Source organism: Primulina huaijiensis, chromosome 16 (assembly GCF_012295235.1).
Source record: "Primulina huaijiensis isolate GDHJ02 chromosome 16, ASM1229523v2, whole genome shotgun sequence".
NCBI lineage: Eukaryota > Viridiplantae > Streptophyta > Magnoliopsida > Lamiales > Gesneriaceae > Primulina > Primulina huaijiensis.
In genome coordinates, this window is record NC_133321.1 from 12,030,332 (window position 1) to 12,102,420 (window position 72,089).

General features: G+C 37.3%; 4 protein-coding genes across 10 annotated transcripts; 1 reads left to right on the forward strand and 3 right to left on the reverse strand.

Annotated features, from left to right (window-relative positions):
• Positions 1 to 29,731: 29,731 nt before the first annotated feature.
• LOC140961012 (uncharacterized) lies at positions 29,732 to 30,790 on the reverse strand. The gene has a single exon (XM_073419339.1). It carries the CDS (start codon positions 30,788 to 30,790, stop codon positions 29,732 to 29,734), a length of 1,059 nt encoding a protein of 352 aa, XP_073275440.1.
• A 3,237-nt stretch (positions 30,791 to 34,027) lies between these two features.
• On the reverse strand, positions 34,028 to 35,541 carry LOC140962062 (non-specific lipid transfer protein GPI-anchored 5-like). Its single transcript, XM_073420909.1, has 3 exons — positions 35,086 to 35,541; positions 34,852 to 34,914; positions 34,028 to 34,370 (listed from the first exon to the last, which is right to left on the reverse strand). The coding sequence occupies exons 1-3, from the start codon at positions 35,408 to 35,410 to the stop codon at positions 34,240 to 34,242; spliced, it is 519 nt and encodes a 172-aa protein (XP_073277010.1). The 5' UTR covers positions 35,411 to 35,541; the 3' UTR covers positions 34,028 to 34,239.
• An 865-nt stretch (positions 35,542 to 36,406) lies between these two features.
• Positions 36,407 to 38,204, forward strand: LOC140962175 (non-specific lipid transfer protein GPI-anchored 25). 2 transcript variants are annotated; one of them, XM_073421061.1, is made up of 4 exons: positions 36,407 to 36,792; positions 37,097 to 37,132; positions 37,209 to 37,238; positions 37,913 to 38,204. In XM_073421061.1, the coding sequence occupies exons 1-4, from the start codon at positions 36,441 to 36,443 to the stop codon at positions 38,137 to 38,139; spliced, it is 645 nt and encodes a 214-aa protein (XP_073277162.1). In that variant the 5' UTR covers positions 36,407 to 36,440; the 3' UTR covers positions 38,140 to 38,204. The 2 variants fall into 2 exon arrangements, with proteins under 2 accessions (XP_073277162.1, XP_073277163.1); XM_073421062.1 differs by lacking the exon at positions 37,209 to 37,238.
• A 15,548-nt stretch (positions 38,205 to 53,752) lies between these two features.
• LOC140961481 (type IV inositol polyphosphate 5-phosphatase 7-like) lies at positions 53,753 to 58,831 on the reverse strand. Of its 6 annotated transcripts, none has more exons than XM_073420036.1 (14): positions 58,341 to 58,831; positions 58,162 to 58,246; positions 57,965 to 58,052; positions 57,340 to 57,408; positions 57,029 to 57,134; positions 56,837 to 56,941; positions 55,995 to 56,739; positions 55,722 to 55,915; positions 55,474 to 55,582; positions 55,237 to 55,385; positions 54,878 to 55,126; positions 54,628 to 54,720; positions 54,297 to 54,478; positions 53,754 to 54,155 (listed from the first exon to the last, which is right to left on the reverse strand). In XM_073420036.1, the coding sequence occupies exons 2-11, from the start codon at positions 58,189 to 58,191 to the stop codon at positions 54,907 to 54,909; spliced, it is 1,815 nt and encodes a 604-aa protein (XP_073276137.1). In that variant the 5' UTR covers positions 58,192 to 58,246; positions 58,341 to 58,831; the 3' UTR covers positions 53,754 to 54,155; positions 54,297 to 54,478; positions 54,628 to 54,720; positions 54,878 to 54,906. The 6 variants fall into 6 exon arrangements, with proteins under 6 accessions (XP_073276135.1, XP_073276132.1, XP_073276133.1 ...); XM_073420035.1 differs by having other exon boundaries at positions 58,162 to 58,251; XM_073420034.1 differs by having other exon boundaries at positions 53,753 to 54,155; positions 54,628 to 54,698; positions 58,162 to 58,831.
• Positions 58,832 to 72,089: the final 13,258 nt, after the last annotated feature.

The following is a 72,089-nucleotide window of genomic DNA, read 5'->3' on the forward strand; positions in this document are numbered from 1 at the left end:
ACGACACGGAGGAGACGGAGTTCCTTTTCTTTTCTACTTTTCTCTCTTCCTTTCTTGCTAGCCTCTCACGATTTTTTTCTCTAAATTTCCCTCTGAATTTTCGAAAATGAGGAGAGGGAAATGGCTAGGAGGTGAATGAGGAAGTCTACTAATTGAATGAGAATTGATTGGAAACTTTAAAATCTTTCTATCCTAGTTGCTTGTGAGATATGGAATGATGTGTGATATTATTTGATTGAGGGAGATTTTAGGGGGATATTTGAGGGTGAGTGGCCGATTCTTGCTTATCAAGAATAAGGGAGAAAATTGCTTAATGGTTAATTATTGATGATTTAAAATGGAGGGATTAACCATGCAATGAAAGGATTAAGGAAAGATATCAATAGAGAATTACTAAAATTTATCAAATCCTCCAAGTGTGGTGGCCGATTTTATCTTTCAAAATAGGATAGGAAATTGCTTAATTATTTAATTATTGAAGAATTAGATTGAAGGGATTAATCATATCAAGAGAGGATTAAGGAATGATATCAATGAAAATGAGTTGTCAAAATTTTAAATCATTTGAAGTGGGGTGGCCGAAATCTATGATTAAAATGAGGTAAAATATTGCTTAAATCTTGTATTTTAAATATTTAAATTTTTATCTACTCATTAGGTATTTTAGTGAATTAAATAAATTAGTTTAGGATGGTAATTATCTTGCATGCATGGCTAATTCTTTTAAATTAAATTACTAACATGTTAAGTTATAATTTATTAAATAAAATAAGCCTAGGTTAACTTATCTCAATTGGTCACATATTTTATTTTAGGCTTTTAATTAAATTATTGGACATAAAAGAATTTATTTACTACTTATCTCTAATTAATTAATTAAATTCATAAACTTTCTTTTAAATTAAAATAAATTATTCCTTGGCTTAAATTAAATTTAGGAATATTTTCTTATCATTAAATTTTATCTTAAAACTCCAATTCCAGTCCGGCCTCACTTATTTAACTGAAAAGATAAAACTAAACTTATGCGATTTAAAATAAATAATCATGACTATCAAATTTAAAAATGCTTTAAATAATAAAGAAATCATTTTTAATTTAAAATACTAGAAATTATGCATGGCTTATACGTAGTCTGATTTAACGGGTTCTACACCAACATTCCCCCTTAATAAATGCATATAAATATTAAGCGAACTTAAGCAATATTAATTAAATAAAATCTTATGCTTGGAAGGTTAATCGTCTGCTGCAGTGACTGAGCCCTTTCTTCTTCCTTGACCCTGCGCTATAAATAGAAGTGGCTCAGTTAGTATCAAACATATCAGTTACGAATATTCAGCAGATAAGATGGCAGGTGCAAGTAGCTCAAGAACTCTAGATATCGCTGAAGAGTTTATGAACACTGATCTGGAGAAACGTAAAGTTGATATGGAAGATGAGGTCTTTCTTAAAATTCTTTGCTATTAGGAGGAGCTGCAGGGGCTCCAGTTCCTCTATGAATGTGGAGAAGTGAACACTCCTAGAGTGTTGGCAAAGCTGGAAAAGTATAGAAAGCGTTTGCATGTCGTCGAGATGGTGAACCTCTTTGAAGATGGTTATGTCTACCAGCTGATGCTCCACAAGGAGAGGACTATACTGGAGAGAATAGCTATTTCCGATAGCTTTCTTAAGACTGCAACTGGCGAAATATCTGGTTGGATGAAAAAATGTAGGTCTTATGTTGAAGAAGAGTATTTTGGTGTAATCCGCAATAATTTCTTTAAATAAAGACTCATTTTTTTTTTAGTTTTGTCTTTTATTTTTCTGCAATAGTTAATCTCATCAGCTGAAAAATAAGTGACTAACTGAATCATAATAGCAAACTTACAAGCTAATATCTAATTAAGATAAATCTATTAAACCAAGTATGTTGCGAAAGTGAGAAAACTTAGTCTCGGATAATGGTTTGGTGAAGATATCAGCTGCCTGTTGCTCAGTTGAGACGTATTCCAATCTGATGTCCTTCTTCAAGGCATGATCTCTGATGAAGTGATGCCTGACATCGATGCGCTTGGTCCTTGAGTGAAGAACTGGGTTATACGTGATAGCAATCGTGCTTGTATTATCACAAAATATGGGCGATTCCTTGGCGATAACTCCATAGTCTTTCAGTTGTTGCTGAATCCAGAGCAGTTGAGCGCAGCAACTTCCAGCAGCAAGATATTCTGCTTCAATCGTGGAAGTAGCTATGGATGTTTTCTTCTTGTTGAACCAAGAAATCAGTCTGTCTCCTAGAAACTGACATGATCCACTTGTATTTTTTCGATCAAGCTTACATCTTGCATACTCTGCATCTGAATATCCAACTAAATTGAAAGATGAGTCTTTAGAATACCACAGTCCAAAATTTTTTGTGCCCTTAAGGTATTTTAAAATCTTTTTGGCGGCTGAGAAATGTGATTGCTTAGGATTTGCTTGAAATCGAGCACACATGCATACAGAAAATACAATATCAGGACGACTAGAAGTTAGGTACAATAATGAACCTATTGAACCTCTGTATAATGTCGCCTCAACTGATATTCCCCCTTGATCATTGCCTAGTTTGACTGATGAACTCATGGGAGTGCTTGCTGCTGAGCATGATTCCATGCCAAATTTCTTGAGCAGTTCCTTCGTATATTTGGTCTGACTGATAAAGATACCAGTTTCCAGTTGCTTCACTTGTAGTCCAAGGAAGAATGTCAGTTCACTCATCATACTCATTTCGAATTTGTCCTGCATCAACTTAGCAAACTTCTCGCATAATTTTGGGTTAGTTGACCCAAATATAATATCATCAACGTAAATTTGAACAAGTAGAATATGATCATTCTTAGAGAATTTGAACAAGGTCTTATCAACTGATCCAACTGAAAAATCATGATCAGTTAGGAATTTTGAAAGCGTTTCATACCAAGCTATTGGAGCTTGTTTCAAACCATATAAGGCTTTGTTCAAATGGTATACATGATCAGGAAAAGAATGATTGATGAAACCTGGATGTTGCTTCACATAGACTTCTTCTTGCAGCTGACCGTTTAAAAATGCGCTCTTCACATCCATCTGGTAGACTTTGAAGTTCTTGAATGATGCATAGGCAAGGAATATTCGGATGGCTTCCAGTCTTGCAACTGGGGCATATGTTTCATCATAGTCAATTCCTTCTTCCTGCCTATATCCTTGTGCTACCAGTGTCGCCTTGTTGCGCACATATAAATTAAGCATCTGATTTCTTGTTCTTACCAGATCAGATGGATTACCTATCACCAATTCCGGAGGATGTGATTTCTTCCATCTGAGTTCAGTGTTTGTTTTATACAAGTTGGTAACTGCTTCTATATCAGTTGGAGCTTCATCAGTTGGCAGTTGAATATTCTCAATAGGCTCCTCCAACTGAACATCAGGAATAGCTTCCTGTTCAACTGGTTGTTCTAGTACTTCTGGTTCCGGTGTTTGGAGGTTGTTGTGATTGATATGATTATCTTCTTCATCTCCATCCTCCAAACTGATCTCTGTAAATCTATCAATTAGCTCAACTGGATCAGTTGGCTTATCAGTTAGAGTATTTTCTTCAAAAACAACATGGATAGATTCTTCAACATTCAAAGAATTTTTATTAAAAACTCTATATGTTTTTCTAACTGAAGAATATCCAAGAAATATTCCCTCTGCAGATTTTGCATCAAAGGTTTTTAAATGATTTTTATCATTATCGAGAATAAAACATCTGCAGCCGAATATTTTAAAGTATGAGACCACATTTTTACTTCCATGCCAGATCTCATATGGTGTTTTCATATGATTCTTATTAATCATTGATCTATTCTGAGTATAACACGCAGTGTTTACTGCCTCTGCCCAAAACCTTTGAGAAATGCCCGAATCAGCAAGCATTGTTCTAGCAGCTTCTTTAAGGGTCCGGTTTTTCTTTTCAGCTACACCATTTTGCTGAGGAGTTCTAGCTGCTAAGAGCTCATGCTTAATTCCAGCATTTTCTAAAAAATTTTAAAGAGTTTTATTGATAAATTCAGTTCCTCGATCAGATCTGATTCTATCAATTCCAACTGATTTTTCATTTAATAATCTTTTGAAGAGCTTGATCAGTTGTGCAGCAGTTTGGTCTTTGGATTTGAGAAAAATAACCCAAGTAAATATTGAAAAATCATCCACAATCACCAAATTGTATTTCATTCCCCCTAAGCTCATGATTGGTATTGGACCAAAGATATCCATATGGAATAGTTCTAAGCATCGGGAAGAAGATTTACGGCCCTTGTTTTTAAAAGAAGATTTTACTTGTTTACCAAACTGACATGCTGAACAAATTTTATCTTTGACAAAATCCATTTCGGGCAAACCAATTACAAGATTGTGGTTACTCAGATATGCAATGGATTTAAAGTTTAGGTTGTTCAATCTCTTATGCCACAACCAGTTTTTAGAAATTTTTGAAGTAATGAAACATACTGGTGCATAAGGTTGATCATTCCAACTGACTTTGTAAGTGTTTCCACACCGTTTGCCAGTTAGAATAACCTCATCAGTTGAGTCTTTGACTGAACAAGAGTGTTTGTCAAAATGAACTGAGAATCCGTTATCGCACAACTGACTGATGCTAATCAGATTATACTTGAGATTCTCAACTAATAAAACATCACTAATCGTAAAGTTACCATGGATAAGCTTACCCTTACCCACAGTTTTACCTTTGGAATTATCTCCAAAACTGATGTTTGGTCCAGTGTACTTGATCAGTTGAGATAACAGATCTGCATTTCCTGTCATGTGTCGTGAGCATCCACTATCCAAGTACCAGATTGATTCCTTAATTGTACATCTTACCTGCAATCACACACAAGATATAATTTTTGGTACATTTTTCTATTTGGGTCCTAAACTGATTAGTTCTTTAGGAACCCAAACTTGGATTAGTCTGACTGACTGTCCAGTTGCTGTATTCCAGATGTTCTTTATCGATTTGTGTGTGTTTGGTGTGTAGTATGCAGATGATACAACATGTGATTTAGCTTTGTTCGACTGATTGTTCAACCGATATCTTTTCTGAACCGGCTTGTCGTTATAGTAATTGGAGTAGCCATTGGAATTTTTCCTGCTGAATCTTTTTGATGACTGATTACGTGAGTCAGTTGAAAATTTTGGGCTATAACCAATACCATATCTTTTAGCCTTGTTCGTACTTTCAGTAGGCTGTTCAACCAGTTTACTTGGCTCAGCTTGTTCTTGTACCATTACTGATTTGACAAAGTGAATGTATTTCTCTTTATCCATATTCAGTTTTGGTCGAGTATCATTGGGAATCATGTCATCTTGGGTGCTGAACCATAAACCAGTTTTATCAGTTACTGATTTCTTTGAGTTCTGCATTTCAGTTAATGCAACAGATGATTTGTTCCAAGCCTGAATGAGCTCAGTTTGCTTTGTATTGTCAAGCGTCAACTTTTGAATCATTGATTGATTCCTGCTCTTTTCAGCATTGAGCTCAGCAATCTTCCTTTTCAGACTCAACACATCAACTGATTCATCAGTTTTATTTTTATTGTCTATGGGATCAGTTTGCTTTGCTCTGGCCTTTTCAAACGATAAGGCAAGCTTATGATACTCATTAACCATGTCATGAAAAGTTGAAATAAGTTATTCTCTAGTGAAATCAGTTGAGCTGAAGTCAAATACCTGTTGACTGCTTGACTCCTCTTCACCAGCCATTAGACACTTCACTTCCTCTTCACCATCACTGGAACTGCATGAGGTTTCTAGTTCTGACTCATCGCTGTCAGTTTCTGCCCATTTAGATTTACTTTCTTCAGCTAAGAGTACCTCATGCTTCTTCCTGGAAAACTTCTTACCGTCCTTGGATCTCTTTCTATGCTCATATGACTTCTTTCTTCTTTCAGTCGAGCCCTGACTATCCTTCTTGGGTTTGGGACAGTCAGCAATGAAGTGACCGGGTTTGCCACAGTTGTAGCAGCCATTTGATTCCTCTTTAGAATTATTTCTCTGATAATTCTTCTAGAAGTTCCCTTGATTTCTTCTCATAAATCTTCCGAATTTTTTAATGAACAATGACATAGCATCATTGCTCAATTGATCAGCAGACTTCTCGACTGAACCAGTTGGTTCTGTTCTGACAGCAGCTAATGCAGTTGTGACTGCTGGAATAGAAGGCTCTCCTTCGCGAGTTTGCAGCTCAAACTCATAGGCTTTCAGATCAGAGAATAGATCATGAAACTCAACTCAGTTTAGATCCTTGGATTCCCTCATTGCCATGGTCTTTACGTCCCACTCCTTGCGAAGACCTCTGATCACTTTTAATGCAACTTCTTTGTTGGTATACACTTTTCCAAGTGCATTGAGTTCATTGATGATGAACTGACTCTCTCATCATACTCATGCATCGATTCTCCAGTTCTCATCTTGATATTGTCAAATTTTTACACAGCAACAGAAAGTTTATTTTCTTTGGTTTGTTCATTTCCTTCACACAGCTGGATCAAATTTTCCCAAATCTCCTTAGCTGTCTTACACATCTTGATCTTGCTAAAGGTTACTTTGTCCAGTGTCTTGTACAGTATATCCTTTGCCACATTATCCAGATTTGCTTTTCTTTTGTCTTCTGTTGTCCATTCATCTCTGGGCTTTTCTATACGGTGAAGTGCCCATTCAGTAATAGCCACTGCTGTATTGAATTTCAAAATCTTCATCGGTCCGTCAGTGATAACGTAAAACATGTTATCATCTTGTGCAGCTAAGTGAGCCTGCATTATTATTTTCCAGTCATCGAAGTCCTCTCTGGAAAACATAGGGATCTTGTTGAAGGAAGACATAATGATCAGTTTGAAAGTGTAGATATTCTGAGACAAAATATAACCGCTCTGATACCACTTGAAAGGATCGGTTAAGAAGTGAAAAATGTGTGGAATGGGGGGTTGAATAAACACTCACAAATTATATTCGTTTTTCGTAAGTTGAGTTCAGTTTAATGACAAACTGATACTCGGTATCTCGTCAGTCGATGACAATCAGTTTAACTGAGAAAACAGTTGCGGAAGTAAACTGAATGAAAGATAAAATAACTAAAGTAAAAGGTAACTGAAATGAAAAGCACGCGATTTGTTTCTGGATGTTCAGAGAATGGAATAACTCCTACGTCACCCCTTCTATCACGAAGATAGGATTTCTACTAAAAGACTTTGATCGAATACAATGTTTGTACTGACCCACTTCAGTTTGGTCTTATCAGTGCCAAAACTGAAACTCTTAGTTACAACAGGCTATTTCAGTTCGTGACTGATCTTAGCACAACTTAACAANTTGCAACTCTTAGTGGAACGCCGCATTTCAGAGTCTACAGTGTACGATTGTCAGGAGAATATCGACGTGGCAATCAACGGATATAAAATTCAAATATTATATCAAGTTACTGTTGAAAGAGAAGCCTATAAATAGGCGAAGAGAGCAGCTGAAGAACCAGGATACAAGAACAACTATTTTAGTCAAGCTGTTACTCTGCTGAAATCAAAAGCTCACTCTTACTAAGTTCTATCTGTAGCATTCAAGGCTACCTTCTTTGAGCTTGTTAGCACACTGTAATCTCTGTTATATTGTTAAGTTGTGCTAAGATCAGTCACGAACTGAAATAGCCTGTTGTAACTAAGAGTTTCAGTTTTGGCACTGATAAGACCNGAAACTATTCTCCATGTTTCAAAATCATGTATTAAGTAATTCTTTATATCTATCCAAACATTGATAAAATGTTTCTCCTAGTTTTTGAGAAAAAGCAGTAATTTGTCTTTTAAAAGAGTTTGTTCCATGGGAAGGAAAATTTTTTTTGAGAAATTGTTGTTGCATTTCTTACCATTATCTTATTGAACTTGATCTCAAATTTTGTTGCCATGTTTTAGCCTTATCTTTTAAAGAAAAAGGGAAAAGTTTTAATCAAACTATATCCATACTACAATTTTGATCATTATAAGTGTTACAAACTTCCTCAAATTCTCTTAGATGTAAATATGGATTTTCAGAATCTAAGCCGTGAAAATTTGGTAAAAGTTGAATAATTTGAGGTTTAAAGTTGAAATTAGATGCATCAGGAGGAAAACTAAACAAGATGGGGCACTAGTTCTAATAGGGTTCATATGTTGCCTAAGTGTTCTTAATTGATCATGTTCTTGATTATTATTATTATTATTATTGTTATTAATATTATCATTATCTTGATTATTTGAATTATCATCTATGTTTAAATTATTTTCTGATACTCGAATAAGTCTATCACTTTTTTTTCGAATACAAATACTCATACAAAAAAAAACACAATACTTATAAATAAAACATAATTAACAAATATAAACTTAATTTATACCTCCCCGGCAACGGCGTCAAAAACTTGCTACTCCTTAAATTATAATTCACCCAAGTGTAGGTTGTCTGCAAGTAATATATTTCGTAATTACGAGATCGATCCACAGAGATGTTATTTTAAGTTTAAATTTATTAATTTATAGATGACCAAATGCAAGAATGAAGATTACAAATTATAAATTATGTCAAGGCTCGAAGATTTATTCTTGGTTTATGTAATATTGTTTAACTAAAAGTAAAACAAAGGAAACCACCATAAATAATGGTTCCAAGAAAATTAAATATTTAAATACACACCTAATATAATATAGTTCTCACTATAGAAAATACCGAATTCACCGATATTTTATATATGGTACTTATGATTATATATATAACTATATAAATATATAATTGCATAAATTAAATGTTAAATTAAATCATTATATTTTATATAGAACAACCGGCAGAGCCACGCTATTGCCTAAATGAAATATATGATTTAATAAGTTAGTTGCGGGAAAGTAAAAGTTAGTTGCGATAAAGTAAATGTTAGATTGTTAGATGTTAGTATTAAATCATAATATTTCATTTAGAAGAACCGGCAGAGCCACGCTATCGTCAAAATGAAATATATGATATANTAAAAAGAAATTAGCAAAATGAAAATAAATAAATAAAGAATATACAAAATATAAATAATCTTACTTCACAAAGAATTCATCCTCTTCACCTTGACATAATAGATTTAGCTTTCCATGAGCTTACTTTTGATCAACACTAAAAACATCACTCATAATTTGGAAAAAGAAAAATATATTGGAACTTAGAACTTTTATACACATTCACAATATATTTTATAATGAGATAGAATGATTCTCAAGCTAGCACAAGGCCTCTATTTATAGGCCAAATGAGAGAAAGTGTCAAAAATTTTATTAATGCCATGTAGTTGTAATAGTAGTCTTTGTCTCCTCCAACTTTAATTTCATGTCATTTCTTTCAATGCTTTGTTCCATGACTTTAATCACCGAATTTGACTCTGCTCAAAACAACAAACATGTGGGGAATTGACTGTCAATGAATTTGGCTACTTTGTTCACCTCATTTGGTTAAACATTGAAATAGTTATGATTTGTTTACTATATGCTGGTCATTGTGAAATTAAATTTGTCCTCCTTTTGATATTTTCATAATTTGATCATCTTAACGAATTTTTTAGACAATCATGTCTTCTGCAAAGTTGTAGATAATTTCTGAAAAATTCCAAACATGTTTGAATGAACTCCATTTGAATTTTCTAGCTTGAGTTATCATTATTTTACCAACACATATAAAACCTGAAAATAAAATATATTTAGTAAGACATTTAAATATAAAAAAAACAATACTAAAATAAGGTAATTTTATAATTTTAATGAAACTTAAATTTTAAAACATAGGTTTTAACATATAATAAATTATTAATTTTAAGTCTCATCAGTGCCTTAGCAGGAAAATAAAATTTTTTCTCCTCCCCACCTCTGCTCCTCTGCTAGGCGATGCCTTAGCAGGAAATTAAATTTTTCTCCTCCCAAACTCTGCTCCTCTGCTAGGCGATGCCTTAGCAGGAAAATAAAATTTTTCTCCTCTCTAACTCTGCTCCTCTGCTAGGCTGTGCCTTAGAAGGAAAATAAAAGTTTTCTCCTCCCCAACTCTGCTCCTCTGCTAGACGATGCCTTAGCAGGAAAATAAAATTTTCTCACTTTCATAATATACCAACATTCAAGAACTGAAAAGAAGAACTTGATTTTATTGAATTTCAACTGATTACATGGGAAAATGCAAAGATGAAATACATCAAGGATAAAATCCAGAATGATACTCCCGAAGGTGGTAAGCATTTCAGGACCTCTTTAAAGCCTTTCCTCGAGCATTCTCCAAGTAATGAGCTCCAGAATTAAATTTCTCCATCACTCTGGAAAGACCCTCCCCACGTTGGGCCAACTTTCTCCTCTGCTCTTCTTGTAGCTTCAACAGGAGCAAGTCACTCACTTCTTCCTTTCCTAATCATGTTAACCTCCACATACGCTCTTTTTCCTTCCTTCCTCACTACCCTTTCATAACACCGACGCGCGACTTTTTGGTCGCCGCAAAAGACTCCAACTCCTTTTCCCACAGGAAACTTAAGCTTCTGATGATAACTGGAAGCTACGGCTCTAAAATCCTTCAGGGCTGGCCGTCCGAGAATTCCATTATACGCTGACGGGGTATCCACCACAGTGAAGGCTATCATTTTTGTTACCCGCCGAGGATTAGTCCCCAAGGATAAGGGAAGAACAATCTGACCTTAAGGTGGGATGGCGTGTCCTGCAAACCCATATAGCGGGGTGGAGACCGGCTCAAACTCAAATCCTTCCACCTTCATTTGATCCAACGTGCTCTTAAACAAGACGTTTACAGAGCGTCCATTATCAATAAATATCCTCGCCACATCATAATTTGTAATAGTGGTCGTCACCATCAAGGCATCGTTATATGGAGTCACAACGTCTCGGAGATCTTCCGGCCCAAAGCTGATGATTGGGTCTTGTGGTAAGTCTGTACCCCTAGATATCTCAAAGTTCTCCAACCTATTCCCATGTGCCTTCCGAGCTCGCCCAGAGTCTCCATCAGTAGCACCCCCGAGTTCATATGAATCATTCCTCTCGTACGGTGGTTGTCCTCATTCATTCCCCTCCTCGGCTCGACGGGTTCCTGTGGGACATCTTGACCTCGACCTTCTCCTCTCTGCTCCCCGACCCTCTCATTTATCCATGGAGGGCCTTGACCACGCGTAGGGGACGGGCGAGACCTCGGTCGACTCCCGGATGCAGATCCTTCTCGTCTGTCCTGCAAAGTCAATCTAGCACTGCTCTCAACCCTTTGCGATTTCTCCCACCTCTCATCGGGCTCCCTCACCTCCATCACCTTGTCACGACTCCTATCCAGAGGAACATGGGACGAGAATTGTCCTTTGCCTCTAGCTTTATCATTCTCCCTCTCGCCCACACCTCTCTTCCTACCTCCTCTTCCCGCTCCCTCAACTCTACTTTCACAGACCGTTTCTCCATCTTCTTATTCCGCTGGGCATCTTCTAGATTTACATATTTTTCCGTCCGAGATAACAGATCATCATAACTTGATGGAGTTTTCTTGATCAACGATTTAAAGAACTCCCCTCCCCTCAGTCCCTGGGTAAAGGCACTTATCATGATGTCAGGGGAAGCATCTGGTATATCCAGCGCTGCATCATTGAAACGTCGGATAAATTCTCGCAGAGTTTCAGTTTCTTGCTGTTTCATCACAAACAGGCTCAAATAATTTCTTTGGTGCCTCTTGCTGCTAGCAAATCTGTGTAAGAAAGCAGCGGAAAAATCCTCGAAAGATCGTAGAGAGTTGGGCTGCAAGGTGTTAAACCATTGCTGGGCTGACCTCACCAATGTGCCCAGAAACACCTTACACTTAACTCCATCTGAATACTGATGCAACAGAGCTGCGTTCTCAAACCTTCCCAAATGTTCTTTTGGGTCAGTACGTCCATCGTATTTTCCTACATTTGATTATCGGAAACTTGGAGGAAGCCCTTCTTCCAAAATTGCAAGTGAAAAAGGACTTCATCTCTTGGGTGTCGGCGCTCTCCTTCCAAACTACTGCCTCAACATCCGCATTTCCTTCCACATCTCTCCCACCTCCATATTCCCCTCGTTTGGGAGAGGCTGTGTCTCTTCAATCCTGCTCTGGTAGCCCTCAGCATTTTCCTCTCGCTCCTGGCGAGTGGCCTGTTCCTCAGCAAACATAGATTCTTGGTTCCTCTTCATGGCCTCGTCCACTGTCTGGGTAATAAATTTGTCCAACTGTTCAAAGGTCAAGTTCCCCACATTCTCACTGGGACGGGGTTGCTCGACTCTTGTCTCGTGATGGGGCTTCTCAGCTCTAGTCTCCTGACGAGGTTGTTCTTGCCTCGTCTCAAGACACGGTTGTTCCTGCCTCGTCTCAACATGCGATTGTTCGGGTCCCATCTGAGGACGCAACGATGCTGAGTTAGCTCTTTTGCTCCCTCTCCTACTGGACATCTCTACGTCTCAGCTCAAATTTCCCACAGACGGCGCCAAGTGATACTCACAGAAAATTTAGGGTCCGATTCCAGCAAGTCTCACTAGTCCAGACGCAGGTTTCGAAATTGTCCTGAGCCTGAAATCACGAATAAGACCGTTAAAAAGGTGCCGGGAGGGTGTCCCGGCGTAGCCCCTCCGACGCTCAAGTCAGAGACTGAGGATATATGGGGGGAGCAGCTAAGGATGCTGCTGAAAAGTAATATAGTGAATGAATTATCATACGCTCAAACCTGGTAATTATAGGAGAATAAATGGGCACTTGATGGGCTTGTCTTCCATTTGGGCTAGAGATGGGCTAAGGGTAGTGGGCCCATCCATGGGGTATCAGCCATAAATGGCATGATTTCGGGAGGTAAGAATGAATTAAGCCACACCTTCCTAAATAAGCGATGACTCTTTTTTTGTATTTAAACTACTCAACTAATGAATAAAAAGCTATATTGAATTCCAAATCATTATTATACAAAAGAGATCGAGGGGTTCTCTCAAGAACGAGCCCCTAAAGATTATTCAACATAAACAAAAAGGGAAGAAAACCCACAAACCTATCTCAGAGCTCAACGATCTACCTATCCATCGTCCAATAAATAGATCATACTCAGTTACTTTCCATATTGTTTATTCTTGAATCTTCCATGGCTGAATAGTTGGTAAATTATGTTCTTGGGCTTTGCGTCTTGATCCGTTTTCATACTGGGTTGGTCTGATGTGTCATAGACTTATTTCTTGATAAAGTATCAAAATACTTTGATATCATCATAACAGTAAGTCTAAAGCAGGTCTTGGATTGTGTCTTAAGTTTATTTTTTTCGGTAAATCAATGCATTTCTTCAAGCTATTGATATTCGGATGTATCTTTTGCAGGTCAAAAAGAAGTTTCAGTCTGCCATAATCATAAGTCGAAGATTTCCAATATGCAAGGTCACACTAAATGGCTGTATAGTGGAGGTTAGTGTACGTTATCAAGTTCATCGAGCTTCTGAATTGTGAACCGTTCAGAGTCTTGTTGTCAATCCAGTCAAGTAAATCCTAATAATGTGAATTCATCAAAAATATTTCTCTATCATTTTCAGGTGTCAAGTTTTGATAATAGGAAGTTAACATTCTAATTGACACTTTGGGAATGCATCCAGAGTACTTACAATGTTAGACGACTACAAATTCAATTAAAGTCAAATATTAATAACCATGTAAAAGTAGTATGCTTTGGCCCTTTGGACATATTTAATTTCTCGACTAGATAGAGAGTGTGTAGTTACACCAAGGCCCTTTGCAGCCCAACAAAAATAATCATGAACACAAGGAAAATAATCGGGTTTGTAAGAGATTCACACATGACAAACACAAGAAGATCGAAACTTAATTTCTTAGGAATTTAGATTGTTATATTCTCAGTTAGTTGCATTTATTTTCAAATAAAAGAAATATTACACGTGATAATTACTAAGAAAGTTATACGGGTAGACTTCCATCAAGATAAAGTGCATTTTAGCTCGATTTTGTTTCAACAACTCTTTATTTTTCTTTCCAAACCATCACTCAGCTCCCCTCAAAACTATGACATCAAGGTCGGCAACCCCCAAGGGTCGGCCCTCAACCGACCCACTTAGTTGGTAAGGGAGAAGACAACTATATAGTTTATAGTCTATCCTAGAAAGCTGAGCTAGAGTAAGAGCATCGTCTAGAACCAGGCGTCCAACTGTGTAGGACTCACCCTAGCCACTATAGCGACCCCACCCCCAACTCTAGATGAGAAGCACCCTCTATTCACTTCCTCTTTTCCGTGTGCCCAAAGGACCGAATTACTCGCATAAAGTTAGAAGCCAACTGATTTAACCACACCAGCTCAAGACCAATTCAGAGCATCAGTTAGAAGCCGACCAGTTCGCAGAACAAGACAATCTTATATAAGTGGAATCCAGCTGTGTGCATTAAGGAAAGCAATTGTCCGATCAAAGGACAATAATGAACGTTGCAGCGGAACTTAAAGTCAACACGTTCCAGAATTGATGTAAGAAAGTACAGACACAAATTTCGAGGAACGAATTCAAACTGCAATGAACATATTTGATGAGTCTTGATGTACGGTTACATTGTCCCTATTTATACAAGATCAAGTCCATCAACAAATATGAGAGAAAAAGAAATGTGTGAAAAATCAAGAGAGGAGAAGAGAAGAGATTATATGAATCCACGTACGTAAGAAAAGCAAACACGATTAAATATGAATCGTGCCCTCAATTCGATAACGAAAAAGGATTGTTTGTTGTCCCGATCTTTTGAATCAAGCATGCGTTTGTGATATTCACCTCTAAGTTATAAAAATTTAGCAACAAATATTCATGATTAAACAATTGAGAAACAGACGAACCTTCAAAGAACTAGTCCTTGACAATCCGTATGAAATCAATCTACAAACGCCACAAGAACGAATCTTTATAAGTTTGATTTTTAATGAACACAAAGCAAAGCCTTGAAAAAGTTTTGAGAGAATACTCAAAAGTTGTATAAAATTGATAATAAAACTGAATAATGATCGCCAAAATTTCGTGCATATATGTTTACAAAATCAAAAGATATCAAATCTAATTGCCCAAAATAATTAAACTCTAAACAAGGAAAAGTCTGCGCCGCGCGCATATGCGCGGAGTCTTCTGTCCAAAAATCTTCACCATCTGTACTTCTCGCGCATATGCGCGCCCCGTCTTGGCGCATGTGCACGAGGCTCGCGCATATGCGTGCCCTGTCTTCGCGCTTGTGCGCGAGGTCTTCTGTACTGTTGCGCGATACCTTGTGTTTTGGTGTCTTCGATGGCCCTTCTCTGTCTCGCCCCGGCTAATCTAATGGATCCCATGCTTCCCTCAGAGCTTGGCCGATCATGATCGCATCAAGAGATGAGAGGAAAAACAAGTGTGTGGAATAAGATAGGGCACGCTGAACTCATATCAATTTACAAGAAGCAATCAACCCAGTTGTGAGGGAACACTTAAAAGTGTTATCAGCTTAGATTAGAAGCATATTCCCTAAGTTTGTGAGAACGCCTTCGTGTTGTATTTATAGATCGGTTCTCACACACGCACACACAATCACTCACATATACAGAGAGTTAACCTTATTGAATAGCTGAGTGAGTCTTGCACAAAGACGTTAAACTTGTGTATGTAGTCTTTAACACATAGACGTTAAACAAGTGTTGGCTGAACGGTGTTGCCTTCAGTCTAGACTAGGAGTTCAAAGTCTTCTAGTAGATCCTAACCCAGGTGGTAGAAGGGGTGACGTAGGAGTGATTGAAGTCTCCAAACATCCATAAACATATCTTGTGTCCCTAATTGTTTAACTATTACATTAAATTGATTTGATCAGTTCAGTTCTCATCATAACTGAACTGATACAAGCTCGAACCGATCCCCCTTATTTCAGTTATTCAGTTTACACGAGTTAAAAGCTTTAAACTGTTCAGTTTTCTTAACGAATGATTATTTCGAGTATTTTCTGCTTGGTGTAAAAACCAAACTCTATTTAATTCATCGGTGTTTACATTCTTAGAACACTAGCTATTGCAACTCATTGAGAATATTGTGTTAGAAGCACCCTTGCAGGTGCCTAGAATCGATCCATCAATTGATATTAGAGCTAGCTGTACTAAGAAGAACATTTGTAAACTGATATTTTTAAATATGTTTCAAAATGATATTTAAAATGGTTTTCAAAATCCTCTTAAAAATTTTATATGAGTTAACCGTGGGAAGAGAGAAGATTTTCGAATCTGCAACTAACATTGTAGCCACTTCTCTCGACTCTGTAACTTTGTTGTTTTAGCAGCTTGCAGGGTTTTTGAGTTCGAACTGACAGTAGAATAGCTAAACTGATCAGCAAATAAGATTTCAGTTTCCAGCCTCCCGGTTTAGCTGATCAACAGACGAAACCCAACTACCAGCTGAAATTTTTGTTGATTAGAAGCTTAATCATTTGCAGTATATCGTTGTTTCATTGCCATATCAGATCAAAGTAGATGATCAATGCGGTTCATCGTCAGTTGAGTGCAGTTTGCATCAGTTAGACTAGTTAGCCAGCACAGAGATCAAGTCCAAGGAAATTAGTTGTTCTTCTGGCAAAGAAACTCAAGATCGATGCATCATTCCAAGTGTCAAGGCGACCAGTTATTGGTATATCCAGTTCTATTATGAATAAACTGACTGATATTTGATGTTGTTTAAAATTTGTTATTGTAGTATCAATTCTCTTACACATGTTGATGTGTTTAAATGTATGATATAAGGGACGCTTATTCGATTAAATGTAGTATCATGTTTATCCAGTTGGTTTGAATGTAACTGAACTGCTATTTCAAGTTAATGTGTTGCTTAAACTGCTTGAATGTTAAGTGATGCTAAAACTTCTTTTTTAAATCGCATAAATGATTATATTTTTAAGGGGGGGGGGGGTATTTAATTTAGTTCTTGATAGGGAGTTTTCAATTGTTTTTAAATATTTTTATCCCTCGAACTGAAAATTTCTTTTTTCTCGTTTAAATGTTTTAAATGTTTTTATTCTCACAAAGGGGGAGAATTATTAAATGTTTAAACATTTTATTTTTAAATCGCTTTAATTGCTCAAGTTTTGTGATCATAAAAAAAGGGAGAGATTGTTGGAACATTTCATGTTTACAATCCTGATTTTGATGTTAACAAAATTTGTTATTTTGGTTCTAACAAGTTTACCTAGGTGCAAAAAAAGCTGAAACTGATCAGGATTCGAACTGATCAGTTACCGAGCCATAACTGAAGTTTTTGAGACGCAAACTGAAAGTACCAACTGATTGACCGAACTAAACCATCCCAACTGATATATCAAAGAACAATTCAACTCAATTTTCAGCTGATAGGTGGTTCAACAGAAGACTTTCAGAAGCATGAACAGCTGATGAAAAGTTCAACTGATGAAAAGTCCAGCTGACCAGTTCCACTGAATCAATGAAATCAGTTCGGCTGACGAGCCAACTGATTTCATCACACCAGCTCAAGACCAGTTCATCTGGCCAGTTCAGAGCATCAGTTAGGAGCCGACCAGTTTACAGAACAAGACAAGCTTATCTAAGTGGAATCCAGATGTGCACATTAAGAAAAGCAATTGTTCGATCAAAGAATAATAATGAACGTTGAGTAGAACTTAAAGTCAATATGTTCCAGAATGGCTGCCAGAAAGTACAGACACAAATTTCGAGGAACAGATTCAAACTGCAACGAACATATTTGATGAGTTTTGATGTACGGTTACATTTCCCCTATATATACAAGATCAAGACCATCAACAAATATGAGAAAAAAAGAAATGTGTGAAAAATCAAGAGAGGAGAAGAGAAGATATGAGTGGAAAAAAAAGTGTGTTGAAAGAGATAGGACACGCTCAACTCATATCAACTTACAAGAAGCAATCAGCCTAGTTGTGAGGGAGTACTTCAAAGTATTATCAGTTTAAATTAGAATCACAATTCCCTCAGTGTGTGAGAATACCTTTGGGTTGTATTCATAGATCAATTCTCACACACACACAAAATCCACTGGAAGAAGCATGTTCTTTAGAAGCCGGATCCCGGTAGGGGAAGCTCCCTCAAGAAAAAAGGTTGGCCCGAGGAATTTTAGAGCCGAGAGCATTGGAGGCTGAAGGAGTTGACTCATTTATAGAGAGCAGACCCCCTCCTCGGTGTTGCACACCAAAACCGACTCGGGCGCAGCCATCTCCCTATGCTTGCGTTGCGGAAAAGGGATCTGGTCCTCTAAATCTTCGAGAGATTGAGGCGTTGAGGTAGACTGAGGTAATGACCCCACCTCACTCGGCTCAGCCACTTCGGTGTAAGCCTGGTTTTCCTCTCCACCAGCCTTCTGGGTAAGGGTTTTCTTTTCAACAGCTATCTCCCGGGAAGCTTGTTTCTTTTCTTTTTCCTTCTCAGCAGCCGCCTCTGTGCGAAAGCAGCCTGTATTTCTGTTGCACCTATAATAAAAAACAGAGGCATATTCAAAACAAAAATAAGGAGAGAGAAACACCGGGTTGAGCGCCCAAGCTGTTGTATTCGTCCACTGCACGATTGACAGGGTCTTCAGCCTGGGCACTTAACCCATAGGCTACAAAGTTTTTTTCAGATATCAAGGAAGAGGAGGATAATTTATTATTTTCTACTAACTCCTGACTACGAAGATAGGGCTCCTCAAATTTGTAAGCCTGGGGAAGAGCGAGTTGTGTAGGAAGATTGGGGAGGAAACCGGTCAAGCAAGAGAGAGGATTAGGAAGGTTAATATAGAAAAAACGTCCTTTCCATCCCTTCTGGGAAGAAGGGATATCATCAATGAAACTTTTAACTGGACAGATAGTGAGAAAGTGTTATCCCCTATCCAGCAAACGAAGAAATAATGTAAAATGAGAGGGGTGATAAGAAGGTTATGCATCCTAAAGAGTACATAAGCAGAGGCCGGAATCCAGAAAGATTTTGGATGCAATTGGTTCACGGGGACACCAAAGAATTTGGCGACCTCGATATAGAAGGATGGAATGAGAAATCGAAGACCATTTCTAATCTGGTCCCGAAAGAAAGTAGTGAAACCGGGAGGAGGGTGATCGGACTATCTTAAGGTCGGGAATTGAAATAGAGAAAAAAGATGGGATAGACTCAAGAGCTAGGAGTTCTTCGTTGGCTCCTAGGCACAAAGTGCTGCCCATAGAGGAGAACCAGGGAACTCCAAGATCCTCAGGGTGAGAAGGGTCGGTAGCTCGGGTTTTGCCTTTGTCCTTGCCCTTCTTCAGGGTTTGGGAGGCGGAAGGTTTGGATTTTTGTTTTCTAGGTTTTAAGGAAGAGGAAAGGAATGGTTTCTAGAACTAGGGGAGGAATCAGAGCGAAGCGCCGCATATTCATACCCCGACGAACCACGAGTGTTTGCTCCAGAAGTAGAAGAGTTAGAATGGGACATTTTCAAGAGAAAAAGAAGAGGAAAGAAAACTTACGAGATTTTTGAGAGGAAGATCGACTGGTCGGAGACTGGAGATCACCGGAGCACGGAGAACGCACAATTTCTAGAGAAGAGAGCAGAATATTAAGAACAACGAGAGTGTAAAAGTGGAAAATGGAGGAAACCTATTATTTTATATAGCCAAAGAATACTCAATTCGAACTGTTGATTTAAAGATAAAGTGACGATCAGGATGCATCTTGGAAATTGTGCAAGGATATGAAAAGGCAGGACCAAATTTCAAAGCGTCTCAGACTATTCAGATTCTCTGAATTCAAAACGTACTACAACTATTTAAATTCTAGGGCTTACGTCATCATGACATCAGTCCTACAAACCAAGAAGATAAAATGACAGAAATTTCCATGACAAGGAATGAAAGAATGATCAGGACAGCGATAACGACTCTAGCCCGACTATTTAAGGAGAGAGTGGTGATACCCCTGGATGAGCCCGAGTCGTGGATAACTCGAGACAATAGATGAATAGATTGGGTCATGGAAGTCTTCGAGTAACATCGTATAAGAGACCGAGCAAGGGGATGTCCGGAATTGTTTCCTCGGCCTAAGGGAATCCGAGCTCTCGGACAAAATTCGGATGATATCTCCCTGTCCAGATTACCTCGATAAAAGAAGCGCACTCAAGTGCATAGGCATGGGTTACCTCAACTCAGTAATTATCATTTTCAAATCAAGGAACATAGTGGATGGAGCAGTTGATGTCAGAAAACAGGGTATGGGTAAACATCTTGTTATAATTAGTAAGCAGACACTGAAAACAAGGTCATCATTGACTTTATTTTTATAAATACCAGATTTGTTTAACATTAAAAAGATGATTTTACTTACATATTTCCTACAATATTTATTACAAGATTCTCTCTAAAAAACTCATCTCTGACTTGAGCGTCAGAGTGGTCATGTAGGAGAATATTCTGGCGCCCATTAACGTTCTTTCTGCCTTGAAAGTACAAGTCAAGTGCTCAGGTAACCATCTCCAGCTCATCAACCCAACCCGGTTCTATCGCCCATCAAATTTAGATATTTGTACCCTATCGAAGTAAGGAACCATGGCATATATGTTTGGAATAGATTCCATTTTGAGAGAGTTGAAAAAGCACTCTCTCGTTGAAAGGTTCTATACATCTGCATTTTCTCAACGCATTTCTTTAGACAAAGACTCTGTTTTTTCCTCTTTTCGGATGGTAAATATTTCTCACAACTCTTACCCAATTCACCCAGTCATCATCCATATAGAAGACTGTCAACTACCATCAGAGCTCCCAGAAGCATTTTAATGTTTTAGCAGAGTTTCATTAGTAACGAAAATGGTACACATATAAAAAAAGAAGGATCAACCACAAGAAATATATAAGAAATACTATATTGCGAATGAACATGTTTCCAATCACAATTCGTCTTTAGGTAAGATTGATGAAGATAAGCAAATCAAAGCCGAGGTACCAAGAGCTGTTGGGACCTTGCTTTCTACTCTATTTAAGTAAGGTTAGTAAAGTAGCATACCGAACCACACTTCTTTTCCATTGGTATTCCATCGGGTACTAGCAAGACATGAGTCGCTTCTCTACATGGAACTTATATGCAATTGGTTGGTGGATGAGTTTATCAATTGCAGGGAAACTGGCCATCATGGAATCCCATGAATGTTCGAGCACGCTACAGAACATTAAGCGAAAAGCTTCAAACAGATGTGCATCTGCTATAAACTTGACATTAAGGGAGTAGTCCTTACTCAAAATGATGTATGGATCATCTTTTTGAAATATGAGATAGACGCGCTGTTCTACCATGTCTTTTCTTTTTGTCCAAAGGTGCAAAAGAGACGGGCTGAAAAATTTAGCATTCCCGAAAAAAAACCGGCCAACATATCCATTACTATTATTAAGTGTAAGGCTAATGGAGACGACAAATCCAATGGTGTTGATGATACCAAATTTTCCCTGGGTCCGGTCTGGTGAGCTTGAGCTTCAGATCAACAATGTGTGAACCGGAGCGGATGGACCACCACCGGTCTATACAAACTAGCGGATATTGGAAGGTGCTGAGAATTTCTCCGGCGTGACCATTATAACGTTTTTATCGAATTTTATGGTTAGGAATAAAGAAATGGGAAGATACAATATGTGGAATAGTGCTGAACAAAGTTCATGTCTCAATGCCCTCAACCATGAAATATACTTGGGTATTTATAGTGGTTGAGAGGACTTCTTATCCTACTGCACCGAAGTCTATTTTAGGTAAATTTACCTATAAAATTAAACTCTTCTCCAATCACTGCAAGTTCGGACCGGATTTCTTGTCGCATCTGATCATATAGCGAGATTCTAGCATGCAAGTTCGGGCCGGATTTCTTGTCGCATCTAATCATACGGCGAGATTCTAGCATACTTAAAGGTCATTCACGCTTTTGACATTTGGCAAGGTTTTTAGGATAGACACAGGACGTCTGGGCCTGCGATTCATGTCACAAGCACCTGTGCTTAACAGAACATTGCTCTGGGAGCTGGTTGGGCTCGGTTACCAGAGGTTCGGCTGAGCTCTGCCCAAGGTTCGGCCACCATGGCTCGGCCGAGCGGCTAAGCTCTGCCTAGGTCTCGGCCGAGCATCAGGGCTTGGCCGAGCACCAGGGCTCGACCATCAGTGGCTCGGCCGATCTCTCCTCATGACGGCCGAGCACCAGGGCTCGGCCATCAGTGGCTCGGCCGAGCACGATCTTTCCTCATGCTGGCCGAGCACAGGGCTCGGCCATCGGTGGGTCGGCCGAGCACTAAGGCTCGGCCGAGTTTTACACATGACTTGGCCGAGCACAGGAGCACGGCCATCAGTGGCTTGGCCGAGCACCAGGGCTCGCCCGAGCTCTGCCCATGACTTGGCCGAACACCAAATTCGGCCGAGGTGCTCAAGAAGAAACGGCTGAGCTCGTCTAGAGATGATATCGAATTCGTACGAGTCGTGCTCAACGGGTTGAGTTTAAGGTCCTCGGGAAGAAATAGGACTCGAGCATGGTTGAATATTGAGGGCATCAGTAGTAACCCCCCATCTGTGGTCTAAAAGAAGTATTGAATTTTAGACCAGTGAATCGCTGTGAGTGAGCCTTAAGCCCTCGAGTTCAACCTTGGTTGCGAGAAGATCTGGACCGCTCAAGTTGTTTGTAAGATTTTCGTCGGCTAGGATCAAACGCTGGTTCGGATCCTGAGGTCTTTGAACGGGCATGATCCTAATCGTCTATTCTTGATTTAATGGGACGGTTCTCCTTTGCCTGACCCTCCTATAAATATGGCCTTCCCTTCATTCTCAAATATCACAATTCACTTCATTTATCTCTCAAATTACAAAGTGCTTCCCGCCCTTTCGACGTTCACGGTTCGGCCAACTGTCCTGAGTTCGGTAACCTCTCGCTCCCAACTCTGTTCTTCTTGATCACTTTGGTAAGTTCTTCTTCCTGTGTTAATTGCAATATTTTGGTTAAGGAATGGATGAAGCTGTAGGCATTTCTTCCCCCTCCCCTTCGAAGACTTCGGCGGAGCTTCTCTGGTACGAAATTAAGGCTTCGGTCCTAGGGTATGACGATGTTCCTAGGCTTATAGAGTTATCAGGGTTGTCTCCGGAAATCGATATTAGAATCCATGAGATTACATATAGGGCTCATCTCCCCCCGACAGATATTGTACATTTTACTTGAACCAGATAGAGATGGGTCTTCAGTTTCCTATCCCCAAGATAGTTCAGTGCCTTTGTGATCACTATCTTATATGCCCCAGTCAATTAGCTCCCAGCTCCTTTAGCACGCTTCTGGCCTTGGGGGTATTGCTCAGGTATTTCGATATACCCCTCTCCGTAGCCCTTTTAGACCGCTTTGTACAAATCAAAAGAAAAAAAATGGGTCGGTTTTACCTATCACCCTGGCCCGAGTTCGATTTTCTGGGCGAGAACCCTTCATCCCACAAAGGTTGGATGAACAGATATTTTTATGTAGAGTCAGTGTCTCTTCCTTGGCAATGCGATATGGCTTGGGCCGATCAGTTAACCCTTAAATATCCTCCCGCACCCAGGCGTGTCATTGACTTGACCCGCTTCTTTGCTAGCACCTTGGAAAGGTGTTTTGACGTCAAAAGCCTGATCCAAGATGATCTTCTTTGTGAATTTAGGTTCTGCAAGAAGGGAACCAAAGTGGAGGGGGACCTAGGTATATTTCCCATAGCCTTTCCCTTTTCCTATTGAAAACCAATATTATGCTGACTATATGTTTGTTTTGCTTCTTATGTCTCCTCTTCCCCGACATCTTCTTTTTTTTATTTTAGACGAAAGAATTATGAAGTCCGAAATGCTTCAGAACATGAAAAAGAGGAAAGGTGAGGTCGGAACTTCTTTGAAATCTTCTACCGCCGAAGCCAAAGGGAAACAGAAGAAACTATCCATGGAGTCTGATGGGCAGCCTACGAAAAAAACTCTTAAGATTACTAGTTCATCCCCGACCCCCAAGGGCTCTGGGAAGGGGACTCACAGTTCTTCCACTGTTCCCGTTAGCCACGATTTCGAAGAGGTCGAGCTGGAGGCACCTTTCGATCACGGGACTTCTTTCATAGCCCATCTTTCCGGACCGGACGCTCTAAATTTTGTTCGGCACTTGGTATCTTCGGAGGATCTTGCCATCGTGAAGGCCGCTACCGACCTTCAAGCCATAGAGGCTATGTCCCTTAATTTCATGCAGGTAACTAGTTTTGTCTCTTTTGTATCAACTGTTCTTCTTTAACAAACTTATATATTGAGTTTCGCAGGCTCTTGTCTGGGGAGGGGAAGTCACTGATCGAATATTTGGAGCCCAAAAATCCATGAATGACATCCTCAGCCAACACGGGGAGCTTATGAAGCGCATGGAAGATATCCATACCAAGAATGAGGCAGAGAAAGCGGTTTTCTTAGCCGAGCTCGAGTCCGTCCGAGCTCAAGCACAAATATTTGAAGACAAAGCCGCTTGGGCGGAGCAGAGAGCACTTCAGCTCGAGTAACAACTGCGCAATAAGGAAAATGAAGCCGAGACCATGTGTCTTCAGAAGAAAGAAGAGTTCATCCGCTCTTCGGAATTTGATTCGTTCTGCTCCAACAAAGCCACCTCCTACTTTGAGCACGGATTCAATGGGAGTATTGCTCAGGTACGAGCCCATGGATATTCTGAAGCCGAACACCCTTTCTCTTTCCTCGATGTTGTTAAGGCCCTAGAGGACATGCCGGATGATGAAGAGATGGGTGATGGAGAGTGAAGGTTCGGACCCCCGAAATAAAATGAAAGAGCCAGTCGGGCAGGCTCTTCGCCTGTCATTTCTTTATTTTAAGTCTCTTTTGATCAATATGTTTGTACTCCTTCTGTTTCTGTTTTGAGTGTTCTCTTCGTCATGTTTCCTTTTCCTTTATCATTGTCCAATGTTTTGAACCTATGTCTTTAGTTTTCATATAAGTTAATGAAATGTGATTAAGCAAGTGGTTTGCTTGAAAGATAAGACGTATAACTTCAAAAAGAGAAATCGAACTAGTGCATTTTCATAATTATAAACTTATTATCATAGAAAGGTTGATAAAATATCATGTTTAGTTCGGATCTGATCCCTTGTACTGGGAGATCAGACTTTGTTTCGTGTCGAGCTCGAGATCGACCCTTTAATCGTGCTAATCACGGGGTCGGACTTTGCCTTGGACCGAGTTTGAGGTCGGACTTTTCCTCGGACCGAGCTTGAGGTCGAACTTTGTTTCGTACCGAGAGCGAGGTCGGGCTTTTAATCGTGCCGATCGTGAGGTCGGACTTTTTTTTTATTGCCGAGTGCGAGGTCGGACTTTTAATCGTGCCGAACGCGAGGTCGGACTTTTAATCGTGCCGAGCGCGAGGTCGGACTTTTAATCGTGCCGAACGCGAGGAGCATAATATTTCTTCAAGTGTTGGACGAGGTCGGACTTTTAATCGTGCCAAACCCTAGGTCGGACTTTCTTTTTATTTCCGAACGCGAGGTCGGACTTTTCCAAGTTTATTTCGATTAAGAGAGATGATATATCAACGCCCAATTCTTTATTCATGGTTTTGAAAATAAAAACATAATTTTAAAAAATAAAGACAAAACTAACATGATGGGTTGAGACTATGACTAAGCATAATATTTCTTCAAGTGTTGGACGTTCCATGGGCGCTTGGTTTTCTTTCCCTCAGCATCTTCTAGATAGTAAGCTGCAATTCATGCTTTCCCAATAACTTTGTAGGGTGCCTCATATTTCGGGTCTAATTTCCCTCTCTCTCCCTGAAACTGGATTTTCTTCATGACCAGATCCCTTGTTTCGAACGACCGGGGCCGCACCCTTTTGTTATATGCTCGAGCCATCCTCTTCTGGTAAGCAGCCATCCGAATAGCTGCTCGATTTCTCTTTTCCTCTACTAGGTCCAAATCCATGGCCCTCCATTCATCATTATTTGGTCCATACCCTATCACCTGAGCACTTTCCTGTCCGATTTCTGCTGGCAGGACAGCCTCAGTACCATACACTAAATTATACGGTGTTTCTCCAGTTCTGATCCGAGCCGTTGTTCGGTAAGCCCACAATACACTAGGTAATTCCTCAACCCATTTTCCTTTGGCAGAGTCCAGACGTGTTTTAAGGGCGTGCACAATGGATCAATTAGTGACATCGACTTGTCCGTTGCTTTGGGGATAAGCCACCGATGTAAATATCTGCTCTATCTTAATCTCCTTACACCATTCTTGAATTTTAGAACCACAAACCTGTCTCCCATTGTCAGATATAAGCCTCCTTGGTATCCCAAACCGACACACTAGGTTCTTCCATAAAAATTTTAAGATCTCTCCTTCAGTGATTTTGGCCAACGGTTCAGCTTCAGCCCATTTAGAAAAATAATCTACTGCTACCAATAAGAATTTCCTTTGACCTGTGCTTACGGGAAATGATCCCACAATATCTATTCCCCATTGATCGAAAGGGCAAGGGGAAACAACTGACCTCATAAGTTTGGCTGGTTGCCATTGTAAATTAGCATGTTTTTGACAATTATAACAGGACCTCACCATCATGAGCGCATCTTTTTTCATGGTTGGCCAGAAGAAACCTGCCATTAAAGCTTTCCGAGCCAGAGCTATACTCCCCAGGTGATTACCACAACATCCTTCATGGATTTCTCGAAGGACATAATCAGCCTCCTCTGGTCACAAGAATTTCAAGAGAGGTCTAGAAAAAGACCTCTTATACAGTATCCCATACAAGAGCGAGAAGCGGAGTGCTCTCCTCTTGACTTCTCGAGCTCTTTTTGGTTCAGCCGGGACTTTCCCATGACATAAGTATTGCTGAACCTCATATCTCCAATCTTCTTCCAACATATTTACTTTCCCAGCTTGAAGGTGATCAATTTGAGAGACAAGCTCTTGTCCGATTAGTTTTGGCTCCGTGGGCTGATCAAGAGAACTGGCCATCTTGGCCAACCTATCCGCCGTTTCGTTCTCAGCTCGAGAGATTTGTTTCATGATTAACTCTGAGAAGTCTTCCTTAGCTTTTTCAATAGCTTGGGCGTATCTGACCATCTTCTCATTTTTCACTTCGAACTTACCCTTACTTTGCTGTATTACCAATTGAGAATCAGAATAGAGGACGGCCCGAGTAGCACCCATACTTCGGGCAGCCCTTAGCCCGACCAAAAGTGCTTCGTACTCGGCCTCGTTATTGGAGGCCCGGAAGTTCAGCCTCACCGCTACTTTGGTCTCTTCCCCCCAAGGAGATATTATCACGATTCTGACCCCACTTCCTGTTCGACAAGAAGAACCATCTACAAAGATTTTCCATTGTTCTTCCTCCTATACTTGAACAATCTCCGATAGAAAGTCGGCTAAAGCTTGGGCTTTAATAGCATTTCTGGGCTTAAACTTGATATCGTATTCACTGAGCTCGGTCACCCACTTAATCAATCTTCCTAAGGTATCGAGATGTGAGACAATCTTCCCCAGGACGCTGTTAGTGAGGACAGTGATAGGATGTGATAAGAAATAAGGTCTCAATTTTCTGGCCATGATGACGAGGGCCAAGGCCAACTTTTCCTGAGTAGTATAATTGAGCTCTGCTCCCTTTAAAGCATGACTCACAAAATAGACCGGCTGATGAATTGCATCCTCTCTTCTGACTAGAACCAAACTTGCAGCCTGAGGAGTGACTGCTAAGTACACAAAGAGCTCCTCTCCAGTGACGGGTTTATTCAAGATAGGGAGTTCCCTAAGATAAGTTTTCAGCTCCTGCAGTGCTTTCTCACTCTGATCATTCCACTCGAAATTTTTAGCTTTCTGAAGTACCTTAAAGAATGGGAAACTTTTATCTGCGGATCGAGATATGAATCGGGCTAGAGCGGCGATCCTTCCTGTCAATCGCTGCACTTCTTGGATATTTCGAGGAGAACTCATAGAGGATAGTGCTTGCACCTTTTCTGGATTAGCCTCAATGCCTCTGCGAGTCACCATATACCCCAAAAACTTGCCCGTCTGAAACCCGAACACACACTTGCTAGGGTTCAGCTTCAACCTGTACTCTCGCAGAGTCTGAAAGATTTCCTCCAGATCTGTTACAAACTGATCGACTGTCTTGGACTTGATCAATATATCATCTACATAGACCTCAACGTTCTTCCCCATCTGCTTTTTGAAGACCTTATCCATAAGCCTTTGATAGATAGTGCCAGCATTCTTTAATCCAAAATACATTACTACATAACAGAATGTCCCCTCGGATGTGATAAAACTGACCTTGCTTCTGTCCTTTTCGGCCGAGGGAATTTGGTGATATCCTTGATATGCATCGAGAAAACAAAGGAGCTCGTGTCCTGCCGTGGAATCGACCAATTGATCTATCCTCGAGAGAGGATAATAGTCTTTGGGGCAGGCCCGGTTTAAGTAACGGAAGTCCACACACATCCGCCATTTTCCAGCCGATTTAGGAACCAAGACAACATTAGATAACCATGTCGGGAAATAGATTTCTTGAATGTGTCCTACTCTTAATAAATCTTGCACTTGCTCCTTGATGATAGCGTCTTTTTCGGGGCCGAAATGCCTCTTCTTCTGAATCACAGGTCGGCATTCATTCAAGACATTCAGCTTATGCTCCATCACCTCCCTCCTAACCCCTTGGAGTTTTTTACGGACACCAAGCGAACACATCTTTATTTTTCTCCAAACACCGGACCAATTGTTCCTTCAAGGGTTCTTTCAAGGTTCGGGCTATCCTCACGACCCCGGATGGGGGATTTAGGATAAGCTCCTCACACACGTCTTTCGAAGTCACCTCCTCTGCTTCTTCGATTAGATGTAGTTGATCGAATCCCCTAGATTCAGGTCGACTTGTATGTTCAATTTTAGCCGACTTCTGCTCAACCCTTACTTCTTCCACATAACATTTTCGAGAAATCTTTTGATCTCCCTTAACCTCTCCTACAGCTTCTCCGACAGGGAACTTGATCTTCTGGTGCAGAACCGAGGCAATTGCCATGAAAGCGGCCATGGCTGGTCTCCCCATAATAGCATTATATGATGAGAGGGCATCAACTATCACAAACTTGATAATCCTGGTCTTTCTAGTATCCCCACTCCCCAAAGAGAGAGGGAGGTTGATGACTCCAATGGGGAGTATTGCATGCCCCGTGAATCCAAACAAAGCCGTGGAGATAGGCTCAAGTCCATCTGATCCATTGCCTCTTTAAATAGAACATTGACAGAACTTCCGGAGTCCACAAAGATACGTGCAACCTCATAATTGGCGATCATGGCTCGGATAACCAAAGCATCATTATGCGGGTCAGCCACTCCCTTCATGTCCTCGGGTCCAAAAGAAATCATTGGTCCTGAGCGTGTTCCAGGGCTACTAATCTCCCTGTTCTCCAATCTTCTGCTGTTAGCTTTCCTGGCCCGGTTGGAGTCTCCGTCTGTAGGCCCACCCGATATCATATTAATTATCCCTCGAGGGGGTTGTTGTTCTCGGGGTTCCGCCTTCCTCATATTTGGGTTAGCATTTTGAAAATTTTCCCTTTGATTCGGAGCTCTTATCCTTTCAAGATCACTTTCCTCTCGAGTTCTCTTAGGGGGTCGGTGTCCACCACCTGGGCTGGCTAGAATTGCTTTCATTTCTGGATCTCCTTGGATGATTCGTTCTATTTCTTGATTCAAATGAGACATTCATCGGTAGTATGACCATAATCCTTGTGAAATCCACAATACCTCTCTGACCTGGGATTACGAGGTCCTCTGTCACTACTCCGAGGTCTTCGAATGAGTTGTCGCTCATCACATAGCTCCAATGCTCGGGATTTGTTGACCTTCAAAGGTGTGTAAGCGGCGAACTGTCCCAGCAACGTAGGTGGTTCGAAACGCCCGACCCTTGGCACAAGGTTAGTGGGTCGAACGTCTCGCGTAGCCTTGACCGAGGCCTTCGGTTCGCTTTTCCTAGCCATTTGTACTTCTTCCACGTTCATATACTTCTCTGCCCTAGCCAACAGTTCTTCAAAAGTAGTTGGGGGCTTTTTTACCAACGACTTGAAAAAGTCACCACCTCTTAGTCCTTGTGTAAAGGCACTTATCAGTATATTCGGAGTAGCCGAGGGAACATCGATGACCATCTTGTTGAACCTCTTAACAAAATCTCGTAGGCTCTCCTGTTCTTGTTGTTTAACATTGAATAAATTTAGAGACGTCAATGGATGTTTCTTGCTGCTTGCAAATTGGTGGAGAAAAGCTCTTCCGAAGTCTTGAAAAGTTTTGATGGTCCCCGGCCTAAGTAAATTGAACCACTGCTGGAATGACCTGACCAAAGTAGTTAGGAAGACCCTACATTTGATCGGGTCTGAGTATTGGTGCAACGACGCCGCGTTCTCGAACCGGGATAGGTGCTCTTCCGGATCCCCCGAACCGTCGTATTCTCCGACGTTAGGGAATCTGAAATTTTGAGGCAATTCGGCAGCCAATATCTCGGCCGAGAAAGGGATCCCCCAAGCCAGAAGGGGGGGAGGAGGGGGCGCATTCCTTTCTTCTCTAAGATGTTCCATCTCTTCCCTTAAACTTTGTATCTCTTGCCTCTGAGCTTCATGATCTTCTCCTGGAGGGGGATTGTTGTCTGGTCTCTGCGCCAAGACTTGTTCTACAGTCGTAGTGATCAGCCGGACGAGCTCTGCCATGTTGGACGTTGGTTGATTGTCCTCTCCCGATCGACTCCTGGTACTTGCCATCTTATCTCTCTTTCCAATTTTCCCACAAACGGCGCCAATTGATGATACCAAATTTTCCCTGGGTCCGGTCTAGTGAGCTTGAACTTCAGATCAGCAATGTGTGAACCGGAGCGGATGGACCACCACCGGTCTATACAAACTAGCGGATATTGAAAGGTGCTGAGAATTTCTCCGGCGTGACCACTCTAATGTTTTTATCGAATTTTATGGTTAGGAATAAAGAAATGGGAAGATACAATATGTGGAATAGTGCTAAAGAAAGTTCATGTCTCAATGCCCTCAACCATGAAATATACTTGGGTATTTATAGTGGTTGAGAGGACTTCTTATCCTACTGCGCCGAAGTCTATTTTAGGTAAATTGACCTATAAAATTAAACTCTTCTCCAATCACTGCAAGTTCGGGCCGGATTTCTTGTCGCATCTGATCATACGGCGAGATTCTAGCATGCAAGTTCGGGCCGGATTTGTTGTCGCATCTAATCATACGACGAGATTCTATCATACTTAAAGGTCATTCACGCTTTTGACATTTGGCAAGGTTTTTAGGATAGACACAGGACGCCTGGGCATGCGATTCATGTCACAAGCACCTGTGCTTAACAGAACCCTGCTCTGGGCGCTGGTTGGGCTCGGTTACCCGAGGTTCGGCTGAGCTCTGGCCAAGGTTCGGCCACCATGGCTCGGCAGAGAGGCCAAGCTCTGCCTAGGTGTTGGCCGAGCATCAGGGCTTGGCCAAGCACTAGGGCTCGGCCATCAGTGTATCGGCCGAGCACGGCCGAGCACAAGGCTCGGCCATCGGTGGCTCGGCCAAGCACTAAGGCTCGGCCGAGTTTTACCCATGACTTGGCCGAGCCGCTCGGCCGAGCTCTGCCCATGACTTGGCCGAACACCAAACTCGGCCGAGGTGCTCAAGAAGAAATGGCTGAGCTGGTCTAGAGATGACATCGAATTCGTACGAGTCGTGCTCGATGGGTTGCGTTTAAGGTCCTCGGGAAGAAATAGGACTCGAGCATGGTTGAATATTTAGGGCATCAGGTGTCGTAGTTTATTTTGTTGTTTTGCATTTTAATTCATCATTTCAAAATTGTAGTTTAATCTTTTTCCTTTTTATTTTTTTAATTCTATCATTTCTAATTGCAATTTAGTCCATTTTTAACTATTACTATATGACCACGTTTGAATATAATAATTTTAAATTGCAGTGTGACTTTTCACTATTCTTTATAATTATAATATTAATTTTATTTTAATATAAATTGAATTAATTATAAAAAAAATTGTAGAAGCACGTAACGTATGTCAAGGGTCACTAGTTTTTAGAATGTTTTTTTGGGGTTAAATAAATCAGCTATGTTAAAACTCGTTCTCCCTTAAAAAAAAAAAAAAAAAAAAAACTCGATATGCCCGTTACATATTTTTATAGCCAGAAGAAGACGTGTGTGTTGTATGTAGGAGCCATCAGCCATTTCATTTAAAACAAAATTCGTTAAGCTAGCAAAATATAAATTATAATGACATCGTAAATTTTGATTGTTGTATGCTTAGTATTGTGGACATTATTTATTTTCAACCTCACATCTTTAAAGCAGTAATATGTATTTTATATTTGTCGAAAATTGTGGGAAAAAAACATGCAAATATATGTACCATAAGTCTGTCTTGTGTTCGTACCTTTATACTGAAAAAGATATGGATATGAGATTAAAAAAAAAAAACCCCCTCGAAATTCTAACACATGCAACAACTTCTCCACATATTGCTTGATGAATAATTTCTTTTTTCTGATCTTGAAATTTTGCTAGGATTAATGTAAGGAAGTATTTGCAAGAACTTATTTCAAGTGTTTTTGAGCTTCTAACCAATTAAATGTTTGAAAATTGTATGTAGAAACCGTTAATATATTAAAATAAGCTCTTTCAAACACTACCTAAATCTAACCAATCATTAAGATGTTGATCTTCTCTTCCATATTATCTGTTTTTTCTTTTGTATTTTGAATTACAAGCCATGGTGATAAAAGATAATTTTATTGTATCTAGGAAGATTTCTTTTACGCATGTCTTTTGGATCTCAATAAAAAATCCAGGAAGAACAAATTTAATGTTCAATCTCATAACCTCTCTTTTTTTCACCATTAACATATACCATCAACAATGTTTGTGATGAAACTCAAATCTCTTTTATGTTTGATTTTCTATATAATTATCTAATCGAGCTGTTTAAAACTTGATATACATATAAACGGCATTATTATAAAATCTGAAAACGTATAAAAGTACCAAAAAAACTCATGTAAAACGGTCTCATTAGCCAATTTTGTAATACATATATTCTATTTGAGTCACCCACGAAAAAATATTAATTTTTTTGCCAAAAGTATCACTTTTATTATAAATATGTGCAGGGTTGACACGTCTCATGAATAAAAATCCGTTGTTCTAAGATTTTCATATTCTTTATCCGTTGGATGAACGAATGTTATGGTTTCACCCCTAGAGAAATAACAATTAGGGAAATTGATCATACCGGTAGTCATAAGGAAATTTTAAATTATTTTATATTATGGACATGATGTGGTGAGATTATAACCGATAATATGACATCACCTCTTAGAGAAGTCATATATAGTATAGGGCAATATCCATGAGGAAATTAGAGGATTTTCAGTATGTTCTTGAATTATTCTGAAAGAAATTAGATCGGTTATATTTTTAAGTTTTGTTATGTATTTATTGTGAAATTATGTATACATATATAATTCTTATCATGTTTTATTTATCACTACTTGAGAATGTTATTTTTGTAAAAATCATGAATTATATTTCCTCTATTTAGTAAATGACAGCCATATTACTCATATATTCAATCCTTCTAGAACATAAGAGCGAAAATGAGATCAAGGAGTAGGAACAAACATAACTTTGGGTCTGGTAGAAGCTGTTGGTTAGAATTTTCATGATGTTTTCGTTGTTATTTCAAGAAATTTAGTTGTTCTGATTTGAAATTTTTACTTTGCTACTGTATTTGCTTTTGAATTGTAAAACTTCGATTCAATAAACTGGTTTTTTTTAGAGAATTTATGCAACTCAAAAGCAAACATTTTCTAAAATTTAATCATGACTTTCCAAGATTTGGCAGTGTCATTGGCTCTGGGCCGGGGGCGTGACATAAGGAAAATAATAGGATTATCAATAATGTTTTTTGACAAAAAGAACAAAGATAATCGAGCATACAACCTCATAAATTTACTCAAAAATAACGAAGAAAGAAGTACAACGGACCAAGTCTTCGAAGTACATCGTTACATTTTTTATGCTAAAATTTTACAACGTAGATGACCAAAATCGCAGTGATGCGAACATTACATACATAACCAACAACTCAATTTTGCTGAAAAAAATTTCGTCAACTGCATTCAAAAGAGAGAAATGAGGTGGTAGAAAATATTCAAGCCATGTTGAAAGTTGAGACATATGATACTATGAACACAGCAAGAATCATAACGGGAACAAACAACTTCGAGGAAGCTGCATCCGAGGAACCATCTCCAGCTGACGGCACTGTTCTTGATATTCCTCCTGAATCATATTGCAATCTTAAGGTTTTAATCTCTTAAAAACTAGTTTTTAATCTGTGAAAAAGTGGTTTTTTATCTGTTAAATATGGATCGGGTCGATCCATCTTACGAAAATATATTCATGAGACTGTCAACTGTCTACTCACTCATATTCAAATTTCAATTTCAGTTTTGGAGCCGCTCTTGAAAAAACGCTTCTAAAGAATAGTTTTTTTTGTAGCGGGCGAAAGATGTTCGAAATCCGACAGCTATAATTTAACTTGTTACTCTGCATGATTATATTTTGTTATATACATGTTTTGAAACATTTCCCCTGGCTTTTCTTCCTCATAAATGGGAATAGCTTTAATTTTTGTTTCTTAAATGCACTCTTGAATTGAATTCAAACACGGTACAAATCTTTTGCAAGATCACTTCTCATAGTAGCCTAATAGTGGATGAAAATCTTGATTGACCATCTGGAAGAGAAGTAGTATATATACCTGAAGAAGGGTTTGTTTTAGGAGAATTTGGCGTTGAAGGAGAGCCAGATGGAGAGGCGGCAGCTGCAAATTCAACAAGGCATCAACTTAAAAGTTCAATCAAACCCGTAGAAAATCGAACTTTTCGTTCACGCTTTTACTGGTTTCTCATCGATTTTGTGTTGTATCAGAAATGGAAATATGACCAAAAAGTTTAAGACCGAGTGTAAATATGACCAAAAACTTCTTACGTACCATTGCATCGGCTAACTGGTGGAGTTTGAACTTTACAAGTCTTGGGCAGCTCTAAAGCTTGAGTCTGATCAATGTTCAGCCCCATGTTTGAGCCTCCACCGTTAAGCACCTTGCACAAGCACTGTGGTTGGGTCCGGACAACGGTGTCGAGCTGTGTGCAGCAGGCGACAGATGGAACGGAGGAGTTCCCGGTGATGTAATTCAGGCAAGGTGACATGCTAATGATCACCTTAGTACAGTCGTCGGATTGCGAGAGGACGTCGGACCAAAGCATGGGTACGAGAATCAATATGTTTAAGGTTATTAAAACTTTTTGGGGTGACATATTTGAATTCTTGATGGAAATGTTTGTGAAACAACGAAAATTTTGGTGTTCTATTGAGGGGTTTGGCTCCTTTTTGGGGGTTTTAGGGGAATTTATAAGGGTGGATTAGTTAGTCAAATGCAAATTTTGGTTTTTGGTTACCTACTTTTTTCTAGTTTATGAAGTTTTGGTATTAGATATATATATAAGCTAAGTCTAAGTGGTTAATATGGTGGGTGACCTACTTCTATGTAATTTAACTAAAATGTTTTGAGGGAAATTACAATTTAACTAATATGGCCTTGCAACACTAATTGTATCCATCTCCACTCATGTTTTCCCCTACATTTGGGTAGATCACAACCAGTACTCCATGCACGTCTTCGACGATCACGCCCTGCGTAAACTTCGTCGCTATCGGCATTCTTAACACCACGACCACCCCTCCATGCACCTGCCTGTTGCACTTCACTTGCTTCCCATATGGGTAATAGCAAGGACGGTTTTCGTCAGATTATGTGCCGTTCCGAATTCCCGTCTACCGGACGCTAGCGATTTCGCTTCCCTGGGAATGTAACATGCCTGGTGTACCACTTCAATCTAAAGGTATTGGGAAATATACTTCTTTTTACCTTAAAAACAACATATATGTTAAAAATATTTATGTTTGAAATTCATGTAATATATAATATATATATTGTTTATTTTTGACGAAAAATAATTGAATTAAAAAATATATGTAATAAATACAGATTTATGCATTAAAATCAGTGTTTTTTTTAAGAGCAATGCTACATATACAACCAAATTTGTACAACAATTCTTACAACACAAAAAATTCAATACAAAAATTTCATTTATCAACGTCTCATGATAAGTTCAATACAAAATATTACAATATAATAATAAAATTTAATTATTGTAAAAACTGTTGTACGATATTTCGGTCGTACATTGTTCTTTTTTAGTAGTTACAATTAGCCTGTTTATATGGTTATCTTTCGCGCCACTTGCTAACGCAATCAAATAACCGTCATCCTATCTCCGCGCCATGAGCCGGCCCCTTGTCCTTCACGCCGCCCTCATCCTCCTCCTCCAGTTCGCCACCGCCGCAACACCACATCCATCTGCGTGCTCCGATGAGCTGGTAACCTTCACGACATGTCTCCCCTACGTGTCAGACTCCCCCAACAACCTCACCGAATCCCCTCCCCCTCAGTGCTGCGATGACATTTCCACCGCTTTCTCCACCGGATCCGCTGTATGCCTGTGCTATTTCCTCCTCCGACCTGGAATGCTTGGATTTCCGCTCAATTCCTCGAAGCTGCTGTCTCTGACTTCTGTTTGTCCCGCGAAGCATCACGATTCCGAGGCAAGTTTCTCGCTGGGGACTCTATGTTCAGGTTTGATCTGAATACTTTGTGCTTTCGTGGGCTAACTTTGATCTGGTCGTTTACTTCTCTATATTTTGTCTCACGAATTTTATTTTAGCGATTTACGCCTCTGTTTCCCTCAATTGTTCATTTTCAGTATAATGTGTACATGAACTGTAACAAATTATTGGTTGATTTAATTATGAATTTCTGGAAAGATCTTCAGATTCTTGTCGTAAATAGTTGAATATCTTGAGAATGTTCAATTTTAGTTATAGCATTAAGTTCCTCAATTCTTCTTTATTTCATCCTGCTGGGTTGTTTTACTCTTCAGAATCGTCTGCCTTGCCTCCTCTTCAGGCAATAACAGGTAATTTCCATATCTTTCTTCCTATCTGATACGCTGATATCATGTGCTGAACACTTGTACCGATTTTATCTATCAGGTCCTGGTAGATCCACTCCACGCAATTCTGGTAAAAATCTTTACATTTTGTGGTTACTTTGGACATTTATCTACATGCAAGAGGGACCCCTGTAGGATGTTTGTTTCTAACCTGTATAATTGTATTGATTAAGTGTAATCTATGTCATGGATAAATAAGTTTCATTTATTTAATTTTTCGAAACCAATTTCGAGTAAATAAAGTGAGAACATGTTCCTGGGTGAATCAAATAAGAACATATTGGGAAGATGAAAGACCACTTGTCCCATGTCAAAATATGTGATGGATAAATCTTCTTTGCCAACTAGTTCTACTTCTCAGTGAAATGAATTCATTGGTGGAGTTTTAGAATATCATAAGCTACCTATAAAAAACTGTCATGAAGTTTGATGTGTAACACAGAAAATGATATTGTTCTGTGTTTTTGGAGCATGAAATTTGTGTTAATGCATTTAGACACATAGATAGACAAATTACTACCTCATTGACTTGAGAAAAAAGTGTGATTCAAGAAATTTTGTTCAAAAGTTACAGGAAAAAAAGTCGCCGGAGCAAATTACAATTAATCTTATGAATAGTTTGCCTATGGTTAGAATCACCGAGGAACAATTTTCCTATGAATACTTCATATGAATAGAGCTTTTATATTTGTGCAAAACATCTTGAAAATTCTGAAGCTGATGATGCCTATGAGTACTATTCAGGTGCTAATGTCTCTCCTCCGTCGCCACCTTTGATGGGTTCGCTCCAACAATCACCCGGTGGCAGTTCATTACCTCCAGAAGCTGATGATGCTGAATTGCCGACTCAACCACCACCATCAACAACTGCATTTCTTTCCTTCGCAACTGAAGGTTTTCGCAACTTCGGTCGGGTAAAGACTTTGCCCATGAAGCTGATTTTCCTCATTTACATTTTAAAACTTATGTAAGCACCAAGTTTGAGTTGGAAATGTATAAATAAGTTTTGAAAGTAGTTTGTTGTTCATGATATAAATAGTTTCTGCTTAGAATAACTCATTTTATGAGCTTTGCATCTTTCATAGGATGGAAACATAGAGTTTATGTATAGTCCGTAGGTATGAAGAAATAGAGAACTAAAAACAAAGAGATTAAAAACTACTAATTTTATATAGTGTGTTTATTGTTTTTCGACATTTTTACAATGGTCTTAAATACAACTTGCCATAATCCGCTTAATATATTAATAAAGTGTCAAAATTTTATTACAAAATGTATGTAGCTCTGTGGGTGGAGCATATGTTTCCTAAATAGAAGATGTGGGTTAAATCACATACTTAGCACATTTTGTAGATTTTGTTTTTGTCACTTTTTTAATTCATTATTTCAAAATTGCAGTTTAGTTCATCACTAATTTTCACAATTATGGTATGTCGCTCATGTAAAAATAATCAAATCAAATTATAATATATAATAATTTCAAAATGAGAATAACTCATCTCTAATTTTTATAATTATGATATTACTTTCATTTGAATATAAGATATTACTTTCATTTGAATATAAATCAAATTAATTAAAAATATATATATAAGGATGCAACACTTACAAAGAGACGCTAATTTAATGGCTCTTTTATATACTTTGTACCTCTAGCCCAGTTTTTAACCCACTTTTATTTATTTCTTTTAGACCTCATTTTAAACATTTGAATTTGACGAACGTGATGAAAAAATATAGTTAATTTACTAGATAACTTGTTGATTGAGTTATTTGTGTGAATTGTGAATTATAGGTTTGTTTTTCAAGAATTATGATTCAAGTATTGTTTATTAAATTAATTAGGATATGTAATAATCTGACTTGATTAAATTTGATTGTTGAGCCGATGATTTTGCTTAGATAATATTTGCTTGAAAACTTTTAAAAGCAAAATATGTAAAATGAAATTCGAAATTGTTTCTATATGAGGGTATGGTACTGTATCTCAATCTGTGATAAAATGGATGGGCAATTATTTTCTTACAAATTAACAGACAATGTTGATAAGAAGTCTCATAGAGTAAAATGTTGTCGCTGAAATTCTTTAATTATTTGTAGATGAAGAGATGTCAAAGGAACTTCTTACTGCCCAAACAGATCCTCCTACATCCATATATAAACGTTGGTTTATCAAGAATATAAAAGAAAAGTACTTTTGAATTGGATTAATCGTCAAAGATGGCTTAGAACCAATAATTCATTATCTAATATATCTTTCCGTTCTAATACTATATTCGAGAATTATCAGTATTTATCAACTATGTTTCTATCTAACGGAAAACCAGTGGATCAAATGACAAAGACATTTTTAAGAAAAAGATTGTTTTTCTCAGATGAAATGAAAATTATATTCATGTAACAGGAGAAAGATTTCTCATTCCTTAGCCGGAAAGATATGTGGCTATGAAAGAGTGATTATGTACTTTATCTGCTGGGTGAGGGTGGACATTTTACCAGAGTTTCTAATCTATCCTTGTGTAATTCCTATTGAAGCATATACTCGGGGGTGAGTGTAGGACAGACGATTTTAAAGCAGACTCTGTTCATTAAATCGAGAATATCACCAAGATTCTGTGATCCGTTGTCGAACTTATTCCAGTCGATTTGATCCGAGCTCTCTTATTGAATTGTTCATTCAACGAGAATTCTCAATATTATGCCTTGAAGAAGACTCAAATCTCCACGCTCTTTAGCATTGGATTTTGAGTCTCATGTGTCTACCATTTCACCACCAAGACATCTTGAAAGTGCATTATATTTCTAGAATATGATATCTATCTAGTGTGATGTATGAAATATATAACAAAGGTAAAGTACTTCTATTGATCGGTCATATAGACCTAGTTGAACAACAATTACTTCGATTTGAAATATCCGGAGCATATAATGTCTTATGCATATAGCAAATATAAAAAAAGATGGCCAATCAAACTTATTTTATTTCTCGATTCAATAAAAGCTCAACGATGTGAATAGGGTCCCCAAAATAACAAGAGATATGGGAAAAAAAAAAACCATGTCCGATTACACCTATTCCTAATCTGAAATTGAATGGAACGACGTATGGGATCTATATGTAAACATAGTATCTATTTAGATACACTCGGACGATCCCTTGAGAATGTATATAACCTTATTCCGGCCTAGTCCAATATGGAATGAACTTATAATCATGGAATTGACTCGATCATCATATTATAAGCTCATAACCTTAGCCCATTCTTGTTTTGGTTGGAACATATCTACTAAATCCAGTTAGTAAGAGGGATCTTGAACTAAGAAATAGACCCTAGAAGCTAAAAAATGACATCCTGAGAAATTGAGATAATCGGGTTCATTGATATTCCCGGTATAGTAGATGATATCACACATACAAATAATATTCAATTCGATGGAATTGTTTGATCTTAAATGAGATCTATAATTTCACACGTGAAGGTGATTTCTTGGTTTCGTCCAGTCATTAATAACTTGATTATTTTTAAATAATAGCATATAGAAACAACACTCGTAAGGAGTCCTATTAAAACCAAGGAATATAAGCTCATCTGTCATCTACACTAGAATAAATAGAGTTTTCCGGAAAAACTAGTGGAGGAAGACCTCCTGGGATAAGAGACATAGGGCTAAAGAGAGAGCCAAAAAAAGGATCTTTCGTGTATAATCCTGCATAATCTCGAATATTCTCAGTTCCGGTACGTAGACCAAATAATACAATGCAAGCAAAAGTTCTAGATAGGGATGACAATTTTCCCCATGGGTTTGGGGACTCACGATGAAAACCCGAAATGGGGACGATATATGAACTTGATTTTTTCGGTTTTGGGTTCGTTTGGGGAGGGTATGGGGCTATTATCCCCATCCCCGAAACTGTCCCAAAAAAATATTAATAATAAAAATAATATTATTATTAGTATTAATAATATAATAATATTATTATTTGAAATATTAATCTAATATTAAGACTAATAATAATATATAATAATACGTTTTGGTTCGAAGAAACCCCGTACTCGCTCCTGTCTTGTCTCATTAATATTTTTGAAACGAGGGTGGGGTGTTGAAGAAACAACAAGATCCTTCTTTTGTCCCTTCCAGGCGATTGGAAAAGAAAGCACTGGTTAATATATTCAAGATAATTACGTATTTACAAAATACTGTCTCAATTCATCCTATTTCATCATATCCGGGGTGTGATAGGGTTCTGAAGGATGAACCGGATATGGATAGTTCCAATAAGATTTCATTCTTGAACATTCCATGTTTCTTTGCCGGACTGCAGCTGGCCGTCATACTTTTATATGTTGATGACATGATCATCACAGGAGATGACAGTCCTATTAAGCAGGAAAAAACCTGTTTATACATCTAGCTGCCATTGAAAGAGTGTAAGAGATTCGGCTGTGGGAAACTTGGGTAGAGACGGGTGATATTTTAGTAGGTAAATTAACGCCCCAAATGGTGAAAGAATCGTCGTATGCACCCGAAGATAGATTGTTACGAGCCATACTTGGCATTCAGATATCTACTTCAAAATAAACTTGTTTAAAACTACCTATAGGTGTATTATTATTAATATTTCACTAATAATAATATATAATAATACGTTTTGGTTCGAAGAAACCTCGTACTCGCTCCTGTCTTGTCCCATTAATATTTTTGAAACGAGGGTGGGGGCGGGGATATGGACTTGATCCCCGCGGTTTCTCCCCGAACCCGAAAGAATGGGGATTGGAGTGGGTATGGGGTAAGATGGAATTCGGGGACGGGGACGGGGATGGGGATGGGGATGTCAAACCCGCCCCCGCCCCCGCCCATTTCCATCCCTATTCCTAGATTAATGGAGATATAGAACAACATATACGTTATCATGTTTGTGTATCCATCATTTGAGTCTACAACAATTATTCTCATAATTACATATTGATTTGACATATGGACGAATATACAAGCATACATTGTTAGAGTAGGTGCCCGTCGAGCCAAGTGTTGGCCGAGGGTTCATGTTTAAACTCTATGTATGAACAATCTTTATTTTAATAATATTTGAAATTAATATTTTGGCACTTCTTTATCTGTATACACATGCTAGTTGCATAGATAAAGCCCTTGAATATACAAATAGTAGAAAGAATATGAGATGCTCATATGATGAGTATCATGAAACTCATATTTGTAATACTGTATATTCTAAATGGTTCCTAGTCGATTCAGCCGCCACTAAGAAGGATATAGGCCGCTCGAGTTCGAGACTAGTATCTGCGATGTGAGTACCATGTTTCATTGGTAGGAGACATTGTCATGTCCGAGCATGCAGATAGGTGCTCCTGGTAGAGTGCACTGAACAACCCTCCATAAAGGACTTTCCAAGTTGTTCTCACTTATCGAGTGGAAACTTCCTAGTTTATGGTTGTACACCATTAGTTCTTATGACCCGGGACAACATTGAGACTCTATGTGCTAGCATTACACTTTGACTTGTTTACCGACTCTCTTGGGGTCATCAGGTGGCAAGGTTGGGTGTTTTGGCGAAACATATAGGAGTCGATGCATTGTAGTCGGGGATTCACCGCTTACCTTCGGGTATGGATATCCTATGTGTATGTAGTATGAAATCTCTGATCAGAGTATGGTGGTAATTATGAAAGGGGTTTCATAGATTACACCATCGATGCAACTACAACATGACACATAGTATCGATTCATTGACAACTCTCGATATACCAATGGTTGTCGAATCGGTCGGGATATATGAGATGAAGGGACCGTACTGTACGCTAACCATAATTGAATGGTTCTTGCAGGCACTATCATTTGATACCTAGGGAATCATGTAAGCGATGCTGCTAGGCGTTTAACATGATTGGTTGGGTACTATCAGACTTGAGTTCTGACGTTCTTNGTGATTTTCATAAACATTATTATGGACTAAATTAAATTAATTCAAGTGTTAAATTAATTAAACACTAGTGGGCCTAGTAGAGTCCAAATAATTAAATTAATTCAAGTGTTGAATAAATTAAATAACATTGGGCCTTGTAGAGCCCAATTGGAAATAATTATTTAACTAGTGGGCTTGAGTAAAATCAAGTAAAGTCTAATTGGGCTCAAATATGTTTGAGACAATTAAATTAAAAGTCCATGGACCCTTTGTAAATGTTACAAGCCCACTAGGTTTTGCATGCTCGGGAGATGAAGAGGTGTGGAATACTTTTGATTAAAATATTGCAAGACATGCAAAAAGGAGTCTCAACTTTTTCAAGCACCAAGACAACACTTCACTCTCTCATTCCACTACCTTGGCCGAAATTTCTCACACACATTCCCTCAAAAATTTTTCTCTCCTTTTGTTCTTCAATTGTTGGAGAAACAAATCTCTTCTCAAAGTAAAATCCTCATATTTTTCTAGTGCAAAATATGAGAGGATCTACCTAGTTGGTGGTGGGATTGATTTTGAAGGTAGGAGGAGGCTTGAAGATTGTCTACCATACTAGAGCTAAAGTGTTTACACTTTAGTTGGAGCCATCATCAACCTCAAGAGGTTGATAGGTAAAATTTCTTAAAACCCTATGTATGACAAAGGTGATTAGTATATGTTACACACTAGTACAATGGTGTTCATTTTTCTCAAAAATTTCGATTTTCATGTTTAGAAAACAATTTTGTGCTTCCGTTGCGATTTCGAACACCTAAAATCGATCCCTTTCATACATTTCATGCTTGTTTGAGTAATAGCAATGATATTTCCCAATATCATGCTAGATTAGCTAGGATTTCCAGAAGAAGATGTCATTCGTTTTATGAGAAATAAAAATGAATATCAAAAATTCGAGTAGTTGAAGCTGAAGCAGCTACTTTCTAAGTAACAGAAAGAAAAGCAACGACTGGAGTGAGAGAGTCAGAGTCGAAAAGAGAATTACTCGCTTTTTTCTCTCATTCAAACTGTGCATGAGACTTTCATATCACGCGGCTCCTAAGTGATAAAAGAAAGAAGACGAGGTCTTCTTCCTTTTTTTCTTACCTTCCTCGCGTATGTATAAGACCAAATCCATTCAATTTCTAAAAAAGATTACTAATACTTATCTTTTCGAGGAATCCTTCTTCAGTGGTTGTTAGTGACTTGTTTTTTCAATCTTTTCGAACTTGGTTACGTAAGAGCAAGTCAGAAAGATTGAGAAATATAACCATCTGATTGAATTCGTTCTTGATAGCCATGAAATGATCATCTTAGCTTGATCATTTTGTCAACGGATGCTCTTATTATACTCGTAGTCTCTGAAGGATGAGAACCAACTATGTAGCATCTACATCAAGAATTCAAGTATTGTATACGCCATTAGCCCGATCCTTTGTAGGAACTACCTGTAATAACGAACTTGAAAAATGGATCTGTTTATCATAAAGAGACTCGTCGTTCCTGAGTCTACTTCACCTTTATTGTTATTCGAACAATTCAAAGTTCTGTTTTGGTTCGAGTGAGGATAGCATTTCTCTTCTACATGCCCATAGAGTTTTGAAAAATCCAAACATCTTAGAGATAGATAGAGATGTAGGAATTTCTAGAACGAACCGCACTCATTCATATACGTCAAGAGTCTATTGATGAAAAAGAGCTGAGAAAAGTTTGAACCCAATTCCTACAGTAATGAATATGAGTGCGATTGAAATTCCCGAGGAGTTATACATTTGTGCATTGATAAGAACATTCACTGTTTCTTGAAGTCGATCTCTCATCCGGATAAACCATATAATCAAGAGAAACCATGTACCAGAATAGAAGAGTTTGCCCCACCCATGAGTAAAAATTTCATAGTAGTCTCATTATAAACCATACATCTTTCTTGGTATATTCAGATAATAGGTAAGAACATAAACTGAAGTATTATGGAGCTACAAAAATAGTTATTAAATAGTTAACACTGCATAAAAACATTCCTCTTAGTATGTATGAAATGAGTGAATCATGCACTTTGGTATCTTATTGAATTGTTATTTATATTTAGGTTCGACTCGATAACCTGTTCCAACGGAGCGGGTCAATATTTAAACCAAAGGTGAACAAGCATAATACAATTACCTATTGCCAGTGTGGCAGTGGCACGCTAGTCTATTCAATTTTGTTAAAAAAAATTCTTTCTTTGCCACTAGAAAAGTTTCAATTTACCATGGCAAAAGGAGTACGCTGCAGAAACCACGCCTGTAACTTTCAGATTTTGATAAAATGTTCTTTAAAAAATTAAAACCCTCTTGTATATTCAAATTTAAAGGTAAACCTATATATTTTTTTTTAAAAAAATGAGCTAATTATAAAATTTTTAATGAGCTAATTAGAAACCCTTATATTGTTTATGAAACGTCCTGCCCTTTTTATTGCTTTGAAAGTGCTAGAATTTTTTTTTTCCTTTAATTTCGTCCATCCCATGAAAATATTTTTATAAAATATTTTACCCTTTGAAATGAAACATCAACCAACTAGCATTTTAAGAAATCAATGAAATCGTCAATTTGTTTTACCAACCCTAAAAACAATAATTTGAAAAGAATAGCCCATACTAAACCTCTCAAAAATCTCTCAAAAAGCATAAATAAATAGTCTTAAAATCTTCAATTATAAATCATGATTCATAAGTCATAAGTGCGGAAATAAGTAGAAGCGCTGGTCCTCGGGTTGTGTGCGTCTTCAGTCCAGTCAGATCATCCGTCAAGACCTCCCTCGAACTCACATGCATCCATCACACCTAGTGAGTCTAAAGACTCAACACACCATAATCTTTATAACAAGTAATACATATAAAACCACATGCAACAGTGAAAATACTTTTAGGTGAAAATAATATTTCATGACATGCATAAACCTTGATCTTTTCCTTTATTTTTCCTTATCATGACATAAAAACATTTTAACATGATCATAAATATTTTCCTTTTCCCTTTTTTCCTTTTCCTTTTCCTTTTTTCTTTGTTGAATTCAGATCGTTAATTGTGACTTTCCTGATTATGATCATAAGAGTCGATGGATCCATCTACATGTAACCACAGTACTGGGCGGCAGGGACATCAACAACACTCTCACCGGTCAACTGAGCCTTGGCCTATCATGATTCGAATAGAAATACGATCTTCGGGGTTCCCTCTGGGCTTTTTCCCATAAATGGGCTCCCTCTGGGGCCTTTTCCCCTCACGACATTTCCATTCTTACCGTTACCACATATTCGCAATGATGGAACACGATCGTCGGGCTCCCACTGGGACCATAACCCTCACGACGTCGCCAACATTAACGAATTAGTCACAATAACTTCACATCCTTCAACATTTTTCATTCACATCACTTAGAAAAATCATGAATAATATTTACATTTTCCATTTTGAAACCAAGCATGCAACATGTATTTTAAATGCCTTCTTTAAATCATAAAAATTCCTTAGACATTTAAAAATCATATTCTAATCATGAACAATTCATAAACACTTAAAAATAATCATATTTTCATAAAAACAGCATTTAGGGCACTGCCATGACCTTTACTAATTATAAAGTGTAAAAAGACCGTTTTACCCCTAGACGTAAAATTTCTCGAATTTGACTTTTTCTTGAATTCATTGAATCTAACATGTCCTAAATAATTATTTAAGCCTACATGAATTTTTCCATATTTTTATTTAGCCTAAAACGAGGACTTTTAAATTAATTTTTAAATGTGACTTATTAATGCGTTTTGATCCCGAAAAATCCCAAACCTTAATATAAAATTCCCAAATTAAAAACTTAGACTTCTAATAATTATTTAAGCTTAAACCTAATTTTTCATTATTTTATAAAGCTTAAAACTAGACTTTTCAATTAACTCGTTAATTAGCGTTTCGTGCGGCGATTAAATCCCGAATAAATTCAAAACTCGTTATTTTGATCCCAAATTTTTAACATAACCTTTTCATGATTTATTCTACCCTTCCAAGTCATGAGCCACCCCCGTGGCCCCTTGGATTCAATTTTTGTTCTTTAATTTTTGTTTTTTGACACCTTATCGAACGCACCGAGCCATCTCCTAATTTACCCGAGCCACGCCCGAGCCACCTTGAACCAAAACCTAGCCAACTCACCTAAGGACCTATTGTGCAAGCCCAGCCCGTAACACAAGCCCTAGCCCGCTCAAAAAGCTCCTGGAATCTCACCCAAAATCTCCATGTGTGTGTGTGAGACTCCTAAGCACATAAGGACTCCTAGCCCCCCTAGGACTCCTCCTAACCCTTAACCATCGAGCCACCCTGACCCTAACTGAGCCTAGACCATGCCTAGACTCAACCCAGACCTAGCCCAACCCCTGAACCCAGTAGCGAGCCACCTGAAGAAAAACCAGAACCTGCGCGCTACCTTGTTCTCTCACGGGTTACCTTTCTCCTTCGAGCCAGCTGCGATCCAGCCGCCTTAACACCTAGCCCAACCCTAGACCATCTCCCTTAGACCCCGTAGGACCCACTTGGCTCGCCCCCAGGCCAGCCGTGAGCCACCTTCATCAGAAAGTTCAGAGACTTGCTCTCGCGCGAGGAGTCCCTTCTGCATGGGACTCCTCCCCAGCTGCGCTCCAGGGGCTAGGACCCTTCCTGACCCTGACCCACACCCAGAACAAGCCCTCCTCGAGACCTGGTCGCACCCCTTCGCCCCATGCATAAGAACGAGTCCCTTGAACCCAACAAGCACACACCTAAGTTAAAACTCACGGCCCCTTATTTCTGTTTTTAGCCCACAATTTCCAGCTTTGATCTACCCTTGTTTGCAGTGTTTTTGGGTGATTAGGACTCTTTAAACTTGTGTAAAACATATCCCTAACCTTTCCTAATCATGGCAGCACCTTTTTACATAATAAAATCATGAATTTGCATCAAAAACTCAAGTTTCCCCATGTGTGCATGCAATATTCCGAGAATAATCATAAAAACTTTATGCTTTCGTACACACGATATTTAAAACGATAATACGATGTGGTAGATGAGAAAAGAAGATGTATGGCGTGCCTTTGCGTTTTAAACGCACGAAAACCGTTGACGATTGAAGAACGGCGACGAAGAGACGATGGCTTGATGTTTCCCTTGAAAAATTGATGCTTTTCCCTTCATAAAAATTTGTGTGTGCCGTGACATGTGTTGAGAAGAATTTCAGAATTTGTGAAGTGTGTGGCCGTGTGGTTGGATGCAAGGTGTACGGTTTAGGTGCTTTAATATATTAAATACACTAATTAAATAGCTAATTAGGCTTTAGGCCTATTAAACCAATCAAATTAAGCCCATTAGTCTCAATTAGGATTTAATAAAATATTAACAAAGTTTTTGTTTAAATAAATTTATGAATTTATTAGCCGGGTTGCCAAAAAGCTCGCATTTTTTTTTTTTTAAAAACCAACACCGATAAAATTTACGTCCCGGCGTATAAAATCACCTAAAAACCCTTTATTTTCAAAAATACTAAAAAGCATCAACCATATTTTAAATAATTAAAAACAATTATTTAATAAAAACATTTTACGTTTTTCAGCCTTCGGTCCCCGTTCCTCGATCGTCACTTGAATAATCCTTTAAAAATACATTTTAATGCAATCATGTAGAAAAATATATTTTAAACATGCAATTATGCACAACATAATTAATTAATGCAACTAAAACATTTAATCAAAATACAAGAGAATTTAATTATTGCATGCATGTGGTTTGCGTGGACTCTTAAAATTTTCGGGGCATTACAATCTTCCCCCCTTAAATTGAATTTTGTCCTCGAAATTCGCTTATCCTTAATAACCCAAAGTTTATATTTAGTTCTAGTATCCCAAAAATCCACGCTTCCGCTGCGCTACTCTGATAAAACTTAAATTCTAGAAGGTCTTTACGTCTCTTTGATCCCAATTAAATTTTCCTTCTAAATCCTTATTTGCAAATCGCAACTTAAGAAAACCCATAATGACTTAGTGCTATACTATTATAACCTTGAATTTCAATTTTTCTTACGATTCTCAATATTAAAAAGATGGATGACCATACTTATCATATATTATTTTCCTTATTTTATACCCAAAATGTTCATAAACTTATCATATTTCAATCTTAAAATCCCAAATGCATCCGCTAACGTTTAGATTTTCAAGCTTAATATCGATTTATCCTTAAAAACCCTTGATTAAAATTTCTTATAATACTAAAACCAAGATATCTCAAGGTTCCAAATATTCTTAAAAGTCTAAATCACCAAAAATTCTTATCATTTAACACATTCACTTCTCGCTTATTGCTAAACTAGTTCCCAAATTCTTTAAAAATCACAAAATCAATTCTTAATTTCCTCAAAAATCATCCTAATTGGTCCTTAAATTTCAAAAATCCTACGATTAACCCATAAATTCTCGGTATTCTTAATTTTCTGTCTACAAGTTTCTCATAATGAAATTTCAAAAATTTTAAACTTATTTACCCAAAAATCAATTCCTATAACCAATCTTACCTTTCATCAACTTAAAATCCCAATTTTATGCATTTTCTTACTCCCAAGGTCGTTGCAATCCTCGAATAATTATTCCTTATGTCTAATTCTCAAAAAATAATTCAACTAGTACCCATGAGTCATCAGTATTTTCTTAGCAAGTCTACATGTCTCATAAGCATTCATAATATTCATGATTAATCTTATAGCCTAAAAAGTAGAATGTCAATACTAAAACCCAAAAACCAACATCGTCCAATTCCACCACAAAGCCAACATGCGTTGAAATCAAAAAGTTTCTTATTTCATAACGTATCACGTATGAAAATTCTAATGCATATAAAACATATATCCTCGTAATGCTATTAAACATGTGACGTGAACATATAATTCATGTACTTATACATGTAACAACATATTAAATCACATAAAGCATATAAAAACTTACAACTTTGAGGCTTGATGACTGATCTTTCCGGCGCTGATGGTGGCACAACCCTTTACAGGACCATTGCTCTGATACCAACTGAAACGTCCTGCCTTTTTTATTGCTTTGAAAGTGCTAGAATTTTTTTTTTCCTTTAATTTCGTCCATCCCATGAAAATATTTTTATAAAATATTTTACCCTTTAAAATGAAACATCAACCAACTAGCATTTTAAGAAATCAATGAAATAGTCATAAAAATGAAATCGTCAATTTGTTTTACCAACCCTAAAAACAATAATTTGAAAAGAATAGCCCATACTAAACCTCTCAAAAATCTCTCAAAAAGCATAAATAAATAGTCTTAAAATCTTCAATTATAAATCATGATTCATAAGTCATAAGTGCGGAAATAAGTAGAGGCGCTGGTCCTCGGGTTGTGTGCGCCTTCAGTCCAGTCAGATCATCCGTCAAGACCTCCCTCGAACTCACATGCATCCATCACACCTAGTGAGTCTAAAGACTCAACACACCATAATCTTTATAACAAGTAATACATATAAAACCACATGCAACAGTGAAAATACCTTTAGGTGAAAATAATATTTCATGACATGCATAAACCTTGATCTTTTCCTTTATTTTTCCTTATCATGACATAAAAACATTTTAACATGATCATAAATATTTTCCTTTTCCCTTTTTTCCTTTTCCTTTTCCTTTTTCCTTTGTTGAATTTAGATCGTTAATTGTGACTTTCCTGATCATGATCATAAGAGTCGATGGATCCATCTAAATGTAACCACAGTACTGGGCGGCGGGGACATCAGCAACACTCTCACCGGTCAACTGAGCCTTGGCCTATCATGATTCGAATAGAAATACGATCGTCGGGGTTCTCTCTGGGCTTTTTCCCATAAATGGGCTCCCTCTGGGGCTTTTTCCCCTCACGACATTCTCATTCTTACCGTTACCACAAATCCGTTACCACATAACCGTTACCACATATTCGCAATGATGGAACACGATCGTCGGGCTCCCACTGGGACCATAACCCTCACGACGTCGCCAACATTAACGAATTAGTCACAATAACTTCACATCCTTCAACATTTTTCATTCACATCACTTAGAAAAATCATGAATAATATTTACATTTTCCATTTTGAAACCAAGCATGCAACATGTATTTTAAATGCCTTCTTTAAATCATAAAAATTCCTTAGACATTTAAAAATCATATTCTAATCATGAACAATTCATAAACACTTAAAAATAATCATATTTTCATAAAAACAGCATTTATGGCACTGCCATGACCTTTACTAATTATAAAGTGTAAAAAGACCGTTTTACCCCTAGACGTAAAATTTCTCGAATTTGACTTTTTCTTGAATTCATTGAATCTAACATGTCCTAAATAATTATTTAAGCTTACATGAATTTTTACATATTTTTATTTAGCCTAAAACGAGGACTTTTAAATTAATCTTTAAATGTGACGTATTAATGCGTTTTGATCCTGAAAAATCCCAAACCTTAATATAAAATCCCAAATTAAAAACTTAGACTTCTAATAATTATTTAAACTTAAACCTAATTTTTCATTATTTTATAAAGCTTAAAACTAGACTTTTCAATTAACTCGTTAATTAGCGTTACGTGCGGCGATTAAATCCCGAATAAATCCAAAACTCGTTATTTTGTTCCCAAAATTTTAACATAACCTCTTTATGATTTATTCTACTCTTCCGAGTCATGAGCCACCCCCGTGGCCCCTTGGATTCAATTTCTGTTCTTTAATTTTCGTTTTTTGACACCTTATCGAACACACCGAGCCATCTCCTAATTTACCCGAGCCACGCCCGAGCCACCTTGAACCAAAACCTATCCAACTCACCTAGGGACCCTACTGTGCAATCCCAGCCCGTAACACAAGCCCTAGCCCGCTCAAAAAGCTCCTGGAAACTCACCCAAAATCTGCATGTGTGTGTGTGAGACTCCTAAGCACATAAGGACTCCTAGCCCCCCTAGGACTCCTCCTAACCCTTAACCATCGAGCCACCCTGACCCTAACTGAGCCTGGACCACGTCTAGACTCGACCCAGACCTAGCCCAGCCCTGAACCCAGTAGCGAGCCACCTGAAGAAAAACCAGAACCTGCTCGCTACCTTGTTCTCTCACGGGTTACCTTTCTCCTTCGAGCCAGCTGCGATCCAGCAGCCCTAACACCTAGCCCGACCCTAGACCATCTCCCTTAGACCCCGGAGGACCCACTTGGCTCACCCCCAGGCCAGCCGTGAGCCACCTTCATCAGCAAGTTCAGAGACTTGCGCTCGCGCGAGGAGTCCCTTCTGCATGGGACTCCTCCCCAGCTGCGCTCCAGGGGTCCTAGCCTGACCGTGACCCACACCCAAAACGAGCCCTCCTCGAGACCTGGTCGCACCCCTTCGCCCCATGCATAAGAACGAGTCCCTTGAACCCAACAAGCACACACCTAAGTTAAAACTCACGGCCCCTTATTTCTGTTTTTAGCCCACAATTTCCAGCTTTGATCTACCCTTGTTTGCAGTGTTTTTGGGTGATTAGGACTCTTTAAACTTGTGTAAAACATACCCCTAACCTTTCTTAATCATGGCAGCACCTTTTTTACATAATAAAATCATGAATTTGCATCAAAAACTCAAGTTTCCCCATGTGTGATGCAATATTCCGAGAATAATCATAAAAACTTAATGCTTTCGTACACACGATATTTAAAACGATAATACGATGTGGTAGATGAGAAAAGAAGATGTATGGCGTGCCTTTGCATTTTAAACGCACGAAAAACCGTTGACGATTGAAGAACGGCGACGAAGAGACGATGGCTTGATGTTTCCCTTGAAAAATTGATGCTTTTCCCTTCATAAAAATTTGTGTGCGCCGTGACATGGGTTGGGAAGAATTTCAGAATTTGTGAAGTGTGTGGCCCTGTGGTTGGATGCAAGGTGTACGGTTTAGGTGCTTTAATATATTAAATACACTAATTAAATAGCTAATTAGGCTTTAGGCCTATTAAACCAATCAAATTAAGCCATTAGTCTCAATTAGGATTTAATAAAATATTAACAAAGTTTTTGTTTAAATAAATTTATGAATTTATTAATCGGGTTGCCAAAAAGCTCGCATTTTTTTTTGAAAAACCAACACCGATAAAATTTATGTCCCGGCGTATAAAATCACCTAAAAACCCTTTATTTTCAAAAATACTAAAAAGCATCAACCATATTTTAAATAATTAAAAACAATTATTTAATAAAAACATTTTACGTTTTTCAGCTTTCGGTCCCCGTTCCTCGATCGTCACTTGAATAATCCTTTAAAAATACATTTTAATGCAATCATGTAGAAAAATATATTTTAAACATGCAATTATGCACAACATAATTAATTAATGCAACTAAAACATTTAATCAAAATACAAGAGAATTTAATTATTGCATGCATGTAGTTTGCGTGGACTCTTAAAATTTTCGAGGCATTACAGTTTAATTAACAGGTTTATTTTGCATTCATCTCCTCTGTATTTAATGAATTTTTTGAAGCAATAATCCCTACTATAATATATAAAGTTATATCAAAAATTTAAAAGATCAAATCGAAAATGAGATTTTTAATATAGTAAAATGCTGTGTACTATTGAAGTGCTTTAAACAGAAAAAAGATGAATGCAAAAGGAATTTAAAGTCATGACTCCTCACCCAAATCACCTGGCAATATCTGAAAAATCTATCTTTTTTACTTCGTAATAATTTGCGGGAAACAGTCATTTTCTTTAATTTCCAGAGGAAAAAGAAAAAGCGTGTTCTCAGACAATTCGTAAGTAATGTGTATGGGAAACATCCAAGGAAACCACTTTTCAGTATAGTCACTGGCCAGACACACGAGCATTTGTATTGATAGGAGGATGTTCACAACATATTTTTATATCGGAAATATATTCATAACTCGTCGATTCATGGAAAATCCCAGCTGCCATTCTTGATACTTCAATGTTTTAGTACCATCCTGTGAGACAATACCTGTTTGTTAATGAAGTCATGTCTGATGAGACAAGGTATTCTTTTTTAACATATTCTTGTATGGAGGATGAGTTGATATAAAGAACATTTTTTGATAGAGAATTTCGAGTAACATTGAACATGGTACCTGACCATGGAGAGCCACGAGAGTTTGAAAGAAGATAGAAAATGCCTTGGGGTGGGAAACTGTCGTTCTTGAGATAGCAGCTTGACTCCAAATCAAGATGCTGTAGCTTGGGAAGCAAACGGTGGTCAAAGGTTAATCAAGCTCCATCGTTCTTGTATCGTTGCAGTAATACACATTTACATCTGATCAGAAAACAAGGGGGAAAATTGGACAAATTATCATAAGACAAATTATATGTGATAAGCATCGACAAACATACAAGAGATGTAACAAAGAAGCCAAATCGAACATTCAAAAAGTGCTTGTTAAAGTGAAAAAGGTAATGGCTCACCTTTCTTGGTTAATGAGCAACGAAGTGTACCTGTCATCCTTCAGGTTGAGTTTCTTGAAAATGATCATCACCTGGATTCGGCGGGACCAACAACTAAAGCTGCATAAAAAAAAGCTTCAAAGCATAAGTCAGACTTGGAAACAAGACAATTATGATAATTAGACTATGAATCAATTTCAAAAGAAAGAAGAGTTAAGTGGCTAAGGTATTCTAAGATTAATCACGGCGTGCAGATGTTATACGTCCGTACCATGTATGAAATGTCGACTCTATCTATCCTCAAAAAAAGCTGAGTTCCGTATAACCATGTGAGTCAGGTAACAGTTCCTCCACCTCAATCCGTGGCCTCGTGCTCATGCTTTTCTTTAACTTGTTTGGAACTGATTCAATTTCAGCCCAAAACAGACTCAAAACTGGTCTATGATCAGAAAACCTAGATTCCCCTCGAACATAGGACAACTGCTGAAGCCCACTTCCATACCACAAAATTCGATCACACCTTCGGATTTAAAAGTAACCCCAGATCAGCTCTTCACTTTGCATATGAGGCGATATATATTTTTTTGACTGGTATTGAAATATACTAAATCTCGTCATAATAATCTTTACCATGCAGGTGTTCGTCGTTTCTCCTTCAGGTGCGTAACTTCACCAGCATAGCTGTCTGAATTATGTGAGTACTTGTACGTTGGTGGAAAATATATCATTCCTTCTTTCCAACCCTCAAAAACTCGACCTCCTCTCTGCTCTATCCTCAGCTGGCAAGAAGAAATGTAAAATATGTGCTATTCATCATGTCAAGTAATTATTAAGATAATATTGTATAGAAAAGAATAGATAATATACTTGATCTTTATCTAACAAAGCTTTCCAGTTCTGCATTTCAATAAGAGCTTTGGCTGAGCGGAATGGCAATGCTACTCGGTAGTTCAAATCTCCGAGCCAAAAAATACGGCTACATGAAAATTTATTTTTGGGTAAATGAAACCAAGAAAAATTCATTCAATTTAAAACAATGTGTCTCCACATTCTCATTATTTCCGTAGTTCTCAAAATTTTTTTAAAAAAATATTGTGTTGGTTAAGCTGTCTTACTCATGTTCAAGAACTGTCTCTGGGGATTTCCCATCATCAAGTTTATTAACTCGTGGGAATCTTGTTTTCCGTAAAATTTCCATAACGTCAGCGTTTCTGCGCAGCTCGTCACCATCCTTCTGACCAGATGTCAAGTGACTGCACACAAAGCAAAGGCTAGTCTGATGCAACAACATGCTGATCGAAATAGATCCCTACAACAAAAGCACAGTGCTGCAGCAATTACAAGAACTTCCATTAAATCCTGGAAAAGACTAGTGCATTTGGACTAACCTTATTTCTGAGATAACCCATTAATCCTCGGCCAACACAAGAAATCTTAATGTTCCGAACATGTTCCCTCAACTCACTTCGAATCCAAACGGTCAAAAAAATTCCAACCATTTGCTTACTTGCAACTAGAGAGTATCTTGAATGTTCAGGTATTATACATGCATCCCAACCATTAGTAAATGAATCCTCGACCAAAAAATCCTCATCTAAACCCCAGGTAGAGAAATCACTAGGCCTATGACCCCAAGAATAGTCACTTGGCCTGCAACTCAAATACTCGTTTCCTGGTTGTGGAGCTGGCGAATAGTAACTGGGATAGTGACCAGAAGAATAATCACTCAGTCTCCGACTAGATGAACTGTCACTTGGCCTGTAACCCCATTTCAACGTTGGGTCGAAGTCACTAGCTCTATGTCCACATATTACACCTTCAGAAACACTTAATCGCCTGTCAAAATGAGGTTGGTGGACCAAAATGTCATTCTCCGTTCTCCTATGATGAGGAGTCTGAAAAGACCGACGATGGTAAAAGCTTGAGCCTTTACCGCTGGTTGATCCCTCAAAATCTGCATTCCACTCGACAATGGGATCTGGCATAGGTGGTGGTGTATAGTAACCACTGCCCCCAATATTGCCAGGGGCATTGTTCAATGTTTTTTTAATAATAGCCAGCCACTTTTTGGCAGGTCCATTGTCTTCAGCACCAAGAACATTACCGGCATTCAGAGGAACAATTTCCTGAAATCTATTTAAAAAAGTTAAAAAAATTAATAAAACGTCATTTAAGGAAAGACGGAAAGTTGGATCTATATCAAGGCATGAATCATGATTAAAAAAAATACCCGAGCACATATACGTCTACTGGAGGTGCAGAATGTAGCCAATTATCCAAGTCCATATTGCTTGTTGGCGATTTTCCTCCCACATTCCATGTCGAAACAAAGATGCTGTCTCCATATAAGTGGACGAAATAAGAATTTCTCAGAAAATAGATAAAGCAGACAAAATGAAGAATATATACATATGACACTAACCTATATTTCTGGACATTTATTATCTGAGGATGATCAAGATAGCCGCTCCCTCGCCAATGGGAACATGATCGCGAAAAGGAATGCTCTGTATCCTTTGCTGATTCTTCTGCAAACCCAATTGGGACAATCTCTTCGATATCGTCATAGAAAAAGAAGAAGAAAAAAACTATCCGAATGGACTAAGTTAATATTTGACATCCACGTTACATAATCGTAAATCACATAATTTTTATCAGAATTTCATTGTTAATTAAAATTCTGGGGGTACCTGAGACAAGTTTGAAAGAATGAAAATTAGCCAAAATACTGACCAATATTACTTTTCTTGGCAGTAGACGGCTCCCCTTCTGAGAATCTTTTCCTCCATTCCACATCGCCACCTTAAATTATTAATTATCAACATTTAACTTCTAAAAATCAAATAGCAAGTGATCATATTGATTCATATGTTTTGTGCAGATAGGATACCCCTGAATTACATCCCATAAAGTAGAATCACAATCATAATTAAACAAGAATCGATAACGGAAAGGACATGGAAAGAAATTTCAGATACAATAGCCAATAAGTAGCATATTGTCCCAATATTGAGAAAAATTTGCACAGAACTGGTGAATTAAAAAAAAAGGTCTAAAATTAAGAAATAAAACAGCCAGATTAGATTGTTCTATGAGACACACAAGACAAATCCATTAAAAACAAACCAATAGAATACAAAAAAATCTTGAAATTGTTGTCTTCCATTGACTTACTCACCAGCCAAACCTTAACCACTCCATGATAATTAACTATTGATATAAAAGACACAAAATATGACAAAATTACCAGAAAACAGACACTAAATATAACAAAAAAATAATAGAAATAATAAGAAGGGAGAAAAAGAGAGATTCCAACTTTAAGCAAATTCTCAAATCATAAAACAAGGTAGATCACCTCCATATACAACTTCATGAGCTTGAAATTCCTCACTTTTGGACTTGATGCTGAACCATTTTCCGATCAATTTCTTTGACCATGAGAGCTTCACAATTACAAAATAAAGAACAAATTCATCGAACAAATCCAAATTGAAAAATCCTGTCTTTCAAGAAATTATAAACAAGGGGTGAAAACTAATCAACAGACAAAACCTTGCTTTTCTTGGAATTTCCATTGTTCATTGTTCCGCCTATTTCTCCATGAGATACTCTCTACATAATCTCTTCCCAACAAACTCTGATCTTGATTTGAAAATAATCAAAGTCCCAAAAAGAAAAAAAATTCCCCAAAATTCACAACTTTATAAAATAATAGTTAACAACTTCCACACCTCGAATCTAATGCAAAAAGTGGTCAAATCCCAAATATCCACTTCCAATTTTCTTCAAATATCTCAGCAAATACTCGTTAAAAGCATCCTACTTTCTGTGCATCTCACCATGCATCCCCAATGCAAGATTCCACCTTTTTCTGTTATCCACAAATACTACAAACAAATACACACACAACTATGATACATGAGAAGCAAGAGCCCAAACCCAGAAAACCCAATTCTTTAATCACCAAAAGATGATGCAAAAACTAACTCAAGAACCAATCAATGCTTTAATCAAAGTGAGATATGGGGGAAAAAGTGAGAGTTGAGGTATCCTTTTCTCTTTTCTTGAAACGCAGCCTCTTCCACAGCAGCAGAATTCTTGGAAGACCAAAATGTATATATTTGTAGATGTACGTATATATATTGATTTAAAGAGAGAAACAGTAAAGTGCAAGCATAACTGCAGACACTCTCTCACACACAGAACGTAGTTATTATTGGCTCTCTTTTATTTCCCGAAGCCCAAGGTCGTCCCAGAATACAAGGGCAACGGGCATGTGTAAAACGACCCGGGGCGGTTGCCCAGAGATTAGCCAAATTGGTTACATATTATCCAATGTTTTCATAACTCGCCAAAGGAATCTATCTGAGAATAGTTGTTCAATCGGAAGAAACGATTCAATGGAACGATTGGACATGAGTAATATATATTATNTTTAAATATAATCATATTTAAATTTTAAAAATCTTAAATAAATAATAAAAATATATATTTACCAAATTTTAAAATCTAAACACAAATTTAAATATAATCAAAATATCAAATATAAGCATATTTTTTAAAAAAACAAAAAATCAATTAAGTTTTAATATTATTAAAATAATATTTTTAACAAAATTCAAAATCAAAATAATCATATATATAAATAATAAAAATAAAAGTTTAAGTTTTAAATATAAAAATTTATTAAATTTTAAGATGCAATTTAGAAAATAGTGAATTGGTCACATCAAATTTTAACTGATTTATTGGTTTTGACCGGTTTGACCGATAAAACGGTTTCTGGTGTGTTCAGGTCCGTTGTCCGTCGAACATATCAGTCCGATTCTAAAAACAAAGATATTATATTTGCGAAAATTGAATTTTGATCATTTAATTAATTAGTAATAGTTTGGCTTCTTTTACAATTTTAGTAATGTTTTTTTATCGAAATACTAATGAAATGTCAGATATTAGTGATATGTTTTTTACACAAATTTGGATATTATTACCATATTGGACATAACCTCATCACTCCGATGAGAAAAATGTCTTGAAATGTTGATGAAGTCGTCAAATTATTTGTTTAAAACATATTTTTAACTAACGGAATCAAAATTGTTAATTTTTCCTATCCAAATAAGTTGAATTGACTAAACAAATAGTATGATATAATATATTTAATATCTATAGTTAAAATCCTTAACCGATATATTTTTAGGAGTATGTTTCATATGAGACGATATCATATATTTATATTTATGAAACATATTGATCCGGTCTATTCTTGGAGAGCAAAGTAATATTTTTTTTGCATAAAAATAATTTTTTAAATAGTAAGATTAGTATATGTCTCACAAAATTGACTCGGATTTTTAGTTACGCATACTTTAATAATAATTCTTGAAACTAAAATACCGATTTTAGTAAAAATAATAATAATCACATTCGTTTTCTTTCCCATTTGTAAAGCAACTCAAAAAAGTGAAATATTTTGTGTAATAAAAGATTGAAATATTTGTCAAAATTGTATGTTGTGCGAAACTGGGATCCACCAACGGCCCCGACATGAATTTGGTGAAACAAAATATTAATTTCTATCATTTATTTAGTTGCAAATTTGGTTCCATTTGGCCATAACTGTAAGCAAAGTTAATAAATAAAGCAATTAAAGAAACCAAATAATAATAAAGATAAAAGTTCCAGCAGTAATAGTAGAGGACTCTATTTGATTTTATTTATCCATATTTTTTTATGCAATTTCCATAAAAATTAACCAGATTAATTATTCTAAGTTTTAGAAAGAAAAAAAATTAACCAGATTGATCACTGAATTTATNTGTCTGGTTTCATATTTGATATGGAAATGCATGTTATGTTTAAGAGTTGATTGACCTTCTAACCTTTTGGTGTTCATAGAAAAAGGATGCTACCAATTGATATTTGAGGGATCGTTTATTATATGTGGTAATATCATTAGCAACAGATGTCTATTCTAGAAAAACGATCGAAACATGATGTTTGTGCAGTTATTTAATATAAAAAAATTCGAGTTGCAATACTACAATTAGTTGTAATATTTGGTAAAACGTAAAACGTTTGATCATTTATACATTAAATATATATAAATTTTTAGGATAGAACATGTATTTTAATTTTCATTCTAATTGCATACGGAGAGTAAAAACATGGCTAACATATTTATCAAAATGACATATCAATAACTAATGCATCATAAATTTGACCCCATAAAATCAATTCACGCCAATTGTAAGGCTATCTTCCCATCCGACCCAACAAAATTTATTAAAGAAACCTTGGTGATTAAATGAATTCTATGGAGCATAGGTTGAATTAATGGTAGGGCCTTATCAACAACTAATCCATATGGTAATACACGCGCATACACACATATATAATTGATCTGTTGGACATCTATTATAGGCACATATGTGGTTGTCGATGAGGTGACTTCTACTTTATTGAATATATATTTCATCACATTCAATAAAAAGGCGTCACTTCAGCGCTTCTCATGTAGGTGCTCACAAGTGGGTGTCCAGGAGATGAAACAATATCTATATATATAATCATATGATAAACTTATTGTTTATGTAAGTTTTTGGTATAAATTTTTTCTAGTGTGGCTTACTTGAAAACATTGTTTGTAGCTACTGCGTCAGCCAAAAGGTTTACCTAGTTTGCAACGAAGCATAACAGTTGTGAGTTTCATCATCATCAAAACAAATGTGGAGTCAAAAACACATCTTTATATCTGATATTGTTTAAATTATAACAAGAAATTTATTATTATTATTTTTTAATTTTATTATTTTTAGATGATTGGAATTTGAACCAATCAATGACCCATTAGATTCTATAAAATTTATCGATTTGCACCGAAAAATCCCCAAAATAAATTTAAACTTTTTTCTCGAAATAATCGTAAGTACACGAGTCAAGTTATAAAATAGTATACAGAGTACGAGTATCATCCATATAGACTATATTTCACAATTGTTATTTTCAAAAATTAATTCTTTAACTATGTGTCAACGATGATCTGAGATGAATTTATTTATCTACTAAGAATTCAAAGAAGAATATTGTAATGTCCGAAAACCAACCTACGTAAACCACAAGCATGCAAATTATTTGAATTGCTTAATTTTTTTATTTAATTGATTTTAAATGCTTTAATGATACATATTAAAAGATTAAAGATATGATTGTATGATTAAATGATTATATGACATGATTTCATGAAATTGAAGGATTTTACCCGAATATTCGATAATAGACTGGGGAAAAGAGACCGGGGACGACCAAGACACGAATAAATATTTTTTCACTAAATATTTGCAAGGATTTTAATATGATTAGAAATTATTAAAATTTTCTAAAAAAAATTATAGTTCGAATTATTTTACGAAACGAGCTCGTTTTTATCCGAGAAACCGGTTTTGGGCAAACGAGGAGTTTTTAAAAGATCAAAAATATTATTTTTGGAAACTAATTTTATAAACTTTTATTTATTAATTAAATAAGAGTCGTTAGGCCCAATTTAACTAAATCGAGTAGGTCCAATCTATACTTGGAAGCTCAAAACTCAAGCCCATTAATATGCAAATTAAAATCTATAAACTAGAAACCTAGGCTTTGAAAACCTCACATCAGCCGATTTTTACACACACAACACACACACAAATTCGAAAATATCAAGGAGGAAAAACAAGGAGTCTTCGTCGCCCTTTCGATCTTCTTCGCGTCCCTCGCCGACGATCGTATATTCGAACGTTTTAAAATGCAAATGCACGTTTTCTAAACTTTTTGACACATCATTCGAACTATTATATTCATGTTTTATGTATTTTTGCATGAAAAATATTGGAGTTTAAAACGCTAAACGTTTTGTCAATTATTTTCTAAGTTTTGAACGTTTTTACGTATATATGAACGTGATATGATTTCCAACGAGTACGCTGTCAACGTAGGATGATTTATGGATAAAACATGAATAATTTAAGGGGAAACGAGGACTGGACATGAGTTGGAAGGGCTGTGCACGTGGAGGGTTTTCTAGGAGGGGCCATGATCGCATGTTTATTCCATGATGCAGCGGCTGGTGCGCATGGTGGGTTGGGGCTCTGCCAGGGCTGGTTGGGGCTCAGGCAGGGTCGTGGTTTAGGGTCCGGTAGAGTCCTAGCATGGCTAGAACTCAAGCTAATTGGATAGGGAAGAGTCCACGATAGATAAGACTCTTCCCATGCGTGGATGATGCGCGGCCGAGAGTTGCTGCAATCTAGGGGCTAAGGGTTGGTTAGGGTGGTCTGGTCGGTGTCTCAAGGTGGTCCAGTGAGGGTCAGTAAGGCTTGGGCTCGGTGGTGGCTCAGGCAAAGAGTCCCACGCGATAAGGAGAATCATATACTGTAACGTCTCGAAAAATTTGAAGGTCCACGTGAACCACATGCATGCAAGTTATTAAACTTCTTTGGTATTTTATTAATTTGTTTTAAAGCATTAAATGCATGTTTATTTCATAAATTATGTGTTTAATTATTTTTATGCATAATTCATGCATGATAGAATTTATTTCACGAAATTTTAAAGGTTTATGCATTAAAGATTTTTAAGTTTCATTTCGCGCTCAAACAAGAAACGGAGACCAGAAAGTTTTCAAGAAAATTATTTTAATTACATGATTTATTTTTATTAATTAATATAAGGTGTTTTTAAAGGTATTTTTCAAGAATTGAGATTTATTGGATATTTTCACAGGTAGAATTTTTAATTTTTAAGGTACGTAAATTTTATCGAATCAGGGAACTTTTTGAGGGTTCGGCTAATATTTTCAAAAACTTTCCAACACAAAATATTTTTCGGGAGTGTGTTTGGATTTAATGGGTCTACTTTTAAGCTAGCAAACTCCATAGAAGCTTCGGCCAAGCTCTCCTTGTGCAAGAGAAAATCCTCCCGGTGTCTCCCTCGTCTCGTTTTTGTTCATCAAACATCAAGGCACGCTCGTATCGCCCATTTTATCTCATACAAGCCATATTATACTGAAAATTCTATGTGTGCATCAAAAATTTAAGATCCTTCTTGTGGTGATGTTCTTGTTTTTAAATTTGACAAAAATCTTGCATGGTATTGCATATTACTCACGTTTTCACTATTGCGTGCAAGGGGGCTGCCGAACCAGTGTTCTTAGAGGCTGAACACGTTAATGTGTTTTGCTGCTGGGGTCATGGTTTTGTTAATGACAGTAGGAAGAGCCGGTTGTGGTAGCTTGTGGTTAGGGTTTTGTGTTGGATAGGGTAAAGAATGGAGAGGCTCGGCCAAGGGGGAACCCAACCAGGGCAGGGTACGGTCCAAAAATGTCCCAACCGAGGCTAGGGGAGGCCCTCACCCTGCTGGCCTTGCTTACAAAGCCGTGGAGTTCATGGTAGAAGGGTTGGCCGCGGGGGAGTGACTTTCGGTGACTATTGGGCATAGGGAAGTTACGTGATGCTTGAGGTGTGGCCGTGGGTTCATGGGGTTCAATAGGGTCCTAAAGTGGTCTTAGGGAGGTCGTGCCATGGCTGGTCACGGGTGGTTCGGTCTAGGATGTTGAAAAACACGATTAAAACGCATTAATATGTTATATTTAAAGATTAATTTAAAAGTCATCGATTTAAGCCAAATAAAAATATGAGAAAATTCATGTAGACTTAAATTATTATTTGGGACATGTTAGAGTCAATGAAATTAAGAAAATGTCAAAAATGTGAAATTTTACGTCTATGGGCAAAACGGTAATTTTTGAGTTTCCAGGGGCAAAATAGTCATTTTAAACCCAGGGTAAGATTTTGGTCCTGGCAGCGCCCTGAGCATATTTTATCATGATTCAAATGTTTATGCATCACGTTCATGATTTTTATGTAATTACGATAAATACGTTGCATGCTTGGTTTAAAAAAAAATTACGTATATGCATTTTTTTATTAAGTGGTGAATATGATGATGTTTTTGAAAGATGGGAGTTGGTTGTGACTGACGATGTATATGTATACGATGACATGAGATATGATGAGCTGAGGCCAAGGCTCAGTGGACGGGTAATGTTGTCGCTGATGTCCCCACCGTCGGGTACCACAGTTTTATTGATGGATCCATCGAATAGAGCAGATACGAAAATCACAACTAATGAACTGAAATCAATTAAAAGAAAATGTATATGTTTATGATGACATGAGATGACATCATTTAACACGTATATGCTGATACGATGATACAGGCTATGATTATTACCATGTTTTGAAAGGACACGTTTACTTATACGATTTTTACTGCAGACACGAAATGTATGTAGATTATGCTATTTTTCACTGCTGTGTGCTACGTATATGTACTTGTTATTACTGGTACAGGTGTGTTGAGTCTTTAGACTCACTAGGCGTGTGTGATGCAGGTGAGCTTGATGATGAGGAGACTGGAGGTGCTGAACTCTGAGTAGGCAGCTCTGGTGCGGTGACATGACCCGAGGACCGCATGTTTTCTGTATTATGATTTACGAGTTTTGAGAGCATACGAACATTTTCCTACAATGATGATTTTAAGATTTTTATACGTTTCTGTTTACGTATGATTTTGAACGAGTTTGGTTATTTTAAACTGCGCTATTTTTACTGTCAAATATTTGAGATCATTTTTAAATCTTATATTTTTTTTTCTGTAGAGCGCATGCAAGCGAAACATTTAAATGTTATTTCGAAAATGTGAGCTTTATATATTAAAAAAATGTACAGTAGAATTTTAAAATGAGCGAGACGTTACATACACACATTAGGAGACTTGCGCAGTTGTCTCTGTTGCAGCGGCTGCAACGGTGGTTCATGGTCTTGGGATGGGTTTGGTTGGGTCTGAGCATGGTCCAGGATCAGTGAGGGTCAAGTGTGGTCGGTAGTTGATAAGTTAGGAGACTCCTAGCTCGACTAGGACTCCAATAAACCTAACAAAAGGCGGCCGCAGGGTTCATGGTTTGCGCCTGGGGGTTTGCGTGAGTTATGGGTTAGTTAGATGAGTCCAGGACGGTCAGGAGGGTCCATAAGTGGTCTGGTCAGGGGTTGGATCGAGGTGGTTCGGGCGTGGTTCGGGAAATTTGAGAGATGGCTCGATGGTGTTGAGCTTGGGTTCGAACTAGGGTGTTTAATAGAAAAGGGCTTGAACCGTGGGTCTACGAGGGTAGCTCATGGCTCACAAGGTTAGTTTAAGTTATAAAAAGTATGTGTTTAAAGTTTGAGATCAAAGTATTCAAGTTCGCATTAAATCAAGAATTAAACGCTTTACGAGTAATTAATTAGGAAATTAAACCGAAAACCCCGAATTTAAGTTAAATAAAATTATCAAAAATTAGATGTAAGCTTAAATAATTATTTGGGATGGTCTAGAGTCAATGAAAGTAAGAAAAAGTCAAAGTCGGGAATTTTAGAGTCCAATGGTAAAACGATCATTTTACACCTGGGTAGTATGAAAAGGGTTGGCAGTGTCCCGAAGGATCATAAATGGATGTTAAATGATATAAAATTATGATTTTGATGAAAATATGATATTTTATGATTTATGGAAAAACTGTGCAATTTTTACTGTTAAAATGCTATTTTTGAAAGTCATGATATTTTATGCTTTAAAAAGAAAAAAAAAATATTTTGAGGGATGTGAATTGACTGTGACAAAGGATAGAGGATATGTGGGGGATCCGTTTTAAGAAAGAACGGTGAACTTACAATTTTATGGGAAAGTTGTGAGGGAGAAGGCCACAGAGGGAGCCCGTTTACGGGAAAAGGCCCCAGAGGGAGCCCGACGATCGTATTTCCATGACTGTACCTAGTGCCCGTCCCCATGGGTCATGTGAAGCTGAAGACTGATCAGTCAACCAGAAGATAAAATGCTAGTCACTTTCAAGGATCAAACTTCACCCAAAATGATAAAGGATTGAAAACTTTACGATTATATTATTTTACGATTTACGATTTATTTATACTTAAAAATTATTTTTAATAAAAGTATGATTTTTAATGATTGTGATTGTATATGTATTATTTGCTACTCATGTTTAGAACGTGCTGAGTCATTAGACTAACTAGGTTTGAATGTTGCAAGAGTTGATGATATGGTGGGAGGCGCTGACGCTTGAGTGGATCGAGTGCGGCTGTACATTCCTGAGGGACATTTATTTTTCGCATTAGCTTTGATAGATAAAAGATTTAAAAGATGATTATTAATGAATTTAGTAGAGATTTTTATACTTTATTTTGATGTTAGTTGATCTTTTTAAAGGTCGACGTAGGATTTTTGGGTAGTTGACGATTTAAGGATGTTTATGCACTTAAGATTTTAAATTTTAAATTATTTTGATTTATGGAAAGGTTAAGTGGTTTTTAATTGTTAATTTTCCAGTTTATGTTTTAAAAAAATTTAGTAAAGGATGTTTGAGTTGGTATCAAAGCCAAAGATCCCTAAAGGGTTGTGTACTGCTACTCCGAGAAGCTCAAGAAGTCACGCCTCAAGTATGTGAGTTTTTACTGTCTTATTTTTTTTAAATGCTAAAATTCTTTTAAATGCTTTTATGATACATGATATAAATGTTAATTGCATGTTCCATGTAAAATGTTAAATGCATGTTGGTAACGTGGTTTGGACAGCGTGTACAGAGATGCCTCCTAGAAGGATTTTACGTAGAAATGGTGAGGAGAGACATGAGGAGGAGATTCCACAGCCTCCACCTAATCAGGATGCTAGTGCCCGTGTGTTACTTGGTATGGCTCGTTTACTAGAGCAACACATAGGAAATGGAGCAAGGGTTCGACCGGACGTTGCATATGAGCGTTTTAGGAGGATGAACCCCGAGGATTTTCATGGCACTACTAATCCATTCATTGCTGAGGGATGGATTCGATCTTTGGAGGTTATTTTTCGTTATATGGATATAGCGAACGCTGACCGAGTTCGTTGTACCATCTATCTACTGAAGGGCGACACTTTCTTATGGTGGAAGGGAGCGGAGCGAGGGGTGAACTTAGCGACACTGACTTGGGAAGACTTCAAGAGGGTATTTTACGACAAATATTTCACTTCTGATGTTCGTTCTAGGCTTAAGAGGAAGTTCACGAGTCTCCGTCATGGGGATTTATATGTGGCTGAGTTTTACAGAAGTTTGATAGGGGCTGTCATTTTGTGCCCTTGATTGCTAATGATGCTGCAGAAAAGTTACGATACTTCCTATATGGTTTGAGGCCGACTATCCGTCGTGATGTGATGCTCGTCGATCGTGCTGATTATACTACTACCGTTGTCAAAGCTTTTAGAGCCGAGCAGTCACTCAAGGATATTGAGTGGGAGATGCAGCGAAAGAGGAATCGTGCTCAGCAAACTAGTCAGAATTATAAGAAGCCTTATACGAGACCACCTAGGCAACCAGAACCACCGAAACTACAAGAACAACCACCTAGAGAGAACATCCCGAATACTGCTGAGAAACCACTTTGCAAGGAGTGCAATCGTCAACATTATGGCAAGTGAATGTGGGGCACCTACAAGTGCTTCAAGTGCGGAGATATGTGACACAAGGCAGGGAAATGCCCAAAGCTCAAGCAACTCATGACTGGAAGGGTATATGTGATGCAATCTGAGGAGGCTGAGGCAGAGCCGACACAACACTAATTACCGGTAACCTAATTGTTTAACGTTTTCACGATGCTTTTATTGCATGAAATGTTAAAATTGGTTATGGGAATAGATTGGGGATAATGGAGAACTTAGAGAAGAATAGGTTGCATACTCTACCTGAGCTAGATTTTAGAGACGAAATTGAAAATTTTTGGGATAGAAATATAATTTTCGAGATTTTAAGGACCGAAACGAAAAGGAAAGTCAAGCTAGGAGGGTTAAGTTTAAGGTAGATGAGGGAGCCTAAGCTTTTCAATTATCAAGACAAGGCAAATTTCGAGGACGAAAACGAAAAATCAACCTACGTAAACCACATGCATGCAAATTATTTGAATTGCTTAATTGTTTTATTTAATTGATTTTAAATGCTTGCATGATACATATTAATTGATTAAAGGTATGATTGCATGATTAAATGATTATATGACATGACTTCATGAAATTGAAGGATTTTACCTGAATAATCGATAATATATTGGGGAAAGGAGACCGTGGACGACCAAGACAAGAATAAATATTTGCAAGGCTTCTTAATATGATTAAAAATGATTAAATTTTTTTAAAAATGATAGTGTTCGAATTATTTTACGAGACGAGCTCGTTTTTACCCGGGAATCCGGTTTTGGGCAAACGAAGAGTTTTTAAAAGATCAAAAAATTATTTTTGGAAAATAATTTTATAAAATTTTATTTATTAATTAAATAAAAGTCATTGAGCCCATTTAACTAAATCGAGTAGGCTTAATTGCTCTTATACTTGGAAGCCCAAAACTCAAGCCCATTAACATGCAAATTAAAATCTATAAATTAGATACCTAGGCTTCAAAGACCTCACATCAGCCGATTTTTACACACACAACACACACACAAATTCGAAAATATCAAGGAGGAAAAAGAAGGAGTATTCGTCGCCCGTTCGATCTTCTTCGCACCCCTCGCCGACGATCATATATTCGAGCGTTTTAAAACACAAAAGCACGTTTTCTAAATTCTTTGACGCATCATTCAAACTATTATATGCATGTTTTATGTATTTTTGTATGAAAAATATTAGAGTTTAAAACGCTAAATGTTTTGTTAATTATTTTCTAAGTTTTGAACGTTTTTACGTATATATGAACATGATATGATTTTCAATGAGTACGCTGCCAACGTCGGATGATTCAACGTAGTAGAAATATGAAAAAATGAGGCTCGCAAAAACGTAATAAAATACGTAAAAAGATACCTGCAAAAAAGATTCGTCTCAAGATAGACAAATCCATTTATATAATATAATTATGACATTAAATTTTTTTCTTAAATATATATTATGAAACTATACACATGAAATATTATGTTATAATATTAACAAAATATGGAAATGTAACTTTGAATAATGAAATCATTTATATTAATTTTTGTAACATTTCCTCCTATGCGAATACATATGGTCTAATTGGTAAAGCAATCAAAATGAGTTAAGCACGCTGAATTGGCCCGTCATGTCTCACTCCATTAAATAGATAGGTTGAATTGATATTTCTCAACTCATTATGTCAAATGGCTGGTTGTGGCGAGTTGCGAGCCAACCCACTCCAACCTGCCAAATCCCACCCCAACCTGCCAAATATAATTAAAAATTGACGGGTCGGTTTACCCGTCAAATAAGCCGGTAGAGTTGAGAATTTTCCAATCCATCCAAATGACAAACCGACTCGTCTCAGTGATCCGTTTTGACATCTCAGCTAATTTTTGTGCATTATTGACATTAATATGTCCACGTATATTTTGCAGCATTAAAAATTTAATAAATTGGAACAAACGTCCACGTTCCAAATTTTGTACCAAAATGAACTAATATAGTAAAAGGGAAATTTAGCGAAATCATTTTGTAAATCGACATGTTTTGATTTGATCCAGTAACTCATAAATTCAATCTTCTAACGAAAGTTTTTTTTTTAAAAAAAATTTATTTAGATTTAGTCATTTCCACCAAAATATTAACATGAACTCGAGTTCAATAATGTACCAAACGACATGGATGACATGATGTTAGATTTATTGTCGTGACATCAAATATTGTTGATTTTTTCGGCATCATACCATGCCAACTCTTCGTCAAAAAAGCATTAAAACTAAAAAAAATACTAATATCAAATTCCACCCCCTTACAAAACTAAAAATCAGAATAAACCAACTTATAATAACATGTTCGTAATTTTTTTTTCTCATGTAGCTTTGTGTGGGAAGATATAAATTAAAATTGATGATAAATTATGTTAATGTACATTTGTACCCAAAAAAACTCAATGATTAAGGAAATGGTTGAGAAGTATTAAATGGCATTAAACTCGATGAAATAATGAGAAGGGATAAGAGTGAGAAGCATTAATAGTGAGATGGACTGAAAATGACCTGAAAAAAATAAGGTGGGGAATGTGGTTGAACAAATTAGAGGCTTAAAAATATAGTTGTTTATGTGACAAAGGCTCTTGTCTCAATTTTGTGTGGTTTTTATTTTTGCAAATGCATGCACTTTATCCAAGTATAAAATTGTATTTTAAAAATATTTCTTTCATTAAAAAAAATACACGTTTTTAGATGAGTCTGGATTTAATTAAAAAAATTATTCAGCGAGCGAAGAAAAAGAAGCGATTTATACATATGCGAAAAAAAATATAGCACAAAACTCTTGTGAAACGGTCTCACAGATTGATTTCGTGGGTCGAATCTCTTATTTGGGTCATCCATGAAAAAGTATTACTTTTTATGCTAAGAGTATTACTTTTACTGTGAATATCGGTAGGGTTGACACGTCTCACAGATAAAGATTCGTGAGACCGTCTCACAAAAAATCTTCTCAAAATATAGTTCAAATTTCACCTTTTTGACATTTTTAAAGTCACACCCAAGCTAGTTCAACATTATATATTCATTTTTTGTTGAACTAAATTTTTGGTTGATAGTATTTTTACAGTTCACCTGACATCAATATCTCGTGATTGAGATGATGTTTTAAATTTGAAAAACCTAATTGCAATAAATTTTACCTCGACTAAGAAACATATATGTTAATTTTTGAACTTTTTTAATAATTTAAAAATAAAATAAAAAATTCATATTTTGGGGTATATATATANATGTTTTGGGAAAAATAACCTCACGAGAGTTCTTTTTCTTTTCAATTTTTAAGTTTATAAGAATTTTTATTTAAACAATAATTAAATTTTTGATATAAAGATCTATAGTTTTAATTTTAATAATAAATAACTTATTTTCTGACAAATTTACAAATATATTTGTTTTTGTGTGTGTGTGTGAAATTTAAATTTCAGTGTAGAATCATGTTTGTTGAGCCTAAACATAGAGCATAACATAATCATATAAGAAAAGATTTCAGTAGGAATATTTGGAGATTTCTGTGCAGGGTGAAATGTTACGTGTGTATCGACTATCTTTAGATTTGGATGTTGTTGGATTGACGAGTAAGGTCAGGACGAGAACACCATATATTGAAGTAGGTGTGATATGTAGATAATGTTTCTCACGTATGGCACCAAAGTTAACTAAAGCTACAGTTAGATACCGTTATCCGAAATAAAAAGGATCCGAATAATCGGTCAATTCGGATGATCAGCCAATCGGTATAGTATAATCAGTTCACACTTCTACCACTCCAAAAAAGTAAGCTTCATGGTTCCTCACCCACATCACGAATGAACATTAGAGGCGTTAGAAAAATACTCAATAACGATCAAGTCAGCGATCACTTGAAGAAGAAAATCTGTTAAGAAACCAAAAGTGGTTGACATGTAA

Coding starts and splice junctions, on each gene's coding strand:
- LOC140961012 (XM_073419339.1), bottom strand. CDS start 30,790: ATGGCAAGTACCAGGAGTCGATCGGGAGAGGACAATCAACCAACGTCC.
- LOC140962062 (XM_073420909.1), bottom strand. CDS start 35,410: ATGTCACCCCAAAAAGTTTTAATAACCTTAAACATATTGATTCTCGTA. Junction 34,915..35,085: donor ACCAGTTAGCCGATGCAATG/GTACGTAAGAAG, acceptor TTGAATTTGCAG/CTGCCGCCTCTCCATCTGGC. Junction 34,371..34,851: donor TAAAACAAACCCTTCTTCAG/GTATATATACTA, acceptor AATATGATTCAG/GAGGAATATCAAGAACAGTG.
- LOC140962175 (XM_073421061.1), top strand. CDS start 36,441: ATGAGCCGGCCCCTTGTCCTTCACGCCGCCCTCATCCTCCTCCTCCAG. Junction 37,133..37,208: donor TCCTCTTCAGGCAATAACAG/GTAATTTCCATA, acceptor TTTATCTATCAG/GTCCTGGTAGATCCACTCCA. Junction 37,239..37,912: donor ATCCACTCCACGCAATTCTG/GTAAAAATCTTT, acceptor AGTACTATTCAG/GTGCTAATGTCTCTCCTCCG.
- LOC140961481 (XM_073420034.1), bottom strand. CDS start 58,191: ATGAACAATGGAAATTCCAAGAAAAGCAAG. Junction 57,135..57,339: donor TGCCAAGAAAAGTAATATTG/GTCAGTATTTTG, acceptor TTGGGTTTGCAG/AAGAATCAGCAAAGGATACA. Junction 56,740..56,836: donor GTAGACGTATATGTGCTCGG/GTATTTTTTTTA, acceptor TTTTTTAAATAG/ATTTCAGGAAATTGTTCCTC.